This window comes from Bubalus bubalis, chromosome X (genome assembly GCF_019923935.1).
Source record: "Bubalus bubalis isolate 160015118507 breed Murrah chromosome X, NDDB_SH_1, whole genome shotgun sequence".
Classification (NCBI taxonomy): domain Eukaryota; kingdom Metazoa; phylum Chordata; class Mammalia; order Artiodactyla; family Bovidae; genus Bubalus; species Bubalus bubalis.
In genome coordinates this window covers 110013522-110085610 of record NC_059181.1, presented here as the reverse complement: position 1 = coordinate 110085610, position 72089 = coordinate 110013522, and the positions used below count along the sequence as shown (strand labels likewise).

The window sequence follows — 72089 nt, the reverse complement described above, 5'->3', positions numbered from 1 at the left end:
GGAAAAGAAATTCAAAAAAGCAAAATGGCTGTCTGGGGAGGCCTTACAAATAGCTGTGAAAAGAAGAGAAGTGAAAAGCAAAGGAGAAAAGGAAAGATATAAACATCTGAATGCAGAGTTCCAAAGAATAGCAAGAAGAGATAAGAAAGCCTTCTTCAGCGATCAATGCAAAGAAATAGAGGAAAACAACAGAATGGGAAAGACTAGGGATCTCTTCAAGAAAATCAGAGATACTAAAGGATCATTTCATGCAAAGATGGGCTCGATAAAGGACAGAAATGGTATGGACCTAACAGAAGCAGGAGATATTAAGAAGAGGTGGCAAGAATACACAGAAGAATTGTACAAAAAAGATCTTCATGACCCAGATAATCACGATGGTGTGATCACTGACCTAGAGCCAGACATCCTGGAATATGAAGTCAAGTAGGCCTAAGAAAGAATCACTACGAACAAAGCTAGTGGAGGTAATGGAATGCCAGTTGAGCTATTCCAAATCCTGAAAGATGATGCTGTGAAAGTGCTGCAGTCAATATGCCAGCAAATTTGGAAAACTCAGCAGTGGCCACAGGACTGGAAAAGGTCAGTTTTCATTCCAATCCCAAAGAAGGGCAATGTCAAAGAATGCTCAAACTACTGCACAATTGCATTCATCTCACATGCTAGTAAAGTAAAGCTCAAAATTCTCCAGGCCAGGCTTCAGCAATATGTGAACCATGAACTTCCTGATGTTCAAGCTGGTTTTAGAAAGGCAGAGGAACCAGAGATCAAATTGCCAACATCCGCTGGATCATAGAAAAAGCACGAGAGTTCCAGAAAAACATCTATTTCTGCTTTATTGACTATGCCAAAGCCTTTGACTGTGTGGATCACAATAAACTGTGGAAAATTCTGAAAGAGATGGGAATACCAGACCACCTGACCTGCCTCTTGAGAAATTTGTATGCAGGTCAGGAAGCAACAGTTAGAACTGGACATGGAACAACAGACTGGTTCCAAATAGGAAAAGGAGTTTGTCAAGACTGTATACTGTCACCCTGCTTATTTAACTTATATGCAGATTGCATCTTGAGAAATGCTGGACTGGAAGAAACACAAAGTGAAATCAAGATTGCTTGGAGAAATATCAATAACCTCAGATATGCAGATGATACCACCCTTATGGCAGAAAGTGAAGAGGAACACAAAAGCCTCTTGATGAAAGTGAAAGTGGAGAGTGAAAAAGTTGGCTTAAAGCTCAACATTCAGAAAACGAAGACCATGGCATCCGGTCCCACCACTTCATGGGAAATAGATGGGGAAACAGTGGAAACAATGTCAGACTTTATTTTCCTGGGCTCCAAAACCACTACAGATGGTGACTGCAGCCATGAAATTAAAAGACGCTTAGTCCTTGGAAGGGAAGTTATGACCAACCTAGATAGCATATTCAAAAGCAGAGACATTACTCTGCCAACAAAGGTTCATCTAGTCAAGGCTATGGTTTTTCCTGTGGTCATGTATGGATGTGAGTGTTGGACTGTGAAGAAGGCTGAGCGCCGAAGAATTGATGCTTTTGAACTGCGGTGTTGGAGAAGACTCTTGAGAATCCCTTGTGCTGCAAGGAGATCCAACCAGTCCATTCTGAAGGAGATCAGCCCTGGGATTTCTTTGGAAGGAATGATGCTAAAGCTGAAACTCCAGTACTTTGGCCACCTCATGCGAAGAGTTGACTCACTGGAAAAGACTGGTGCTGGGAGGGACTGGGGGCAGGAGGAGAAGGGGAGAACAGAGGATGAGATGGTTGGATGGCATCACTGACTCGATGGATGTGAGTCTGAGTGAACTCCAGGAGTTGGTGATGGACAGGGAGGCCTGGCGTGCTGTGATTCATGGGGTCGCAAAGAGTTGGACATGACTGAATGACTGATCTGATCTGATCTGAAGGAGAAAAAATTACTCTACTCAGAAAATTATAAGACACTAATGAAAGAAATCAAAGATGACATAAAAAGATGGAGAGATGTTCCATGTTCCTGGGTAAGAAAAATTAATATTGTAAAAATGACTATATGACCAAATGCAATCTACATATTCAGTGTGACCCCTATCAAATTACCAGTGGCATTTTTCACAGTACCAGGACAAAATACTTCACAATTCATATGGAAACACAAAAGACCCTGAATAGCCAAAATAACCCTGGGAAAGAAGAATGGAGCTGGAGGAATCAACCTTCCTGTATCATATTATACTACAAAGATACAGCTATCAAGAAAGTATGGTACTGGGACAAAAACAGAAATATAGACCAATGGAATTAGATAGAAAGCCCAGAAATAAACCCATGCACCTATGAATACCTTATTTTTAACAAAGGAGGCAAGAATATACAATGGGGCAAAGACAGCCTCTTCAATCAATGGTGCTGGGAAAACTGGGCAACTACATGTAACAAAGAATGAAATTAGAACACTTCCTACCACGATACACAAAGATAAACTCAAAATGGATTGAAGACCTAAATGTAAGACCAGAAACTATGAAACTCTTGGAGGAAAACATTGGCAGAACACTCGATGACATACATCAAAGCAAGATCCTCTATGACCCATCTCCTAGAGTAATGGAAATAAAAACAAAAGTAAACAAGCAGGACATCATTAAACTTAAAAGCTTTTGCACAGCAAAGGAAACTATAAGCAAGGTGAAAAGACAACCCTCCGAATGGGAGAAATAAGTAGCATGTGAAATAGCTGACAAGGGATTAATTTCCAAAATATATAAGCAGTTCATACAACTCAGTACCAGATAAACAAACAACCCAATGAGAAAGTGGGAGAAAGATCTAAACAAACTTTCTCCAAAGAAGACATACAGATGGCTATCAAACACATGAAAGGATGCTCAACATCACTTATTATTAGAGAAATGCAAATAAAAAATACAAAGATATCATCTCATACGAGTCAGAATGGCCATCATGAAAAAGTCTACAAACAATAAATGCTGGAAAGGGTGTGGATAAAAGAGAACCCTCTTGAACTGTTGGTGGGAATGTAAATTGCTACAGCCACTATGGAAGACGGTATGGAGATTCCTTAAAAAACAAAACAAAACAAAACAAACAAAAAAAAAACTAGGAATAGAACCACTATTTGCCCCAGCAGTCCCACTCCTATGCATATACCCTAAGGAAACCAAAATTGAAAGAGACACTAGTATCCCAACTCCTATGCATATACCCTGAGGAAACCAAAATTAAAGAGACACTTGTATCCCATTGTTCATTGCAGCACTATTTACAATAGCTAGAACATGAAAGCAACCTATATGTCCATCAACAGATGATTGGATAAAGAAGTAGTGGTACATATACACAATGGAATATTACTCAGTCATAAAAAGGAACATATTTGAGTCAGTTATAATGAGGTGGATGAACCTAGAACCTATTATACAGAGTGAAGTGAGTCAGAAAGAGAAAGATAAATATCATATTCTAACACATATATACGGAATCTTGAAAAGTGGTAGTGAAGAATTTATTTACAGGGAAACAATGGAGAAACATATATAGAGAATAGACTTATGGACATGGGGAGAGGGTGAGATGTATGGAACAAGTAACATGGAAACTTACATCACCATATGTAAAATAGATAGCCAACAGGAATTTGATGTATGGCTCAGGAAACTCAAACAGGGGCTCTGTAGCAAACTAGAGAGGTGGTTTCAAAAGTGAGGAGGGAGGGAGTTTCAAAAGTGAGGAGATATATGTATATCTATGGCTGATTCCTGTTGAGGTTTGACAGAAAACAGCAAAATTCTTAAAGCAATGATCCTTCAATAAAATAATTAATTAAAAAAAAAAGAAATGAGGGGAGAATGAATACAGGTATATGTATAACTGAGTTGCTTCACTGTTCACCTAAAATTACCACAACATTTTTAATCAGGTATACAACAATACAAACTGTTTTCAATGTTAAAAATTAAAATTAAAAAAGAAATATATCAGAAGTTGCCTGTATATTATATAACTTGAATGTGAATGAGTGTCAATAAAACCTTCTGAAACATCAAAAATAGTTCAGTAGCTCATAATTTTATACCAATGTTTAAGATATGCTGTTCAATTTTAGAAGATGTTCTTAAAATAACAGCAAAAATATACACAAAATTGCAATTTGGAAAAATAAATACTATTTATAAAGTGTATTCTGTCTCACTCAAGGGCCCAACAATGTATCAAAAGAAGTCCACAGACAAAATTCTTTAATGGGCTCAATAAGATAAAGCTCACAGAATTAGAAAAGTAAGGGTTTATAGAGATCATATGATTTCTATTGGGTAAAGGAGAAACATGAATCCTGAGAAATAAATATTATACATTTTTGTATGTGTAGATTTCTATTGGGTAAAGGAGAAACATGAATCCTGAGAAATAAATATTATACATTTTTGTATGTGTAGAATGGTAATAAAAAAAAATGACACCTTGAAATGTTGCGTGGGTCTTGAGAGTTAGCACTGATTTTGTATGGCAACTAGGACAAATGTCATAGTTTAAAAAATACACCGAGAATAATATATTTGAATAAATGGTAAAACATTATGAAAGTATCATGAACAAAGTGAAAAAGAACTTTAAAAATGAAGAAAATTATAAGATTACAACAATCAGGTGGTTTTAGTTATGAGTGACAGCACAAATTACACTGCTTTAAAGTATTTTTTTTAATTATACTTTCTCAGTTTGAGGAGATTTCTAGCATGGTTATATCCCAGCTCTGTGTCTAATCATTTTTCTCGATTCCATATAATTTCTAGTGTTGGCTTCATCCTCAATTTGGCTTCTTTCAAAATCATAAGATGTTTGTGACTGGCAACTGGGGCTGTATTATCCCTTTTTTATTCCAAGAGGAAATATTATTCTATTTCCCATAACTATAAAAAAACAACTTAATATTAGTTCTGATTAGATCACTCAAATTCAAACACTCTGTTCAGGTACTATTTCCATCACCTGTTTCACTTCAGTTCAGTTCAGTTCAGTTGCTCAGTCGTGTCTGACACTTTGTAACCCCATGGACTACAGCACAGCAGGCCTCCCTGTCCATCATCAAATCTCGGAGTTTACCCAAACTCATGTCCATTGAGGCAGTGATGACATTCAACCATCTCATTCTCTGTCGTCCCCTTCTCCTCCCGCCTGCAATCTTTCCCAGCATTAGGGTCTTTTCAAATGAGTCAGTTCTTCACATCAGTGGCCAAAGTATTGGAGTTTCAGCTTCAACATCAGTCCTTCCAATAAAGACTCAAGAATGATTTCCTTTAGGATGGACTGGTTGGATCTCTTTGCAGTCCACGGGACTCTCAAGAGACTTCTCCAACACCACAGTTCAAAAGCATCAATTCTTCAGCTCTCCGGTTTCTCAGGCTTCCCTGGTGGCTCAGACGGTAAAGCGTCTGTCTACAATGTGGGAGACTTGGGTTCGATCCCTGGGTCGGGAAGATTCCCTGGAGAAGGAAATGGCAACCCACTCCAGTACTCTTGCCTAGAAAATCCCATGGATGGAGTAGCCTGGTGTCCCTTACTCAGTCTAAGGGGTCGCAAAGAGTTGGAAATGACTGAGTGACTTCCCTCCACTCACACTTTCTTTATAGTCCAACTCTCACATCCATATATGACTACTGGAAAAACCATAGCCTTGAGTAGATGGACCTTTGCTGGCAAAGTAGTGTCGCTGACTTTTAATATGTTGTCTAGATTGGTCATAACTTTCCTCCAAGAAGCAAGTGTCTTTTAATTTTATGGCTGCAGTCACAATCTGCAGTGATTTTGCAGCCCCAGAAAATAAAGTCTGCCAGTGTTTCCACAGTTTCCCCAACTATTTGCCATGAAGTGATGGGATCAGATGCCATGATCTTAGTTTTCTGAATGTTGAGCTTTAAGCCAACTTTTTCACTCTCCTCTTTCACTTTCATCAAGAGGCTCTTTAGTTCTTCTTCACTTTCTGCCATAAGGTGGTGTCATCTGTATATTTGAGGTTATTGCTATTTCTCCCAGCAATCACGATTCTAGTTTGTCCTTCATCCAGTCCAGCGTTTCTCATGATGTACTCTGCATAATTTAAATAAGCAGGGTGACAGTATACAGCCTTGACGTACTCCTTTTCCTATTTGGAACCAGTCTGCTGTTCCATGTCCAGTTCTAACTGTTGCTTCCTGAACTGCATGCAGATTTCTCAGGAGGCAGGTCAGGGGGTCTGGTAGTCCCATCTCTTTCAGAGTTTCCCACAGTTTACTGTGATCCACACAGTCAATGGCTTTGGTGTAGTCAATAAAGCAGACATAGATGTTTTTCTGGAACTCTCTTGCTTTTTCGATGATCCAGCAGATGTTGGCAATTTGATCTCTGGTTCCTCTGCCTTTTCTAAAACCAGCTTGAACATCTGGAAGTTCATGGTTCAAGTATTGGTGAAGTCTGGCTTGGAGAATTTTGAGCATTACTTTACTAGCGTGGGAGATGAGTGCAACTATCAGGTAGGTCGAGCATCCTTTGGAACTGTCTTTCTTTGGGATTTGAATGAAAACTGACCTTTTCCAGTCCTGTGGCCACTGCTGAGTTGTCCAAATTTGCTGGCATATTGAATGCAGCACTTTCACAAAATCATCTTTTTGGATTTGACATAGCTCAACTGGAATTCCATCACCTCCACTAGCTTTGTTTGTAGTGATGCTTTCTAAGGCCCACTTGACTTCACATTCCAGAATGTCTGGCTCTAGGTGAATGATCACACCATCGTGATTATTTGGGTCATGAACATCTTTTTTGTACAGTTCTGTGTATTCCTTCCACCTCTTCTTAATATCTTCTGCTTCTGTTAGGTCCATACCATTTCTGTCCTTTATTAAGCCCATTTTTGCATGAAATGTTCCCTGGTAACTCTTATTTTTTTAAAGAGATCTCTAGTCTTTCCCATTCTATTATTTCCCTCTATTTTTTTGCACTGATCACTGAGGAAGGTTTTCTTATCTCTCCTTGCTATTCTTTGGAACTCTGCATTCAAATGGGTATGTTTTTCCTTTTCTCCTTTGTTTTTAACTTCTCTTCTTTTCACAGTTATTTGTAAATTGTCCTCAGAAAGCCATTTTGCTTTTTTTCATTTCTTTTCCTTGGGGATGGTCTTGATTCCTCTCTCCTGTACAATGTCATGAACCTTATTCCATAGTTCATCAGGCAGTCTGTCTATCAGATCTATTCCCTTAAATCTATTTGTCACTTTCACTGTATAATTGTAAGGGATTTGATTTAGGTTCCACCTGAATGGTCTAGTGGTTTTCCCTACTTTCTTCAATTTAAGTCTGAATTTGACAATAAGGCATTCATGATCTGAGCCACAGGCAGCTCTCAGTCTTGTTTTTTTCTCACTGTATAGAGCTTCTCTATCTTTGGCTGCAAAGAATATAATCAATCTGATTTTGGTGTTGGCCATCTGGTGATGTCCATGTGTAGAGTCTTCTCTTTTGTTGTTGGAAGAGGGTGTTTGCTATGACCAGTGTCATCTTTTGGCAAAACTCTATTAGCCTTTACCCTACTTCAATTTGTACTCCAAGGCCAAATTTGCCCATTACTCCAGGTGTTTCTTGACTTCCTATTTTTGCATTCCAGTCCCCTATAATGAAAAGGACATCTTTTGGGGGTGTTAGTTCTAAAAGGTCTTCTAGGTCTTCATAGAACCCTTCAACTTCAGCTTCTTTTTCATTACTGGTCCAGGCATAGACTTGGATTACCATGATATTGAATGGTTTGCCTTGGAAATGAACAGAGATCATTCTGTCGTTTTTGAGAATGCATCTATGGACTGCATTTTGGACTTTTTTTTTTTTTTTTTTACTGTAATGGCTATTCCATTTCTTCTAAGGGATTCTTTCCCACAGTAGTAGATATAATGGTCATCTGAGTTAAATTCACCCATTCCAGTCCATTTTAGTCTGCTGATTCATAAAATGTTGACATTCTCTGTGGTCATCTCCTGTTTGACCCCTTCCAATTTGCTTTTATTCATGGACCTAAGATTTCAGGTTCCGATGCCATATTGCTCTTTACAGCATCAGACCTTGCTTCTATCACCAGTCACATCCACAACTGGGTGTTGCTTTTGCTTTGGCTCCATCTCTTCACTCTTTGTGGACTTATTTCTCCACATTAAGCCTGAGCTAATTCCTATCCCTGTGGACTGTATCATGGAATTACCCCAATTTCCTTAGTTTAGTGTTCTTCCATGGGAGTGTTACTTGCCACCTCTGAACCAATCACTGATTGTCCTTGGGCTCAGTTGAGTGCCAGTTCCTGAACTAATCACTGAGGAAAGACAATGGAATTATTCCTTATAGTTTAGGACAATCCAAGTCTATTACTGGAACTAGGTGTGGGGCTAATCAATTTGAAACCATGTGAATGATATATAATTTGGAAAGGGTAAAATTAATGCTGTAGAAGCAACTCCAATATTTTCTGCCTAGAAAAACAGACAATAATTTCTTTCATAAAAATAAAAGGCTATTATAAAATAGGAAAACACAAACGCAAAATGAAAAACAGCAAAGGATGTGATCAAGAAACTCACAAAAGAAAAAACACAAGTGATAAATGTCAATAAAATATAAAAATAATTTTCCCTTTCAATCCAAAAGGATATCAAGTTTGAATATTCATTGGAAGGACTGATGCTGAAGCTCCAATATTTTGGCCACCACATGCTAAGAACTGACTCATTGGAAAAGTCCCTGATGCTGGGAAAGATTGAAGGCAGGAGGAGGAGGGGGTGACGGAGGTTGAGGTGATTGGATGGCATCACCGATTCAATGAATATGAATTTTAACAAATTCCGGAGATAGTGATGGACAGGGAAGCCTGACATGGTGCAGTCTATGGGGTCGCAAAGAGTGGGACATGGCTGAGCAACTGAACAACAAGTTATCACATATATACATATTTTAAAGTGAGATTATCTTTTCACAGATCATATTTGCAAAAATTGATATTTTGTGTTGGCAAATATTGAGGAAAATGACATACGAATCTATTTTTGGTGAGACTGCAAATTGGAAATAAAATATTTTCTGAAAATTGGTTTGGCAATTCATATAAAAAGTCTTAGAAAGAACATCCATTTGAAGAAATCAAGATGGTGAATTTGGTGGATGCTGAGCTCACTTCCTACTATGAACACATCAAACATATCTATGCTCACTGAAAATAAACTGGAGTCTGGCAGGTAGAAACTTAGACAACCAAGGCTGTAGAAGAAGGTCTACAAGGAGTTGGGTAGGAAGGGAAAAGAAGCCATCAGTTTTAAGACCTGCACTCCTGGCAGGGGGTGTAAAGAAATAGGAGATTTCACAGGCTCAGAGAAACTCATGGGGAGTGAGCAGTTCAAATTACATCTTGGAAACCCCACCCTGGAGTCAGAAACTGGGGAAATGAGTCCCCTTAGCTGATTTGAAAACCACTGAGACTAACAAGAATGCTGTAAGAAATCTAGACTCTATATGTGAAGAGTTTGTGGAGGCAACCACACGTTTGCTTACTCACAAAACAAGACAGAGGAAACATACTAAAATTACACAGGATTCTGGCTGTTTTCCCATAACAATCCCAGGTCATGATCTAACCCACTCTGAATGCCTGCTCCAGCCCCTCTTATTTCATAGAACACCCCTTCCCAAAACTATGGCAAAGGCTTCCATGGCTGAGAAGAATGTACAGGTGCAAGGAATGGAGCCAACTCAGATCTGGCCTACATCTGGACAAGTTGAGAGCAGTCATTACCAGTGCTTATGGAGGTGGCACAGTGGGAGTATCTGGAAATCTGACTGGTGTGCTGGGACTGTCCCATTATGCACCCAAGCCCATATTGGGCACCCCTTCTTGCTCCAGAACTTCTTTCTTTTGGGGAAAAATTTCCAATGCTGGAAGGGGATACAGCACACACTTACATGAAATAGAATCAGCATGGACCTGAAACTCAGGGCTTCTATACCACTAACTGGAGACTCAACCTAACTCTCCAATAGGCAGGGTTGGCTAATGAGCACAGGAGAAGTCCGGGCTCATATCTGGCAATGGTTCTGGCCCCTCTATCTCTAGCCCCACCTCTCACCAAAGTGAGAGTTGCCAATACACAAGAAGAAAATTAATCTGGAACGTAAAATTATGGAAATTTCCCAATAGGAAAAGCAAGAAGAAAAACAAGTTAAAAATGAGAACAGTTTAATAGACTTCTAGACAACATCAAGTTTACTAACATTCACTTTATTGGGGTCGTAGAAGGAAAAGAGAGAGAAAGGGTCAAAAATGTATATTTAACATGCTGAAAGGAAAAAAACTTGCAACCTATAATACTCTACCCAGAAAGATTATCATCCAGAATTGGAGAGAAGAACTTCTCAGACAAGCAAAAACTAAGAGTTTATCCATACTAACCCAACTCTGAAAGAAATATTAAAGAGTCTTCTCTAAGTGGAAAAAGAAGTAAAAATCTACAGAAAAGGGAAAAACTCCCACCAGTACACACAAACGCATAGTAAAGGCTGTGGATCAACCAATTAGATAATCTAGTATGAAAATTAAAAGACAAATGAATTGTAAATTAAACACTAACTACAATAAACACCCTATTACATCAATGGATGGAGCATCCTGATAGAAAAGCAATAAAAAAAAAAAAAAACTGTAGTATTAAATTACAGATTTAGAGTAGTTGAATTTAATAGATACCTACAGAATTTGTTGTTGTTCTTCAGTTACTAAGTTGTCTGACTCTTTAGAAACCCCATGGATTGTAGCCCTCCAGGCTCCTCTGTCCATGGGATTTCTCAGGCAAGAATACTGGAGTGTATTGCATTTCCTTTTCCAGGGGATCTTGCTGACCCAGGGATCAAATCTGCATCTTCTGTGTTGTAGGTAGATTCTTTACCTCTTTGCCACCTGGCATAGTCTATCCCAAAATACCAGAATACACATTTTCAGGCGTGCACAGGACATTTTTTCAGGGATGATCAAATGCTAGGCCACAAAACAAGTCTCAACACATTTAAGAAGACAGAAATTATATCAAGCACTTTTTCTGACCACAATGGTACAAAATAAGAAATCAATTACAGGAGGGGAATATGGTACAAACACAAACATATGGAGACTAAACAACATGCTACTAAAAACCAATGCACTAATGAAGAAATCAAAAAGGGAATCAGTAAATACTTTGAGACTAATAAAAACACCAACTTTCCAAAATCTATTGGATTTAGCAAAAGCAGTTCTAGGGGGAAATTTATAGTGACAGATGCTTCCCTCAAGGAAAAAAAAGAAAACTGACATAAACAACTTAACTTACTATATGAATGAATTGGAAAAGGAAGAATAAATAAAGCCCAAAATCCTCAGAATGAAGGCAATAATAAAGATCAGAGAAGACATTAATAAAATTTAGACTTTCCCTTTCCTAATGTAAAAAATATCAATTAAGTGAAAAGATATTTTTTGAAAAGATAAACAAAATAAGTCTTTAGCCATGTTCATCAAAAATAAAAGATAGATGACTCAAATAAACAAAATAAGAAATGCAAAGGAGACATTACTGCCAATATCACAGCAATAGGAAAAAAAATCATAAGAGGATACTACAAATAGTTATATGCCAAACAATTGGACAAGCTAGAAGAAACTGACAAATCTCTAGGAACATACAATCTTTCAAAACTGAATCAGGAAGGAATGTATAAACTGAATAGATGAATCACTAGTCTTGAAACTATATTTATAATAAAAAATCTCTTAGCAAAATAACGTTCAGGACCACACAGCTTCACAGCAGAATTTTTCCAAACATATACAGAATAGCTTATACTCAACATTCTTAAACTATTCCAAGAAATTGAGAACATGGAGTACTCCCAAATTATTTTATGAAGCCATTATTATCCTAACACCAAACCAGACAAAGACACCACCAAAAAAGAAAAGTAAATGCCAATATTTCTGTTGAATATAGATGCTAAAATTCTTAAATAAATATTAGAGAACCAAATTCAACACCACATTGAAACCATCATATACCATGATCAAGATGGACTTATTCCAGGGGTACAGGATGGTTCAATATCTGCAAGTTAGTCCATGTGGTACACCACATTAGGGAAGAGGACAAAAATCACATGATCATCTCAACAGATGCTGTAAAAACATTTGCCAAAATTCAATATTCATTCATTTCAAAAACTCTCACCATACTTGATATGGATTGAATATATCTGAACATAATGAAAGCGAAAGTGGAAGTCACTCTGTACCCACTTCAGTATTCCGGCCTAGAGAATTCCATGGACTACATAGTCCATGTGGTCGTCTGAACATAATAAAGGTGATTTATAACAAACAGAGATAATATCATATTCAGTGGCAAAAAGCCAAAAGCTTTTCCTCTAAATCAGGAACAAGACACAGATGCCCACTCTTGCCACTTCTAAAATACTAGAAGTACTAGACACAGCAATCATTCAGGGAAAAGAAATAAAAGTCATCCAAATTGAAAGGAAGAAGTAAAACTTTCACTACTTGCAGTTAACATGATACTATATACAGAAAACTATAAACCACCACAAAAAATAATTAAACAAATGAAATAAAAATGAATTAAAACCTTAAATGAAAGACTGGAAACTATGAAACTCCTAGAAGTAAATGTAGGCAGAACACTCTTTGACATAATTCATAGCAACGTTTTTTTTCACCTGTCTCCTAAGGCAAAGGGAACAAAAGAAAAAAAAAAAAAGAGAGATCTAATTAAGCTTAAAAGCTTTTGCACAGCAAACGAAAACACTGACAAAATGAAAAGACGACCTACTGAATGGGAGTAGGTATTTGCAAATGATATGACTATAAGGGGTTAATATCCAAAATATACAAACAGATTTTTCAACTCAATATTAAAAAAAAAAAAATTAAACAATGGGAAGATCTGAATTTCTCCAAAGAAGATATACATATGACTAATAGGCACATGAGAAAATGCTGAACATCACTAATCATCAGAGAAATTAAAACCAAAATTACAAGGAGATATCCCCTCACACCCATCAGAATGGCTATCATCAAATCAAAAAGTCTGAAAATAAGAAATGTTTTCAAAGATGTGGAGAAAAGGAAGCCCTTGTACTTAATTGGTGGGAATGTAAATTTGTGCAGTCACTATGGAAAACATCACGGAAATTTCTCAAAAAACTAAAAAAGAACTACCATGTGACCCAGCAATTCCACTCTGAGGTATATATCAGAAGACAATGAACACGAATTTGAAAAGATACATGAATTCCAATGTTTATTACAGCCTTATTTACAGTAGAAAAGATATGGAAGCAAACAGTGAACAAAATACACATAGTTCCTGTCTTCAAAGTGCTTGCATGGAGTATGGGATAAGCAAGCATTTGAACACTATGGTAATCCTTAGAAATAATGGCAGATACATGTTGGTTGAAATGGAAAAATTCTTCCAGCATATTGTATAGAAAAGGAAGGCTACAGTAGTGCATATAGTTTGATTCAATTTCTATAAATTAAAAAAAGTTCACTGATGTATATATGCTCATCCAAATATATGTGTATTATATATATTTTAGCATTATGTAACACATATAATATATATGTTATAAACATTTAAGTGGAACAGCAAAGACAAAATATTAACAGCATATATTTCTATTGACCCACTTATTGGTGTCCTCTAATTTCATTTTTATACTTTTTGAATTTTCATATTGCTTTGTCTCGGGTATATATTTACAATTAGAAAGCAAATAATGCTCTTTTGAAGCAAAGTAACCAAGAAATTAAATTAACATATGCCCAGGTGTCCCTTAAAGTTCTTCTTTCTACCTCCAAGCCCATGTTTATTCACAATTTCCCCATCATACCTTAGATTCCAGTCATATTCAATGCATGTATAACAAGATTTCTTGGGTCTCAGTGCCTTTGCATTTTCTCCCCCAATGTCTGTGAAACACTTGCACAACTTTTCACTTGGTGATCTATCTACTTCAGGTGGCTCAGGCTTCATCTCGGGTGTCTTTACTTAAAAGTACCCTTACCCCACCTCCTTGCCATCAGACTATGACAAATGCCTCTCCTCTTTACCACAACAGCCCAGTGTGGTTTGTGTACCATGAACCAATTCATCACATAAATGGAAAGATAAGTTTACTATTACATTCCTCCTTTTCCTGCCCCGTTCTCTCTGAACAGCAGCTCATCACTTTCTAGTCTCTTCCTGTTCACCTGGTCCCACTTGCACCACCCTTCTTGATTTATTTGAAGGGCATAGACAATACAAATTGGGGGCTTTTGCCCTGACTATTTCCTCTCCCCAGAATTTATTCCCCAAGATAGCCACAAGGTCAGTCCCTCATGTCTTTAATTAAATCTTTGATCAAATGTCCTAGATTTAAAAGGCCTTCCCTCACTAGCCTCTGGGGAGGAAAACTCCCCATTTCTCATAACTCATAAGGGCCTCTCTATACTGTATAATTCACTATTTTGTCATTAATGTTTACCTTCCATCTTTCCTGACTAGAATGTAAGCCCCATGAGAGAAGGGTCCTGGGTATTGGTTAACAATGTGTGCCTTGCACCCAGAACACTACCTGAAACACTAAAGAGGGTTCAATCAGTTCAGTTCAGTCACTCAGTTGTGTCTGGCTCTTTGCAACCCCATGGACCGCAGCACGCCAGGCCTCTCTGTCCATTACCATCACCCAGAGCTCACTCAAACTCATGTCCACTTAGTTGATGATGCCATCCAACCATGTCATCCTCTATCATCCCCTTCTCTTCCCACATTCAGTCTTTCCCAGTATTAGGCTCTTTTCAAGTGAGTCAGATCTTCGCATCAGGTGGCCAAAGTATATTGGAGTTTCAGTTTCAGCATCAGTCCTTCCAATGAATAATCAGGACTGATTTTTTTTAGGATGCACTGGTTGGATCTTCTTGCAGTCCAAGGGACTCTCAAGAGTCTTCTCCAACAACACAGTTCAAAAGCAGCAATTATTCAGCACTCAGTTTTCTTTATAGTACCACTCTCACATCCATACATAACTACTGGAAAAACCATAGCTTTAACTAGATGGACCTTTGTTGGGAAAGTGATGTCTCTGCTTTTTAATATGCTGTCTAGGTTGGTCATAATTTTTCTTCCTAGGAGCAAGGGTCTTTTAATTTTATGGCTGCAGTCATCATATGAAGTGGCTTTGGAGACCAAATAAATAAAGTTAGCCACTGTTTCCATTGTTTCCCCATCTATTTTCCATGAAGTGATGGGATCAGATGCCATGATCTTAGTTTTCTGAATGTTGAGTTTAAAGCCAACATTTTCACTCTTCTCTTGCACTTTCATCAATAGAGTTTTTAGTTCTTCTTCACTTTCTACCATAAGTGTGGTATCATCTGCATATCTGAGGTTATTGATATTTCTCCCAGCAATCTTGATTCCAGCTTCATCCAGTCCAGCATTTTGCATGATGTGCTCTGTGTATACGTTAAACAAGCAGGGTGACAATAAACAGCTTTGACATTCTCCTTTCCCAATTTGGAGCCAGTCTGTTGTTCCATACTGGGGATTAATTAATACCTTTTAAGGGGGAACAAACATTATACCAAATAATTTATGTCTATTTTTGTAATTAAATAAAACAAATCCAGACTAATGTGAGAAGGAACTTGATTCGAAATGACAATGGTGATAGGGCATCACACACACAACAAAAGTAATGCTGAAAATTCTCCAAGATAAGCTTCAACAATATGTAGACCAAGAACATTCAGATGTTCAAGCTGCATTGAGAAAAGGCAGAAGAACAAGAGATCCCATTGCTAACATCAGTTGGTTCATAAAAAAAGCAAGAGAAATCAAGAAAAGCATCTACTTCTGCTTTGCTGACTATGCTACAGCATTTGACTGGGTGGATCACATCAAATTGTGAACAATTCTTAAAGAGATCGGTATACCGGAACAACTTACCTGACTCTTGAGAAATCTGTATGCAGGTCAAGAAGCAATATTTAGAACTGGACATGGAACAATGGACTGGTTCCAAACTGGGAAAGGAGTACATCAGGGCTATACATTGTAACCTTGCTTATTTAACTTATATTCAGAGTACATCATGCTAAATGTCAGATTCGATGAAGCACAAGATGGAATGAAGATTGCCAGGAGAAATATTAATAAATTCAGATATGCAGACAACATCATGCTTAAGGCAGAAAGCATAAAGAAGCTAAAGACCATCTTGATGAGGGTGAAAGAGGATAGTGATAAAGCTAACTTAAATCAACATTCGAAAAACCAAAGTCATGGCATCCGGTCCAATCACGTTATGGCGAATAGAGGGGGAAACAATGGAAACAGTGACAGACTTTATTTTCGTGGGCTCCAAAATCACAGCAGATGTTGACTGCAGCCATGAAATTAAAAGTTACTTGCTCCTTGGAAGAAAAGCTATGACCGACCCAGAGAGCATATCACAAGGCAGAGACATCACTTTGCCGACAAAGGTCCATACATCAAAGCTAAGGTTTTTTCAGTAGCCATATATGGATGTGATTGTTAGACCATAAAGAAAGCTGAGGACTGAAGAATTGATGCTTTTGAACTGTGGTGGTAGAGAAGATTCTTGAGAGTCCTTTGGCCTACAAGGAAACCAAACCAGTCAACCCTAAAGGAAATCAGTCGTGATTATTCACTAGAAGGACTGATGCTGAAGCTGAAACTCCAGTACTTTGTCCACCTGATGCAAAGAACTGACTAACTGGAAAAGATCCTGATGCTGGGAAGGAATGAAGGCCAGAGGAAAAGGGGACAACAGAGTATGATATGGTTGGATGGCATCGCTGATTTGATGGACTTGAGTTTCAGCAAGCTCTGGGAGTTGGTGATGGACAGGGAAGCCTGGTGTGCTGCAGTCCATGGTGTTGCACAGAGTCAGACACAACTGAACCACTGAAATGAACTGATTGCAATAGGGAGAATGCTTTGAACACAAGTTCTTTACATGTCTCAAAATGGAACAGAAAATGACATTTTTTAACATGGAAGTATAAGCAGGGTGAGCAGCAACTGTGTGTGTGTGAGAGAGATGGGGCAAGAGGTGGGGATGGATGAACAGACAGTATGATGGAGAAGTTTAACAGGAAGTGTTTCTTTCTGTAGTGAGCTGATTCTCATAATAAGCTGTTAAGAGAGACAGAAGTGTCTGACTCTTAGTGCTTGCTCAAGCTTGAGGGAAAGCTGAAGTTCAGAGGACAGAAGCTTGGCTAAAGTTGATCCAAGCCAAGTCAGTGGGTATGTTATGGATCATTGTGAGCACTTGGCCAGTCTCTGCTGTTGTTTAAGAGAGGCCAAGTCAGCCCTTCACAGTATTGTTGTTATCAAAATTGCAAGTCCATGTGCTTGATGCAGAATGAGGCCCATCAAAACTAAATGTTAGAGTTTGGAACAGGGAAAGGTTTATTACAGATTCATACAAGGATGTGGGTGTTCTTGCCCTAAGAACCCAAAGTTACTGAAAGTTTTCAGTAAATGAGTTTAAAAGCAAATGTTAGAGTTGTGGTAAGTCGTTGCAGACTTCTTGGTATCACACCCTTTGTGCTTAAGGTTAGGTCATGGTCAGGTAATGTTCCTATATATCTCTATCAGATGATTGTTATTATCTGTCCTGACAAGAGAGGGAAAAGGCTCAAAGCACAACTTTCACCTTGAAATGTCCCATCCTGGTTAAGCAGAAACAGATCTCAGTTGGCAGCTCCTTCAGGGCAAGGTTCCCACATTCTGCCCAGGTCTCATCCTTGATGGAGCCAGGCGCCCAACCCAATAGGACCTGTCTCCTCAGGCTGTCCAAGTGAGGAGACCAGTTCTCACAGACTGAGACCCAGAAAGATGGCTACTGCTAGTAGGTTGCAGAGACAGGGATGGGGGAGAGGTTCACCGCTCCTCAAGGCCTGGGACAAGGCTACTAGAGGGCTTTAGTGAGGGCTCTGGATCACTACAGGATGTAGTCCCCAGTCTGTTCCCTGGGACCTCCAGCTCACCCACTGGCCCAAGGCTGGGTGATCTCCAGCCCCTCCAGAAGAATGCCTAAATCTTCCTCTTCTCTCACTTTCTACCTGATGACCAACACACCACCCTTGACTTAATAACTTCCCCAATGGTCCCTCATTGACAGTAACTGGGAGCAGGGCCCACTGTAGTGCTGATCAATAGCTGATCAGGACAACAAATGGCCACTCATTGACAGTTGGCTGCTTGTGAATGGGGCCATCTGAGGCACCAAGCAAGGCTGAGCAACACCTGTTGCCTAGGAACAGGGTGGGTTGAAATGATGCACACCAATGGCTAACTGCATAGGGCTGTGCTCATCCTGCTCTATTACACTGTGAATAGAATAAGAATCACTGTGATGTTAAGGTTTGTCAAAGTAGTTCTCAAGGTGGGCTGGCCTTCACATTTTTGTTGGGTTTGAAATATTAGCTATACTATATGCAGCACATGTGATCATCTGGCAGCTGTTGGAGGGGCATATAGATAAGCACTGCTGACAGGCATGCCTGGGAACACAATGAAAAGAACGATGTACAAAAGTTAAACAAGCATGTGAAATCAAAATCCGAGGTTGGAAAGGATTCCAAAAAGATTCCAGCACACTGGACCCAAAGTATCCTTATGTAAAAGAGCAACATGAGCATAGATAGCCCTTAGCAGGTAGCCATTGCTGTGCCTTATTACTCCACATCCTGTTACTAAGCAACAGGTCATGCTCAGCAATTGGACAGTGCATTCCTGGTCCCCGCCCATAAGCAACCAACTATCAATGAGGTACCTACTGGTACTTCTCCTGCTCAGCTATTGGTCAGCTTCACAGTGGGGTCTACCTGATGATAACTGTCAATGAGGGACCACTGGGGAAGTGATTCAGTCAAGAGTCAGTGGTGCAGTGGTCATCTGACTCTTGCCTTTGGGCACCGTTTTTCTTTTTTTTTCTTTTTTTTTTTTTAACACTTTCTTTGCTCTGAGGTTTAATCTTATGGAGACAGTGTATAGACCCTGGGGCAACAGACTGAGGATTCACCAAGTCTTGGGGTCTCTAAAGCTCATTGGAGTAGAAAAAACATCCAACCTGTTCTTAATTACCTTTTCCATGTTAAGTGCTTGCTCTTAAGTTCCTTAAGCCCCTCAAGAACCCCCAATAGCAAGAGGGTGGTCTAGAGATGAAGTGACTAGAGTACTCTGAAGTGCTGAAATGGGATGAAAAGTGTTTGGCAGAGGTTCATACAGGGATGGAGGAGGCAGAAGTGTTGAATGGGGACATATAAGTCAAAGAATAAAGGGAACGGAAGGATAATCTGAAGGTCATGAGAAGAAACACCATGCCCCTGAATCACCACTCCCCAGAATCAGACACACAGAGGTGTCAGGGATGGGAAAGTTATATCATGGCCTCCCTCAGCATCCACTAGCCCATGTTGATGGGCAAAGTGGTACATTGTGATGTCTAAGGCCCCAAAGCCACCATTGGCCAGGGGAGTGCTTAGCTGATCAATCAGATTGAAGGGTGTGGCTCCTCATTGTCCTGAGAAGGTATATATAGGGAGGTCAGAGGCAGAGATTCTGGGTTAGGCTACTTAATTGTATCATCATGACTAAGGTAACCAGGAAGCCACGGCAGCCAAGAAGAGTTGCAATGCGGTTTGCTTCAAGGATGAAAGGAAGAAAGAAGATCCTTTGTCAATGGAGATACAGAGGCAGTGTGAAGGTAAGATGATTCCATCTATGCTCCCCATGTTCTCCATTGACGTTGCTGCCCAAGACCTCTACAATGCCCCTGCCTGGCACAAAAGCCCTCATCAGGCCACATCCCTTTTCATGAAATCTCCCTTCTAACTCAGTTGTTATACTCTTTCCTCAAAACTAATACACTTCTCTTGTCTTTCCAGGCACAAAATATGACCATGAGGTTCAGAAGACCTCTACAAGGAACCTTGAGAAAGAAAATCCGATCATATGCCACTCAGTCGAAGAAGGTGAAGAAAACAAGAAAACCAAACTGTTTTTTCTGTTCCTGTGCACGTAAGAAACTGAATAAATGCAGAAAAAGTTACCAAAATATGAGACAGAGTCAAAGGAGGCAGAATCAAAAGAGAAGATAAGCTCAGCTGCCCCAGAATAAGAGACCCTGGAGAAGTACAACCTGGGCAGCCAGTAACTGAATAGAAAATGTCAGACAGTTTAGAATTGTGTCTCCAGAGGTCTGCTTTCTTAGAAATGGCCAACCAGGAAAAGACTGACTCACACTAACATAGTAAACTGATGGCTGCGATTAAAATAAACATCAAATGGTGAAAAGATGATATTTGTGTGTGTGTGTGTGTGTGAATTTTCTGATGGGAAGGGAGGGAAGGAAGAGAAGAGTTGGGCACCTGAGTGGGGAGGGATGTGGGGTCCCAAAAGCTGAGGGAACAGACCCTCAGGTCCCCAGTTAGCCAGAGAGTAGAGGTCTGGACTGGGTCAGGAGTCTGCACTGAAGATTTATAACCCTGCTTAACAATTGATCTCAGTGGCAAGGAGTAGTGGTGTGGTGTTACTGCCTTCGTTTGGGGGTGTGGAATGACATAAGGATCTAGATTGCTAGATCCCAGATGGGAAGAGGGTTTCACATGGGGATGGTGAATGTCATACTTCCCCTGAGAGAGGCAGGCAGAAATCACATCCTGGCCACTTAACGTCATAATGGTCTTTGTTGCATCACCCACCTATGCTGTCAGCTAAATTTGCCCAGGAGGCACAAAATGCTGATACAACTAAAACCCACAATTATCACTTCCAAAGATTAAAATAATGTTTGGAGGGAACAGACCAAATATCAAGTAGGCCACTGTTATCCTCAGAAATTTGTGGGAGCAGTGTGTTCCCAAGGGCAGGGCAGTGGAGGTGGCCCAATCCTGGTGCAGATGACAAACAGGATCACCACACACAGATAAATTTTTGGGGTGGGGGGCACCATGCAGTTTGTGGGATCTTAGTTCCCTGACCAGGGACTGAACTGGTTCCCCTTCTAGTGAAAGTGCAGAGTCCTAACCACTGGACAGCCAGGGAAGTCAGGATAGAGACTTTTGTTACAAGTATTAATATAAGACTGAGTAAAAGCTGGTCTTATATTTATCACCATCCCCCAGTATATCTAAATAACTACAGTCGTAAAACATTCTTCCCCAATAAAGTCTTTTGTTAGTCCAAGTTCTACAAGTTTTCTTGGTTTAAAAGTAATAGTATGGAATATTTAATTTGGTGTTAACTTTCATTTTGAAATGTTTAAATAGGTTCAAGGAGTAGTCAATCAAATACGGAGATATATAAGGCAGAGTCTCTACCAGAGGAATCCCATGTGTCTTCAGAAAACATTTTAGAAACAACTAAAACAGAGTTTCACCATCAGCATCAAAAGAGTTGAGTTCAGATTTTAAGTCAATGATATGGTTGGTATCTTTTATCTGGACTGCAGCTCCCTAATTAAATCTTTCTGGGACTTTAACTCCTGAGAGACCCAGTTGATGATTCAGTCAACTGAATGTGATTTAAAATCAGTAAGAGTGAAGGACACCCTGGGTTTGTTGTCCTTTCAAAGGAAGTGGGAGAAGTATCATCCCTGCCTGCTGAAAATTAATCAGTTAAAGCAGCTACCAGGATGATGTGGACAGAGAGACCTTATGTCTACATATAGTTCGGTGCTGTGATTCCAGATCTGTATATATTATCACCATTTAACACTATCACACTTTAATGCCCTGTTGTAGGACTTACTGAAATACTTGCTGTTAGGGGAAGGTAACAGATTGCTAGGCCTGAAGAGCTGAAAGTGAAAGTTGCTCAGTCGTGTATGACTGTTGGTGACCCCATGGACTATACAGTCTATGGAATTCTCCAGGCCAGAATACTGGAGTGGATAGCCTTTCCTTACTCCATGGGATCTTCCCAACTCAGGGATCAACCCCAGGTCTCCCACATTGCAGGCGGATTCTTCACCAGCTGAGCCACAAGGAAAGCCAAAGAATACTGGAGTGGGTAGCTTATCCCTTTGCCAGAAAGATCTTCCCTACCCAGGAATTGAACTGATGTCTCCAGCATTGCAGGCAGAATCTTTCCCAACTGAGCTATCAGAGAAGTCCTGAGGTGCACCAAAAATGGATGTTAGAGGCCCTTGTTTCCCTAAAGTAGCGCTGGTATGTATTTTAATATCCATGGATATACTGCCACCTTGCAGAGAGAAGTGAGGATGCATAGAGTTTAAAAGGATCCAAAGACACTTAGGGTTAAAAGAGAAAAACATAAAAAATAAGTCATGAGTTGAGAAAGGGTATATCCAAGTGGATCAACAACAATAAATCAATATCAGACGCCTGTAGCTCTCATGGAAAAGTATGGTATATTGTGATTCAGACATGTCAAGTCCTATTGCAAAAGCTGTGTTTTATTGGGGGTGGGGGGAGGTTTGCTCATTAGCACTTACAAAGAGTAGTAGAAACTCTTTATACTTCCACTTATACAGGGTCCCTATGAATAGATTCCAACTGACCTCTCTAGCTGTGTCCATAACAACCTCTATTGACTAATACAATGATTTCCCTAAGACCTTCTGCTTTCCTCTATGCCTGTGTCCATCCTATTTTCTCAGAAACTAGCAACCATTTGAGGCCAGCCTAATAGTCACCTCCCAAATAAATTTTCTTAATCATTCTCTTGAGTATTAATTTTTTCACATTCTCTAATCACTTGCAGTTTATTACATGCAGCTTGTATGATAGTTTTTTGAGTATGTATCTTATCAGAAATGCATGTCAGAGAGGTAAACAGATTAGAAATCAACAGTGTGGTGATATAAAATATTATCAGAAGTTGAATTATCTAAGACCATAAAGGAGAGAATCACTCTCTTCTGCCAAGTATGTCTAAGAATCTGTTTGAAAATATAGTAAAAACCATAAACTAGAGAGTGGATCAGAAGTCAAAGGAACTTGAATGAGAAGCTTCTTTTATCAGTAGTCAAGAGGAACTCTATGTCTTTGTATTAAGACCACCCATTTGCATGACACCAAAAGCAAAAGCCAAAGCAGTGCCCATGGACTCATGATAAGAGCACAATACTGGTGGCCCAGAGGCTTCTCTTGCTTGGCAGAGGTCAAGAGCCAGACTATGTGCCAAGAGTCAGAACCCATCTGCTGAGGATCACACCCGTGTATCAGCAGGAATCAAGTGGGAGTCCCCAAACTTTACATGCTCCTGGCCAAGTCCCTCACTCCAGTGACTTTCCTATAGGCTTGTCACCCATTTTTGCCTTGAGATAATCATGATTAAATTTCACCTTGCCGACTCTTCAGTTAATTGCCATGGGCAACTAGAAATCTGAATGCAAAACATTGAAATTGGACCCTTACCTTATACCATATAAAAAACTAAACTCAAAGTTGATTAAAGATTTAAATGTAAGATCTGAAACTATGAATCTGCTAGAAGAATACATACTGGAGAAGTTGTAAACATTGGTCTTAGAAGTGATTTTATGTATGTGACACAAAAATCATAGGCAACAAAAGCAAAAATAGAAAAGTAGGACTACTTCAAACAGTTAAATTGCCTCAGTTCAGTTCAGTTCAGTTTAGTCGCTCAGTTGTGTCCGACTCTTTGTGACCCCATGAATTGCAGCACGCCAGGCCTCCCTGCCCATCACCAACTCCTGGAGTTCACTCAGACTCACGTCCATCGAGTCAGTGATGCCATCCAGCCATCTCATCCTCTGTTGTCCCCTTCTCCTCCTGCTCCCAATCCCTCCCAGCATCAGTTGACTCATTGGAAACTGCCTCCCCCAAAGTACATAAAAAACACATCTACATAGAAGCCAAACTGATGGTTACCAAATGGGAAGTTGTAGGGGAGGCATAAATCTGGAGTTGGGGATTAACATATAGACATCACTATATATAAAATAGATAACCAACAAGGACCTACTACAAAACCACAGGCAACTCTGCTAGACATTCTGTAACAACATAAATGGAAAAAGAATTTGTAAATGAATAGATATATGTATGTGTGCCTGTGCAAGCTCAGTTGCTTCAGATGTGCCCTACTCTTTGTGACCCTATGGACTGTAGCCTGCTAGGCTCCTCTGTCCAAGAGATTCTCTAGGCAAGAATACTGGAGTGGATTGTCATGACCCTCTGAGCGTATCTTCCCAACCCAGGGATTGAACCCAAATCTCCTTCACTGCAGGGTGATTCTTTAACAACTGAGCCAAGTGGGAAGCCCAAATACATGTAGATGTAAAGCTGAATCACTTTGCTGTACACCTGAAACTAACACAACATGGTAAATCAAATATACTTCAATAAAAAAAGAATACATCAATATGTAGAACAATTAGCTCAAAAAACTAATTGGAAAATGCAGGAAGATTCCTAAACCTAGGCTCAAAGAAAGATCCAAGGGGAATAGGGTAGGAAGGGAAAAGGATCATTCAAGTCCTGACCTGTGCCCATGGGAGAGGACTCAGAATATAAGGGAGATTACAAAGTTGGAGATATGCCCTGGGTGTGAGTGGTTCAAGCCATATATTGGACACACAAGTCCTGGGGTCTGACACAGGGAAGACAGACACCCTTAGCTGGTTGCAGGGCCATATGGACTAACAGGAGGACTGTGGGAAGCCTGGATTAGCCCCTCAAGGAGCATGTGCTCAGGGGCTTGCTCCCAAGCCACAATGAAGAGGACAGATTGAGACCACATTTGTGGATGCCTGTTTTCCCCACAACTACCCACCCCTCCACATGCCCTGATTACTTCTTGTGGCAGATCTGCACTGGAGTAGAGGCTGCCATGACAAGGCAGAGAGCTGGGATATGAGAAACAGAGGTGCATCTGGCCCAGGGCGGCATCTGGGTGGAAGAGCCGGGGCCATGCTCATAGTGGGCACTTACATAGGCAGCACATCAGGAGAAGTCCTGATCTCTGATGAAGGCCAGACTGCCACAGAAGATTACCCAGTATGTACCCAGAGCCCATGAGGGCCTCACCTGCCCAATAGCACCCCTCTTCAACAGGGCAGGGATAGCAGAAGCTGGGGGAAGTGATCAGCTGTGAGGGACCAAGGGGTCTCAGACCAGAAGCTATGTTTAAGCAGGTCAGGAGACACTACTGCTAGTGCTGGCACAGATGGCGAGTTGGAGGTAGCCTGGACCTCTGTAAGCAGCCAGCCTGTAGATTGGCTCAGTTTTTTTTGTTCTAACCAGAGCATACTCCTCTTGTCCCTCTGTGTCAAGGTTTGCAGTGCTGGGAGAGGGGAACGTACATACTTGAGGGAATACAGCCAGATCTGGCCTGACATTCAGGGGTTCTGCTCCAGAAACTTGGGACCCTACCCTGCTCCCAATAGGACAGTGAAAGCCACTGAAAAAAACAAAGTCTCTGCCTCACATCTGGCTTCAGACCTGGCACCACCGAATTCCCCAGGCGATAGCTGCTGGCACACCCTAAGGAAAGATGTGAACTGTGGTCTATCAAATCCAGCTCCACCCCTCCACCACTCCCTGCTGAGTATGGTACAGACTGTACAGTGATGCTCCCCCACAAGATCACCCCTTCAAGGCCATAATAGATGATTGATGCACTTAAATTCAGAGAGGCAGAGAAAAATCGGAAGACAGAAGGACTGGTCTCCATTGAAAGTCTGAGAGAAAGTGAGTTCAGTCGGTCAGTCATGTCTGATTCTTTGCGACCCCATGAATTGCAGCACACCAGGCCTCCCTGTCCATCACCAACTCCCGGAGTCCACCCAAACCCACGTCCATTGAGTTGGTGATGCCATCCAAACATCTCATCTTCTGTTGTCCCCTTCTCCTCCTGCCCTCAATCATTCCCAGCATCAGGGTATTTTCAAATGAGTCAGCCCTTCGCATCAGGTGGCCAAAGTATTGGAGATTCAGTTTCAACATCAGTCCTTCCAATGAACACCCTGGACTGATCTCCTTTAGGATGGACTGTTTGGATCTCCTTGCGGTCCAAGGGACTCTCAAGAGTCTTTTCCAACACCACAGTTCAAAAGCATCAATTCTTTGGCACTCAGCTTTCTTTATAGTCAAACACTCACATCCATACATGACCACTAGAGAAACCACAGCCTTGACTAGACAGACCTTTGTTGGCAAAGTAATGTCTCTGCTTTTTAATATGCTGTCTAGGTTAGGCATAACTCTCCTTCCAAGGAGTAAGCTTCCTTTAATTTCATGGCTGCTATCACCATCTGCATTGATGTTGGAGCCCAGAAGAATAAAGTTAGCCACTGTTTCCACTGTTTCCCCATCTATTTGCCAAGAAGTGATGGGACCAGATGCCATGATCTTAGTTTTCTGAATATTAAACTTTAAGTCAACTTTTTCACTCTCCACTTTCACTTTCATCAAGAGGCTTTTTAGTTCTTCTTCACTTTCTGCCATAAGGGTGGTGTCATCTGCATATCTGAGGTTCTTGATATTTCTCCCAGAAATCTTGATTCCAGCTTGTACTTCTTCCACCCCAGCGTTTTTCATGATGTACTCTGCATAGAAGTTAAATAAGCAGGGTGGCAATATCCAGCCTTGACGTACTCCTTTTCCTATTTGGAACCAGTCTGTTGTTCCATGTCCAGTTCTAACTGTTGCTTCCTGACCTGCATAGAGGTTTGTCAAGAAACAGATCAGGTGGTCTGGTATTCCCATCCCTTTCATAATTTTCCACAGTTTATTGTGATCCACACAGTCAAAGGCTTTGGCATAGTCAATAAGCAGAAATAGATGTTTTTCTGAAACTCTTTTGCTTTTTTGATGATCCAGCAGATGTTGGAAGTTTGATTTCTGGTTCCTCAGCCTTTTCTAAAACCAGCTTGAACATCTGGAAGTTCACGGTTCACGTATTGCTGAAGCCTGGCTTGGAGAATTTTAAGCATTACTTTACTAGCATGTGAGATGAGTGCAATTGTTCTGTAGTTTGAACCTCAGAGCAAACAACTAAATAACAGAGATAAATAATTAACTAGGTAAAGAGTCCAAAAGATTAGTAATAATAATGCTAACTGAACTAGAAAAAATAGGCAAAAACTGTGAAAATTCTAACAAGGAACCAGAAAATATAAAAAAGAAACAGACAGAGCTGAAGAATACATTAACAGAAATGAAATACAAACAAGAATTTTAGCAGACTGGATAATAACACAGGAGTGAATAATAATGGAAATCACCAATCAGAATAGCTAAAAGAAACCTCACCCCCCAAAAAAATGAGAACAGTTTAAGAGACCTATGGATAACATTAAGCTTATCAGCATTCATATTATAGGTGTCTTAAAAGGATAAAAGAGAGAAAAGATGATAAATTTTATTTGATGAAATTATGGCTGAAAACTTCCTGAAACAGAAGATAGTACAGAAATCACACAGGGTACCAAACAATATAAACCAAAACAAACCCACACTAAGATACAGTATAATTAAAATGGCAGGAGTTAGAAATAAAGAGAATATTTTAAAGGCAGCAAGAGAAATCACAGAATCACATAAAAGGGAAATTGCATAAGGCTATTTGCTAAATTTTGTATAGAAACCTTGCAAGCCAGAGGGAGTGGCATTATATATTGATATTTAAAGTTTTGAAAGAGAAATACTTACAACCTGAATATCTACCCAGTAAGATCATCATTCAGAATTGAAAGAGAGATAAAGTGCTTCTCAGACAAGCAAAAATTAAAACAGTTCATCAATACTAAACTAACCCTGAAATAAATGTTAGAGGATCTTCTCTAAATAGAAAAGAAGAAAGAATTTGTTGGAGAGGAAGAATCCCACTAGTAAAGACACTAGCCAAGATATGAAAGTAAACCAAATGCTCATCAACAGATAAATGAATAAATAAGCAGTGTTGTATACACAGCTGCATGCACACACACACACACACACACACACACACACATACACACACAATGGGATATTACACAGTCACAAAAAAAGGATGAAAATTTTCTATTTGCAACAATATGGATGGACTTGTGAGGAATTTTCCTTAGTAAAATAAGTCAAATTAGAGAAAGAGAAAGACAAATACTCTGTAATATCATCTGTATGTGGAATCTAAACATGCAACAAACTAGTGAATGTAACAAAGAAGAAGCTGGCTTAAAACTCAACAGTCAAATAAACATCATGGCATCTGATCCCATCACTTCATGGCAAATAGATGGGGAAACAATGGAAACAGTGACAGAATTTATTTTCTTGGGCTCAAAATCACTGCATATGGTGTCTGCAGTCATGAAATTAAAAGACACATGCTCCTTGGAAGGAACAATAGAATAAACATAGATAGCATATTAAAAAGCAGAGACATTACTTTGCCAACAAAGCTCCATATAGTCAAAGTTATGGTTTTTCCAGTAGTCATGTATGGATGCAAGAGTTGGAGCATAAAGAAATCTGAGCACCAAAGAATTGATGGTTTTGAACTGTGGTATTGGGGAAGACTCTTGAGCATCCCTTGGACAGCAAGGAGATCCAACTAGTTCATCCTAAAGGAAATCAGTCTTGAATATTCACTGGAAGGACCAAAGCTGAAGCTGAAGCTCTAGTACTTTGGCCAACAGATGCAAAGAAGTGATTGATTGGAAAAGCCTCTGATGCTGGAAAGACTGAAGTCTGAGGAGAAGGGGACAACAGAGGATGAGATGGTTGTATGGCATCACCCACTTGATGGACATGAATTTGAGCAATCTCTGGAAGTTGGTGATGGACAGGAAAGCCTGACATGCTGCAGTCCATGGGGTTGCAAAGAGTCCAACACAACTGAGCAGTTGAACTGAACTGATAGTGATAGGGAGAATATTTGACTACAAGTTCTTCACATGTCTCAAAATAGAACAGAAAAAGACGTTTCTTTTACATGGAAGGATAACCAGGGCAAGCAGGAACTCTCTCTCTCTCTTTCTCTCTCTCTCTCTCTCTCTCTCTCTCTCTCTCTCTGTGTGTGTGTGTGTGTATGTGTGTGTATGTTATGGGACAAGTGGTGGGATAGCAGACAGTATGATGGAGCAGTTTAACCAGAAGTGTTTCCCTCTGTAGTGATATGATTCTCAGAATGAGCTGTTAAGGCAGACAGAAATGTCTGAATCTTAGTACTTGCTCAAGATTGGGGAAAAGCTGAAGTTCAGAGGAGAGAAGCTTGGCTAAAGTTGAGCCAAGCCAAATCAGCGGGTATTTTATGGATAACTGTGAGCACTAGGCCAGTCTCTTCGCCATTACTTTGCACATATTACTTTACTTTTTCATTAGTTTGCCAAGAAAGTTTCGTCTAGTCAAAGCTATGATTTTTCCAGTTGTCATGTATGGATGTGAGAGTTGGATTATAAAGAAAGCTGAGCACCAAAGAATTGATGCTTTTGAACTGTGGTGTTGTAGAAGACTCTTGAGGGTCTCTTGGACTGCAAGGAGATCCAACCAGTCAATCCTAAAGGAAATCAATCCTGAATATTCATTGGAAGGCCTGATGCTGAAGCTGAAACTCCAATAATTTGGCCACCTTATCCGAAGACCTGACTCATTTGAAAAGACCCTGATTCTGGGAAATACTGAAGCCAGGAGGAGAAGTGGATGACAGAGGATGAGATGGTTGCATGGCATCACCGACCCAATGGACATGAGTTTGAGTAAGCTATGGGAGCTGGTGATGGACAGGGAAGCCTGGCATGCTGCAGTCCATGGTGTTGCAAAGAGTCAGGCACATCTGAACCACTGAACTGAACTGGCCAGTCTCTGCTGTTATTTAAGACAGGCAAAGTCTGTCCATAGACAAAATTGTTGTTACTGAATTCACAAGTCCATGTGCCTGACACAGAATGAGACCCATGAAAACTAAACAGTAGAGTTTTGAACAGGGAAAGCTTTATTACAGATGCATACATGGAGTAGGGTGGCTCATGCCCTAAGAACACAAAGTTTCAGCAAGTCCCTTTAAAAGCCAATGTGAGAGTGGGGTGTAGCTAGTTGTTGCAGACTTCTTGGTGTCAGATCCTTTGTTCTTAAGATCAGGTCATGGTCAGGTAATGAAGTTCCTGTAAATCTCTACCAGATGAATGTTATTCTCTGTCTTGACAAGAAAGGGAAGTCTCAAGCCGCAGCTTTCACCCAGCAATATTCCAGTCCTGGTTAAGAGGAATCAGATCTCAGTCGGCAGCTCCTTCAGGGCCACTTCCCACATTCTGTCCAGTTATCATGCCTGACAGATCCAGGCGCCCTACCCAACAGGTCCTCTGTCTCCTCAGACCGTCCAAATGGGGAGATCAGTTCTCACAGACTGAGACCCAGAAAGATGGCCACTGCTAGTACATTGCAGAGACAGGGATGGGGGAGAGATTCACTGTTCCTCAAGGCCTGGGCTAAGGCTAGCAGAGGACCTGAGTGAGGGCTCTGGAGCACTACAGGTTGTAGTCTATAATCTGTTCCCTGGGCCCTCCAGCTCACCCACTGGCCCAAGGCTGGGTGATCTCCAGCCCCTCCAGAAGAGTGCCTGAATCTGCCTCTTTTCTCACTCCCCATCTGATGACCACCACACCACCCTTGACTTAATCACTTCCCCAATGGTCCCTCATTGACAGTAACTGTGGGCAGGGCCCACTGTGGTGCTGATCAATAGCTGAGCAGGACAATGAATGGTCACTCATTGACAATTGGCTGCTTGTGGATGGAGCTCTCTGAGGCACCAAGCAATGTTCCAGCAAGACCTGTTGCCTAGTAACAGGGTGGTGAGAAATGAGGCACAGCAATGGCTTTCTTCTGAGGACTGTGCTCATCCTGCTCTGCTACATTGTGAATAGAAAAAGAATCACTTTGAGGTTAAGGTCTGTCAAAGTAGTTTTCAAGGTGGGCTGGCCTTCACATTCTTGTTGGCTTTGAAATATGAACTATACTATAGGCTGAGCATATGGTCAAGTGACAGTTGTTGGAGAGGCTTAGAGATAATCACTGGTGACAGGTATGCCTGGGAGTACAATGAGAAGAATGATGAGCAAAAGTTAAATAAGTGTGTGAAACCAAAATCTGAGGTTGGAAAGGAGTTAATCAAAAAGATTCCAGCACACTGGACCCAAAGTGTCCTTATGTAACAGAGCAGCATGAGCACAGCGCTTAGAAGTGAAGTGAAGTGAAGTCGCTCAGTCGAATCTGAGTCTTGGTGGCCCCATGGACTGTAGCCGACCAGGCTCCTCCATTCATGGGAATTTTCAGGCAAGAATACTGGAGTGGGTTTCCATTTCCTTCTCCAGGGGATCTTCCCGATCCAGGGATTGAACCCAGGTCTCCCACATTGTAGGAGCCACCGTCTGAGCCACCAGGGAAGTAGCCATTGCTGTGCCTTATTACTCCACATCCTGTTACTAGGCAACAGGTCTTTCTCAGCCACTGGTCAGTGCTACCATGGGCCCCGCCCACAAGCAACCAACTATCAATGAGGTACCTACTGGTACTTTTACTCCTCAGCTGTTGGTCAGCACCTCAGTGGGCCCTACCTACTGATAACTGTCAATGAGGGACCATAGGGAAAGTGATTCAGTCAAGAGTCAGTCATGTGAAGTGAATGGAGGTGAGCTGACTCTTGCCGTTGACCAACTTACAACTTTTTAAAATAATGGGGATACGTTTCTGGTAGTGGTGCAAGTTGAAGTTTCCTACTCAATATGAGAGTTGAAGCATCCCCAAGAATATTAGTGGTGGAGACATTTGAGACTTTCTTTTCTCTGATGAGTAATCTTATGAAGGCTGTGTATTGACCTTGGGGCAACAGACTGAGGATTCACCAAGTTTGGGGTTCTCTAAAGTTCATCAGAGTAGATAGAACACCCAACCTGTTCTAAATAGTTTTTTTTTTTTCCACTGTACATACTTTTTCTTAAGTGCCTCATGCCCCTCAAGAAACCAGAACAGGCAGAGGATGGTCTAGAGATGAAGTGACTAGAGGACTCTGAAAAGATGAAGTGGGATGGACAGTGTTTGGCAGAGGTTCATAGAGGTATGGAGGAGGCAGTAGTGTTTTATGGTGACACATAAATCAAAGGATAAAGGGAATTGAAGGGAAATTTGAAGGTCATGAGAAGAAGGAAGGAGGAGAAGGTGCAGGAAGATGGGAAGGGGTAGGTATTTTGTAAGTCAGTAGGCAGAGCCCATGTTTCTGAGGCCACTGGAATTCTAAATTGTCTTTAGCAAAAACTTTTGCCAGTTTTTAAAGACTTTGAACTGAATTAAGGTCATAATGGTAGAGCAGAGAAAGAAAAGGGAGCAAACAGAATAGAGTAAGGATTTACCCAAAGGATTTGAGTCAGGAGGTTGATGGGCCTCCTAGGGTAAAGGAGTTGGAGATTAATTCCCTATTGAATTAAACTCCAAGAGGATAATAGGAAGACAATTAAGGGAGGAGGCTGGGCCCTGCCCAGACCACATACCTCTCATTCCTGAAGAAATCAGGAGACCTCCCTTTGCCATACACGCACAGAAAGACTCCTTGAAAGCTGAAAGTGGAACAATGTCAAGGGATGCTGTCTCTATCCAGATGCCTTTTTGGTAAAATCCACTTGGTTAAGCCGAGAGGCTGAGAGGAGCTACCCCACGTCTGAGGTCAGGGGTGGCGGCCGAGACAAGCTACTGCAAGCCTGAGGTCAGGAGGGGAGGCCATGAGGAGATATCCCTCCTCCAAGGTAAGAGAAACCCAAGTAAGACTGTAGATGTTGCAAGAGGGCATCAGAAGTCAGACACACTGAAACCATAATCACAGAAAACTAGGCCATCTGATCACACAGACCACAGCCTTGTCTAACTCAATGAAACTAAGCCATGCCGTGTGGGCCACCCAAGATGGGAGGGTCATGGTGGAGAAGTCTGACACAATGTGGTCCACTGGAGAAGGGAATGGCAAACCACTTCAGTATTCTTGCCTTAAGAACCCCATGAATAGTATGAAAAGGCAAAAAGATAGGACACTGAAAGATGAACTTCCCAGGTCAGTAGGTGCCCAATATGCTACTGGAGATCAGTGGAGAAACAACTCCAGAAAGAATGAAGGGATGGAGCCAATGCAAAAACAATACCCAGTTGTGGATGTGACTGGTGATGTAAGCAAAGTACGATGCTGTAAAGAGCAATATTGCATAGGAACCTGGAATGTCACGTCCATGAATTAAGGCAAATTGGAAGTGGTCAAACAGGAGATGGCAAGAGTGAACATCAACATTCTAAGAATCAGTGAACTAAAACGGACTGGAATGGGTGAATTTAACGCAGATGACCATTATATCTACTACGGCGGGCAGGAATCCCTTAGAAGAAATGGAGTACCCATCATTGTCAACAAAAGAGTCTGAAATGCAGTACTTGGATGCAATCTCAAAAACCACAGAATGATCTCTGTTCGTTTCCAAGGCAAGCCATTCAATATCATGGTAATCCAAGCCTATACCTCAACCAGTAATGCTGAAGAAGCTGAAGTTGAACAGTTCTATGAAGACCTACAAGACCTTTTAACTAACACTCAAAAAAGATGTCCTTTTCATTATAGGGGACTGGAATGCAAAAGAAGGAAGTCCAGAAACACCTGGAGTAACAGGCAAATTTGGTCTTGATATGCGGAATGAAGCAGGACAAAGGCTCATAGCGTTTTGCCAAGAGAATGCACTGGTCATAGCAAACACCCTTTTCCAACAATGCAAGAGAAGACTCTACACATGGACATCACCAGATGGTCAACACCGAAATCAGATTGATTATATTCTTTGCAGCCAAAATTAGAGAAGCTCTATACAGTCAACAAAAACAAGACCGGGAGCTGACTGTGGCTCAAATCATGAGCTCCTTATTGCCAAATTCAGACTGAAATTGAAGAAAGTAGGGAAAACCATTAGACCATTCAGGTATGACCTAAATCAAATCCCTTATGAATATACAGTGAAAGTGAGAAATAAATTTAAGGGACTAGATCTCATAGACAGAGTGCCTGATGAACCATGGACTGAGGTTCATGACATTGTACAGGAGACAGGGATCAAGATCATCTCCATGGAAAAGAAATGCAAAAAGGCAAAATGGCTGTCTGGGGAGGCCTTACAAATAGCTGTGAAAAGAGAAGCAAAAAGTAAAGGAGAAAAAGAAAGATATAAGCATCTGAATGCAGAGTTTCAAAGAATAGCAAGGAGCGATAAGAAAGCCTTCCTCAGTGATTAATGCAAAGAAATAGAGGAAAACAACAGAATAGGAAAGACTAGAGATCTCTTCAAGAAAATTAGAGATACCAAGGGAACATTTCATGCAAAGATGGGCTCGATAAAATACAGAAATGGTATGGACCTAACAGAAGCAGAAGATATTAATAAGAGGTGGCAAGAACACACAGAAGAACTTTACAAAAAAGAGCTTCACAACCCAGATAATCATGATGGTGTTATCACTCACCTAGAGCCAGACATCCTGGAATGTGAAGTCAAGTGGCCTTAGAAAGCATCACTACGAACAAAGATAGTGGAGGTGATGGAATTCCAGTTGAGCTATTTCAAATCCTGGACGATGATGCTGTGAAAGTGTTGTACTCAATATGCCAGCAAATTTGGCAAACTCAGCAGTGGCCACAGGGCTGAAAAAGGTCAGTTTTCCTTTCAATCCTAAAGAAAGGCATTGCCAAAGAATGCTCAAACTACTGCAAAATTACACTCATCTCACAAGCTAGTAAAGTAATGCTCCAAATTCTTCAAGCCAGGTTTCATCAGTACGTGAACTGTGAACTTCCAGATGTTCAAGCTGGTTTTAGAAAAGGCAGAGGGACCAGAGATTAAATTGCCAACATCTGCTGCATCATCGAAAAAGCAAGAGATTTCCAGCAAAACATCTATTTCTGCTTATTGACTATGCCAAAGCCTTTGACTGTGTGGATCACAATAAACTGTGGAAAATTCTGAAAGTGATGGGAATACCAGACCACCTGACCTGTCTCTTGAGAAACCTATATGCAGGTCAGGAAGCAACAGTTAGAACTGAATATGGAACAACAGACTGGTTCCAAATAGGAAAAGAAGTACATCAAGGCTGTATATTGTCACCCTGCTTATTTAACTTCTATGCAGAGTACATCATGAGAAACGCTGGGCTGGAAGAAGCACAAGCTGGAATCAAGATTGCCTGGAGAAATATCAAGAACCTCAGATATGCAGATGACACCACCCTTATGGCAGAAAGTGAAGAGGAGCTAAAAAGCCTTTTGATGAAAGTGAAAGTGGAGAGTGAAAAAGTTGGCTTAAAGCTCAACATTCAGAAAACGAAAATCATGGCATCTGGTCCCATCACTGCATGGCAGATAGATGACTTTATGGCAGATAGATGGGGAAACAGTGGAAACAGTGTCGGACTCTATTTTTTTGGGCTCCAAAATCACTGCAGATGGTGATTGCAGCCATGAAATTAAAAGACGTTTTAAAAATTTTTTTTCAAAGATATATTTTAAAACTTATTAAGGAACTAGAAGTTCCTAGATGAAAATATTGTTGCTATAAAGATTTCTAATCTTCTTGAATTCATTTATAAATCTAATAATTTTCCAGTCCCAGGCCCCTTATGATTTTGTGGTGACTTGATTAAGTCATACTAAGGTTATTCTGGAAATGTAGTTAGTTTAGAAACATGTTGGCACCCCACTCCAGTACTCTTGCCTATAAAATCCCATGGATGGAGGAGCCTGGTAGGCTGCAGTCCATGGGGTCGCTCAGAGTCAGACACGACTGAGCAACTTCACTTTGACTTTTCACTTTCATGCATTGGAGAAGGAAATGGCAACCCACTCCAGTGTTCTTGCCTGGAGAATCCCAGGGACGGGGGAGCCTGGTGAGCTGCCGTCTATGGGGTTGCACAGAGTCTAACACGGCTGAAGTGACTTAGCAGCAGTAACATTAAAATATATGCAGAAAGTTAAAATAACTTTAAAGAACAAGAACTAATGAAATCCCTCACACACACAAAATTTATAAGCATAGCTTTATATATATATATATATATTTCATAGATTGTATAATGAAAGTATCACAAAATCAGTGGAGAAAAAGGGATTGGTTAGTAATTGATACTGGGAATTATAATAAACACTTGAAAAAAATCAAGTCATTTCTATATGTCCTTATACATGTAGATTTCATTCCAGAGGCATTAACATTTAAATGTAAAATTTGGATATATAGAAATTCTAAGTTAAAAACTGGTGACTCTTGTCATCTTGGAATATGAGAGTCCTTTCCATACATAACAGCAATGAAGGAAAACATCCAAAACAACAAACAACCCAAGAAAAGAAGTGAATCTGACTTAAAATTAAAAAAAAAAATTATTAATATGCATAATAAATAAAATAAAATGCAAAAACTAAAGTCAGGAAAAAGATCTACCTAAATAAACCATATCAAGAATTAATATTTTCATAAATGTGCTTGTGATTCAGTGAGAAATGCATCATAACTCCAATAGAATAATGATTCAAGCACACACAAAATATTCATAGAAAGAAATGTTATTTCCTGTTTATAAAAAAAAATGCCCCACACATATGAACTTGTCAGTATAATTTTGTGTATTTTCATTAAATTTCTGTAATAAGACTCAAAATTATCAATGTAAGGCATATTAAATATAATATAAAATATATGTTAATTTTGAATTATTTGTTTAACTCAGCAAAATATATTTCTTTCTTTACCTTTGTATAAGATATTCACAGTGTTTTCTCCTCAAAGCTAGTGAACCAAGAAAAAATAAATAAATAAAAGACGTTTACTCCTTGGAAGGAAATTTATGATCAACCTAGATAACATATTGAAAAGCAGAGATATTACTTTGCCAACAAAGGTCCATCTAGTCAAGGCTATGGCTTCCCTGGTGGCTCAGACGGTAAAGCATCTGCCTATAATGCAGGAGACCCAGGTTCGATCCCTAGGTCTGAAAGATCTGCTGGAGAAGGAAATGGAAATCCACCCCAGTATTCTTGCCTGTAAAATCCCATGGATGGAGGAGCCTGGTAGGCTACAGTCCACTGGGTCGCAAAGAGTCAGACATGACTGGATGACTTCACTCACTCACTCACATGGTTTTTCCAATGGTTGTGTATGGATGTGAGAGTTGGACTGTGAAGAAAGCTGAGCACTGAAGAATTGATGGTTTTGATCTGTGGTGTTGGAGAAGACTCTTGAGAGTCCCTTGTACTGTAAGGAGATCCAACCAGTCCATCCTAAAGGAGACCAGTCATGGGTGGTCATTGGAAGGACTGGTGCTGAAGCTGAAACTGCAATTCTTTGACCACCTCATGTGAAGAGTTGACTCATTAGTAAAGACCCTGATGCTGGGAGGGATTGGGGGCAGGAAAAGAAGGGTCGACAGAGGATAAGATGGCTTGATGGCATCACTGTCAATGGATATGGGTTTGGGTGGGCTCCGGGAGTTGGTGATGGACAGGGACGCCTGGCGTGCTGTGATTCATGGGTTCGCAAAGAGTCAGACGCGACTGAGTGACTGAACTGAACTGACTTGGTTAAGAGATGTGTGCACACACATGAGAGGATCTTGAGATATACCAATATAGACTGTTAACCAGCAAATCAGAATGATTGGCCCAAAGGAAACCCAGAAAAATGCCTCATAAAAGTAATTCAAACTACCATGAGGGCACAAACTCAGGAACTCTCCCTCTGTGTCGGCCTTTGTGCCTATCAACATGTACTCTATGCTTTTCCTGTTAATAAATACTTTACTTGTTTTACTACTTTTTGTGTTATGGGAATTCTTTTCTTCAAAAGCTAAGGGCCAGGCCCTTGTCATTGACCACTGATCTAGTGGCTAGGATCTGGTACTCTCACATCTGTGACCCGGCCTCAATCTCTAGCTGGGAACCAAATCCCCACTTCAAGTTATTGCAGGCCCAGGCTACCAGAGATCAGATTTATTAATCAAATCAGAGATAAGACCTTAAAGGAGCCTGGAAAAAGTCCTGCTTGATTATTCCTTTGTACAGTCCCTGTCTGAAGTGCCAAAACTATTTCATCCCCCAATTCCCATTAGATGAGTCAAGGAAAACCACTAGAGTCTTCATACTGAAGAGTAAAAAAAGTTTCCTGCTCAAGAGTTAAGGAATGAATCCCCACTCAAAATGCTAGAGAAAAACTTCTTTATTCAAAAGAATCAAAATAACTCCTTATTATTCTGTAACAGACTTGACTTCCAGAACACTGCTTGGATTCCCAAATTCAGGAACATGAGAAGTCAAAGGATCTACAAGGCTCAGTTAGTTATCTGGGCAGGAATGTCAGAGTTCCATATGGAAAGTCCAATCCTGAGCTAACTCCTGGCTATATGAAACTCAAATTAAAAAAAAAAAAATCCAGACTTAAGTCAGAAAGACTTCAGTCAAAAAGACCATAGCAATAGGGAAAGTCCACTGACCACAAAATCCACAGGCATCTCAAAATCAAACAGAAAAGTTTTTTTTTTTTTAAAGAGGAATAAGTAGGGCTAGAAGGAACTTTGCTGGAGTGTGATGGGATTGATGGGGTGAGAAGGCAGCGTGATTAGGGCAGTTTAACAGGAAATATTTGTCTTGTGTACAGTCAGCAGTGAGTTACAAATTAGTGCTTCCTTAAGCTTGAGGGTGAGCCAAAATATGGGGTTTGTGGAGAGAAACCTGAATAACATTTGGTCAAACCTGTGGATGAAAACTTGCCTGCCACATCAGTAAACAAAGGATGCAGCAGCCATTAAGCCAGCAGCCAACCCCTTCCAACCCTGTGCACCCTGAGGGGATTCAAGAGGGAGAAAAGCATGATTCTGGCCTTAGATAGTTAAGATGCATATCAAAAGAATGATTTCAATGACTTCAATGAGCCCAGACTCTTGCATCTTCCTATACACAGAAAAGTGCTACATTTATTAACTTGAGATGTCTGGTTTTCTTTAATTAACAGTCATCTTTTGATGTTCTGGCTACCTGGTTTTCATTGCACAACTCCCATATATCCTGGCTCCTCCCTTACCTCTTTGGAGTCGTCCCTTAGAGCCATCTCATAGGATGTCTCTGGGGCTTAAATCTTCAGTTTTGTCCAGCAAATAAAACATAATTCTCAACTTTTAAGTTGTGCATTTTTTAGTAGACAAACCAATGGGTAAGTTCTGAGTAACTAACTGTGTGAGCCATTACAATTTTGAAAAATCTTTCCGAATTCTCACTTTGTCTCTCTCTTCATGTTGGTAATGAAGAGGAAAAATTAAAATTTTACATAACCTCCTGCTTGTTCTGCCTCTGTAACTCACCTTGCTCCTTGCAAAGTCTGGATCACGTAGGTCATGTAGTCTCAGAAAGTGAGGACTTGCAATACTAGGAACTGGAGTTTATCTCACTCACCCTTGTCCTGCTCTTTGCAATCATCCAGCCCCTGTGAACCTGCTTAATCATGCCTGTCCAGGTTAGGAATCCCCCTCCCCATCTTGACCACTGTTCACATGCACATGAAACCCCTTAGTTTAAACCATCCTGTTAACAGGCAGTGTTGCCCACTATAGTCTGTCTATAAAAACACTATAACCCCTTTGTTCTGGGCTTAGAGCTGGAGTGTTAACTCCTCTGGGCCCGCCGGCATAATAAATCTGAGTTCTCCAACTCTCCAAGTGTGGTGCTTGGTTTCTCAATTACTGGTTTCTGAAACAGTATTGCTCAGTGAGCTCAAGAATGATAAAAACATCAACTTTAGAAAGTCAAAGCCTCAGGATAGCCAAGTTTCCAGTGTAACCATGACCTCAGCTTCTCAGGCTTCAGAGTTCCCTGGTCAAACTTCAACGAGATCCTAACCTTTTCAAATATCACAGACATGTTTACCCAGAGCTCTTTCTGCTACTGTCTTAGAATAACTACATAGTGATGATCCATAGCTTTAAATAAGCAGCTATTTCAAAACCATTTTTCTGAGATAATCTCAGTTCCCTACACAACACTGATGCTGTCACTAAAGTTTCAGGGGAAATTATAATCACTTTCCAGCAAGAGAATGAGATCATGGTGTCCCCAACTTTTACTCAGGGCTCAAATGGCTGCTTTCCATACCTGTTGACTGTGACCAGTGCAGCCACTATCCACACAGGAAATGGCACTTGGAAAGTCACTTTTTTTCCTGAGATAATTCTCATATTCTTCAAAAGAACTATACCTTGATACAACAGTATCACTCTCTGGTATGTGACACAATTTACAATTATACAGGGGAGATTTTATTTTTTGACAGAAGCAGAGGCAGGAGGATCCCTTGTCTACCAGCTTTAGGATGACCTGGCATGCCTTCGTGGACAAACAACCTCACCTGCTAATTCAGCAAACAAAGGATGTTTTGGCCAGACACTCAGCAGCCACTGAAACCATCCCTGAAGGTGCACCCTGAAGGGCCCGGAGTGGGAAACACTGTGATTCTGGCCCTAGATAGCTGAGATGAACATCAAAGGAATGATTTCCATGAGCCCAGGCTTTTGAATTTTTCCATGGAAAGAAAAGCGCTAAATTACTTAACCAGAGATGTTTATTTTGTGCTTAGCGGTAACATTTTCTTGTTCCATTACATGTTTTCTTTTTTTCCACCAAAAACTCCTATATACCCTGGGTCCTCCCTTGCTTCTTTGAACAGTTCCTCAGAGCCCTCTGAGAGGCTGTTTCCTGGGCTCTAGTACAGTCCAAACATAACTCACAACTTTTAGGTTGTGTGTTTTTCTTCAGTCTACACCTCCTCCATATTCACCACCACGGTCCTGTCTGAAGTCTTTTTGTGCTGACTGAAAATACGGAACTTCACAAAACTTTCACCCTTAGGACTATGCGTATTGGTCTGTGAGCTCCAGACCAAAGACTTCGGCCTGGTGCTATGGGAACTACATCACCCAGAAGGGGCTGCACCTCAGCATAGTTGAACCAATAAGGAGGCGGGGGAGGGGTGTTTCCGTGCCTTGCGGGGTGCCACTTCGGGGCTGGGCTTCTGGCCAGGTCCTCCAGGCAGTTACTTTATCTGTTCTTGGCTTGGTCCCAAGGCTTAGAGGTTCCCAAGCAGTGTCACAGCCAAGGTGGTGGAAGAGAAAGCATGGTCCACACTGCACAGAGGCGGGTCTGAGGCTTGACAGCGTCACCGGCTGTGTCCTGGACTGGGAACTACAAAGCCCCATTGGCTGCCCTTGTCGCCCACCTCTGCCGGCTCTGGTGGCAGCATCTGCACTGATAGACCTGAGCCAGTGGGTGCTGCCATTCCCAGATCATCACTCAAATCCTAAAGCCCCTAGATGAAAGTGCCTGCTCAGGGCACTTAAGTGCAGGCGACCATGTCCAGGACAGAGCAGTGGTCGTGAGTAATGTCCCTTCCTGACAGCCAGTGAGGAAAGATGTGGGACAGCTGCAAGCAGATGGACCAGCATGTGCAAAGGCTTGGCTGTGCGACTGAGTTGGGAGTGTCTGGCAAACCTAGGATCCGTGTGCTGTCTGCGAGGAACTGAGCATGAGGGTAAGAGTCGCATCTGGAACCTTCATTCCTAGGGCTTTGCAGACTCTGGGGAGTTGTGACCAGAAAAGGGACACAATCTGGGTTAATATTTTCAAAGTTTCCCAAGGGTTGCTCAGGGAAGATAGGGAGGTGGAAGGAGAAGTGATGAAGTTGGAGGCAGGAAAACCAAAGAGGAAGCTGCTGGCAGTTTGGCTGGGCCAGGCCAGAGAGATGGCAGGTAGGAGAGCCAAGCCTTCAGGGTTCCCTGCTGTACCAGATACTGTGAAGGAAGAAGGAAGAGAGTGAAGGACCATCCTAAGATTGTTTTCTATTTGCTTCTTTTTCTTTCTCTTCCTTTATTTTTTCCCCCTGAACTTCTGGGAGAAGAGAGATAAAGAAGTTGGGTAGAGGGAGCCGGCTGTGTGTTGGAGGAAGGTCAGAGGTTGAATTTTGGATGTGGTGATTCTGAGATGTTCAAAAGTGTGTGTGTGTGTCACATAAACATCTGGACAAGCACGTCTGCAGTTTTAGCAGGGGTCTAGGCTGGAGATATTCAGAGAACTTTAGATGTAGACCTGGGCACAACCAGGGGATCAGATTTAGGGGAGGGAATCTTAAGGTTATTTCAAGTGGGTCTGAAGTGACAGAGGGAGGGGCTGGAGGTTAGATACCTCAGGTGGGAAGCCCCAAAACTGCCATGAGGAGGGAGGGGCCTTCAGTCCTAGTGCTTCTGGCTGTTACCTGAGGGAAGAGAGGCCCATGTGCGTCAGGAGCCAGAGCTAGGGAATGGTCTATGTTCATTGCTGTGTGGACTCAGCAAGACGTTGAATCTACTCCTTGGGAACAAGAGAAGCATCAGCCAGGCCAGACCAGTGTGTCAGCTCCTCCACCATAACAAGCCCCTTGGCAGGAGGAGTGATCCAGTGTTCTGATGGAAATTTCCTTGAACAGGCTGACCTTTGGGGATGGACATGCACAAGGCCAGCTGCAATGCTAAAACAGCTAGCATCCCACTGGCCTGTTCAGACCCATTCTCCAGAATTTACTTATGAAATAATTGCTTCTTTAAATATTTCTCTAAAGAAAAAACACACAAAAGATATTTAAAGCTTATAGATTTAACTAATTGAATGTAGGCAAATTCTTACTAACAGTTGGAAAAGTTACTGTACCTATAAACATTTAAATAAAATCAGAAGTCTGAAATACCACATTCATTTAAATGCTTAAAAAGCAAGAAAGCCACCCACATTTTCAAAAGTTCATTACCTTATTTACACCAAAAGCATTCACCAAAGTGCTAATCCTTTGGACAATAAAAGCTGATATTTAGCACTTGCCAGGTACATGTTTCAAACCAACAACATCCCTATAAGATGGGTACTATTTTTATATCCATTAGACAGAGGAGGACTTTGAGGCACAGTCCTCAAAGAAGACTGAGAGGTTGAGTCCTTATGCAATTTCATGCAGCTATAATCTGAAGCCAAGTGTCCCTTTGGATGTAAACATACACCAGTCTCAGTCATTTCGTTTACTCTCACCACAGCCCTGATGGCCACCAGGACTTACCCCTCCCTCCTTTTTTTTCATTAGTTGTCCACATGGCTTCATCCTTCAATTTGTTCCAGGCTCACTTCAATGTCCCCTCCTTGGAGAAGCCTTCCTTGGTTCAGTTCAGTCGCTCAGTCATGTTTGACTCTTTGTGACCCCATGGACCACAGCACTGCAGGCTTCCCTGTCCTTCACCATCTCCCAGAGCTTACTCAAACTCACGTCCATTGAGTCGGTGATGCCGTCCAACCATCTCATTCTCTGTCACCCCCTTCTCCTGCCCTCAATCTTTCCCAGCATCAGGGTCTTTTCAAATGAGTCACATCTTCAGCTTCAGCATCTGCCCTTAAAATGAATATTTAGGACTGATTTCCTTTAGGATTGACTGGTTGGATCTCCTTGCAGTCCAAGGGACTCTCAAGAGTCTTTTTCAACACCACAGCTCAAAAGCATCAATTCTTCGGTGCTCAGCTTTCTTCACAGTCCAACTCTCACATCCACACATGGCTACTGAAAAAAACCATAGCTTTGATTAGATAGATCTTTGTTGGCAAAGTAACGTCTCTGCTTTTTAATATGCTGTCTAGGTTGTTCTTCCAAGGAGCAAGTGTCTTTTAATTTGATGGCTGCAGTCATCATATGTGGTGATTTTGGAGCCCAAGAAAATAAAGTCTGTCACTGTTTCCATTGTTTCCCCATCTATTTGCCATGAAGTGATGGGACCAGATGCCATGATCTTAGTTTTCTGAATGTTGAGTTTTAAGCCAACTTTTCATTCTCCTCTTTCATTTTCATCAAGAGATTCTTTAGTTCTTCTTTGCTTTCTGCCATAATGGTGGTGTCATCTGCGTATCTGAGGTTATTGATATTTCTCCTGGCAGTCTTGATTCCAGCCTGTGCTTCATCCAGCCCTACATTTCCCATGATTACCCTGGTTACCCTGTAGAAAATCGCCCCCAGTGTCTCCTGCCTTACTCTTATTTTGTTGTCATCAGGATTCTCTTGGTCATTTGCTTAATTCCTATGGATGATCTTTCCCTGGCTCTGGAATGTGAGCCCCTGTTCAGGAGGAGCATAGCCTGAACGAGGTGCTCAGTCAGTAATTGATTCTGTGTCCTGGGGGACCACCTCTGACCACACCTCCTTCTCTTCTCTCCTTGCCTTCTGCCTCTCAGGCACACAGAGCTGAATGTGCCAAGCTCTTCCCCTCATCCCTGCCTTTGCCATTGGAGTTCTCTTTACCTGGGACACCATCACCAGATCTCACACTGGACACACTCTCACATCCTTCCAGGCTCTGTTCAAGTGTCACTTCTTTGAAGAGAGTTCCAGCTAAAATAGCCCCTGTTCCACATGTCCTCATTTTGGCATTTTGTGTGTGTGAATGTGTGTGTGCATGCAGGGAATTTGGCATGACAAAAGCAAAAATGCAGTTTAGTTGTGCTTGTGCAGGTTGCTGAGGGAGTAAATAGGGGAAATATTAATAACAAAACAACCTTAAGAGTTGGCCTTCATTGTGCTTAACCACAATCACAGAAAACTAACTAATCTGATCACATGGACAACAAGCTTGTCTAACTCAATGAAACTATGAGCCATGCTGTGAAGGGCCACCCAAGATGAACGGGTCATGGTGAAGAGTTCTGACAAAACGTGATCCACTGGAGAAGGGAATGGCAAACCACTTCAGTATTCTTGCCTTGAGAACCCCATGAACAGTATGAAAAGGCAAAAAGATAGGACACTGAAAGATGAACTCCCCAGGTCGGTAGGTGCCCAATATGATACTGGAGAAGAATGGAGAAATAACTCCAGAAAGAATGAAGGGATGGAGCCAAAGGAAAAACAACACTCAGTTGTCGATGTGACTGGTGATGGAAGTAAAGTCTGATGCTGGAAAGAACAATATTGCATAGGAACCCGGAATGTTAGTTGCATGAATCAAGGCAAATTGGAAGTGGTCAAACAGATGGCAAGAGTGAACATTGACATTGTAGGAATCAGCAAACTAAAATGTATTGGAATGGGTGAATTTACCTCAGATGACCATTATATCTACTATTGTGGGCAAGAATCCCTTAGAAGAAATGGAGTAGCCATCATAGTCAACAAAAGAGTCTGAAATGCAGTACTTGGATGCAATCTCAAAAATGACAGAATGATCTCTGTTCATTTCCAAGGCAAGACATTCAATATCACAATAATCGAAGTCTATGCCCTGACTGGTATGCTGAAGAAGTTGAAGTTGGATAGTTCTATGAAGACCTACGAGACCTTCTAGAACTAACCCCCAAAAGATGTCCTTTTCATTATAGGGGACTGGAATGCAAATGTAGGAAGTCAGGATATACCTGGAATAATGGGCAAATTTGGCCTTGGTGTACAGAATGAAAGAAGGCAAAGGCTAATAGAGTTTTGCCAAGAGAATGTACTGGTCATAGCAAACACCCTCTTACAACAACACAAGAGAAGACTCTACACATGGACATCACCAGATGTCAATACCAGAATCAAACTGATTATATTCTTTGCAGTCAAAGATGGATAAGCTCTATACAGTCAGCAAAAACAAGACCAGGAGCTGACTGTGGCTCAGATCATGAATTCCTTATTGCCAAATTCAGAGTTAAATCGAATAAAGTAGGGATAATCACTGGACCATTCAGATGTGACCTAAATAAAACTCCTTACGATTATACAGTGAAAGTGAAAAATAGATTCAAGGGATTAGATCTGATAGGCAGAGTGCCTGAAGAACTATGGACTGAGGTTCATGACATTGTAAAGGAGACAGGGATCAAGACCATCCCCAAGAAAAAGAAATGCAAAAAGGCAAAATGATTATCTGGGAGGGCTTACAAATAGCTATGAAAAGAAGAGAAGTGAAAGGCAAAGGAGAAAAGGAAAGATACACCTATTTGAATGCAGAGTTCCAAAGAATAGCAAGGAGAGATAAGAAAGCATTCTTCAATGATCAGTGCAAATAAATAGATGAAAACAATAAAATGTGAACAACTAGAGATCTCTTCAAGAAAATTACAGATTGCCAGGGAACTTTTAATGCAAAGATGGGCACAATAAGGGACAGAAATAGAATGGACCTAACAAAAGCAGAAGATATTAAGAAGAGGTGCAAGAATACACAGAAGAACTATACAAAAAAAGATACTCATGAACCAGATAATCACGATGGTGTGATCACTCACCTAGAGCCAGACATTCTGGAATGTGAAGTCAAGTGGGCCTTAGGAAGCATCACTACAAGCAAAGCTAGTGGAGTTAATGGAATCCCAGTCGAGCTATTTCAAATCCTAAAAGATGATGCTGTGAAAGTGCTACATTCAATATGCTAGCAAATTTGGAAAACTCAGCAGTGGCCACAGGACTGGAAAAGATCAGTTTTCATTTCAATCACTAAGAAAGACAATGCCAAAGAATGCTCAAACTACCACACAATCGTGCTCATCTCATGCGATAGAAAAGTAATGCTCAAAATTCTCTAAGCCAGGTTTCAACAGTACATGAACCGTGAACTTCCAGATGTTCAAGATGGATTTAGAAAAGGCGGAAGAACCAGAGATCAAATTGCCAACATCCATTGGATCATCAAAAAAGCAAGAGAGTTCCAGAAAACCATGTACTTCTGCTTTATTGAATATTCCAAAGCCTTTGACTGTGTGGATCATAACAAACTGTGGACAATTCTTCAAGAGATGGGAATACCGGACCACCTGACCTGCCTCCTGAGAAATCTGTATGCAGGTCAGGAAGCAACAGTTAGAACTAGATATGGAACAACAGACTGGTTCCAAATCTGGAAAGGAGTGCATCAAGGTTGTATATTGTCACCCTGCTTATTTACCTTATATGCAGAACATATCATAAGAAATCCTGAACTGGATGAAGCACAAGCTGAAATCAAGTTTTCTTGGAGAAATATCAATAACCTCAGATATGTAGATAACACCACAATTATGGCAGAAATTGAAGAAGAACTAAAGAGCCTCTTGATGAAAGTGAAAGAGGAGAGTGAAAAAGTTGACTTAAAACTCAACATTCAGAAAACCAAAATCATGGTATCTGGTCCCATCACTTCATGGCATATAGATAGGGAAACAGTGGAAACAGTGGCTGACTTTATTTTTGGGAGCTCCAAAATCACTGCAGATGGTGACTGCAGCCATGAAATTAAAAGATACATGCTCCTTGGAAGAAAAGCTATGACAAACCTAGACAGCATATTTAAAAGCAGAGACATTACTGTGCCAACAAAGGTCCATCTAGTCAGAGTTATATTTTCCAGGTATCACATATGGATGTGAGAGTTGGACTATAAAGCAAGCTGAGCATGGTAGAATTGATTCTTTTGAACTGTGGTGTTGGAGAAGACTCTTGAGAGTCCCTTGCACAGCAAGAAGATCCCAATCAGTTCATTGTAAAGGAAATCTGCCGGGGTCCAGCCCCGGCTGATCCAGGGTATTCAAAGGAGAGACGGCTTCAGCAACTTATTTATTTAAATATTCATCAAAGATATAAAGAGTAATAGAATGAGGATAGCTCAGTAGGAAAATTCAGTGGAGAAAAGAGGCTGAGTAGCTTGGTTTATGCGGGAGACCAATAAAACTTCAAGACAAGAAGTTTGCACCACTTACGTAGGCCACAGGCGTCCTTCCATTCTCCCGAAGGAGAGGAGACACTGAGGCCTCCCCAGTTGGATCTTAGAAGCCCAGGCATAATTAGTAAGCATGGCGGGTTCCGCGCTCCAGATGGAGACTAACCCAGAATTTGAGAGAGAGAGCGACATGGGGAGACCAAGTTTTGGTGAACAAGGCCCACACTTTATTTTTCAAAGTAGTTTTTATACCTTAAGTTATGTATAGAGGATAATGGGGGAAGGGGTAGAGTCATGCAGTAAGCCAGGCTTTCTTCCTGCAAACTTATCATATGCAAAAGTTTAGGTGATTTGTAACATCTTCTGGCCCGGAGGCCTGTTAACATTTTAAGACCCTTTATTCAGAAAACTTATTTTTCTCTAAAGGTGATTAGTCAAGAGCCACCCTCGAAAAGCATTAAAGTTTCATTCCTATAGGGCAAAGGTGTGGTGGGCTATAACAAGAAAAAGAATTAACTCAAGGGTCCCAGGTTACGAACATTAAAGCTACTACTTACACCAATTATATTAATCAATACACTGCCATTGATTAATGGACACAGCAGGTAAGGAATATGGAAACTTAGCCGCAAACACTGGCCCAACAAATGAAAAACCCTTCACCAATACAATTTCTAATCAATCTTTTAACTGCTCAAAGGAATCTGTATTTAGACAGTTTAGAACATCTCATGCCTCTCACAGTTGGGAGGCTCTGAGCAATCACATGTGGCTGGAAAAACCTATTCAGGCAGGCTAGAGGATTACCAAAGGAGTTTGTAGGTTGAAACACTGTCACACCCAGGAATTATTAACTGGAGCTGTAAGCTAACTCTTTTTTCAGAGAGAGGTAGTGGGGGACAGCCCCCCATAAGTCAGAGGCGTAGGTGAAAGCACAAAGCAGAAAGTAGGCAGACTCTGGTTTTGGGGGTAGATGCTCGAGATTTCCAGGGGGACTCCTGAGGCTCGATCCCGCCTTTGTGTATGCCAGGCCTCCTTCCTCATGACCTTTGCCATGGGCGGAGTTCCTCACGCTGGCCCCCGGCAGTGATAGAATTCCAGTTGAGCTATTCCAGATCCTGAAAGATGATGCTGTGGAAAGTGCTGCACTCAATATGCAATATGCACTCAATATGCAATATGCTGGCTCCCAGCAGAAATCAGTCCTAAATATTCATTAGAAGGGCTGATGTTGAAGCTGAAATTCCAATACTTTGGCCACCTGATGTGAAGAACTGGCTCATTTAAAAAGACCCTTACTCTGGGAAAGATTGAAAGCAGGAGGAGAAGGGGACAATAGAGGATGAGATGGTTGCATGGCACCACTGACTCAATGGACATGAATTTGAGTAAACTTGGAAGTTATTGATGGACAGGAAGCCTGTTGTGCTGCAGTCCATGGGGTCACAAAGAGTCGGACATGACTGAGCAACTGAACTGAAGTGAGCGCTTATTATGCACCAAGGTACAATGACTTCCTCACTTAACTCTCATCTCCTTAGGATTAGATTTTCTTATCATCCTTACTTTACAGAGCAGAAACTTTGAGTCTTAGAAAAATTACTTGTTGAAGGTCACACAGCTCTTCATTGGCAGATATTCAAAATCCATATGTCAGTCAACAGAGCCTCCACTCTAACCATGATAATACCCACTGTGTGCTGGGGAGGCCTCAGGGCAACACTTAAAGTCAACTTTGCAGGCAAGGTTTGGGCTTAGGTATGAGGATGATACCTTTCAGCGGGCCTTCCAGGCAGAGTACCACATGGCAAAGGCAGGGATATGTACTATTTGAGGAGGCAGAAGAAGGCCTGTGTGGGTTGCTGAATGGAGTTTAACTGTTCCCTCCATCTGCTGAGATGCGTCTCTGAAGGTGGATTGTGAGATGGTATCCTGGATATTCATCCCACCCTTTGGTGCTGGCAGAGGATAGGGGTTATACACACTGGCTCTGAACCAGAAAGACCTGTCTGAGTTCAGATAACTGCTTATTTGACATCTGACTCTCTTTGACTTCTGGTTGACTGTCCCTGAGCCTCAGCAAACTGACTGACATTGAGATGCTGACAGTGTTGGCCTCATGGGTAATCCAAGTATGAAAACACATACCAAACACCGAAAGACTTCTGCTGGGCATCCCAGGATTCACTTGATAACCATTGTCTCTTTCACACTCACAGAAACATGGCAGTGGCAACGATTAGGGTATTGATGCAGAAATTGCTGCTCAGAGAAATGAAGTGATGTCCCCAAGGCCACACACCTGGCAAGTGTCAGGTTAAAGAAGCTGTGTTCAGACTTAGGAGTCTGGCTCCAGTGCTGGGGACATGTCATCAGTTGGATGTGGCACAGAAAGTGCTCAGCACAGAGCCAGGCCCCTAGGAGATACACATCCGCAGGGAATTCAGAGCTAGGGTCCCTCTAGATTGTTCCAGTGACTGAGTGACAGACTCTAGCCTCATTCTGTTAGCCACAAGGGTGACATCTCTGCCTGTCTTTGACTTTCTAGGGATCAGTGACCTTTGAGGATATGGCCATGTCCTTCATTTCAAGTTCCTGGCCTAGAAGACCTAGCCCCAAGGACCCCATAGCAGGAGGTGATGCTGCAGAGCCGGAGGATCTGCTTTGACTGGATAGGTCCTCCTCCACACCTCCTGAGGGAACCTGCAGCCTCCTCGACTCTGCCCCATGCTCCAGGCTGGCTGGCCCTTCCTCCTCCCTATAGTTCCTAGACTGTTTGGCTCTCACATCCTGCCTGGTCTCCCTGTGTCTCTACCAGGGACTGGTGGGGCTAGAATCAAGTCCCCTTCAGAATGATTCAAAACAAAGGGAGGATTTATTACTAGTAGAAGGGAATAGGGTACAGTGCAGTATATTCCAGAAACCAAGGGCCAAATGTCTAGTTGGGCCCAGGAAAGACTGAAATCAAGAACTGAATGGAATGGTGATCTGCCTTGGCCTTGAGGTCTATCACTAGGTCTTCTCTCTGGGTCACTCATCTCACTCTTAGGTGGGTGGCTCTTTCTCTTGCAGTGATTTTGAGGCAGGATTTGGCTATCCCAGTTCTAACTTTGAGGCCTCTGGATTTCTTGCCTCCACTTTTTTACTAGTTCATGAAATGCCCATGAGCTCTGGCAGTCACCATATTAGCCACTTGCACTGGCCCCTATTTTCCCAGGAGTGAATCCTCCCATTCACAGTCCTTCATCTCTGTGGCCCACTTTCTCCAAAGCTGCTGGCCTCATGCCAGGCTCTGAGCTGTTTCTTCCTTGGATAACATTCAGGAGCCTGGGCTTTGCAGCCATGCTACCTGGTGCCCAATCCCAGCTCTGCCATTCATGAGCTCTGACTCTGGACAAGTGACTTAACCTCCCTGTGCCTTAGTTACCTCATTGGTAAAATGGGGTAATATACTATCTACTTCACATGGCTGTTGCCAGGGCTAATAAATTAATGTATGAAAAGACTTAGAACACAGCCTGATGTTCACTGACTGTAGATGGACAGTGCTGATTCCTATTGCAATAATCATCAACTATGATTGATGTTGTCATCATGCCTGGACTTGGTACCTTCCGAAGCCACGTTGTGTAGTTGTGTGGATCAACATCCCAGAGACCAGCCACAGCCATACCTGGGCTCACATTTGGACTCGGCCACTCATTATTTCTGGAGAAGGCAATGGCACTCCACTCCAGTACTCTTGCCTGGAAAATCCCATGGACGGAGGATCCTGGTAGACTGCAGTCCATGGGGTCGCTAGGAGTTGGACACGACTGTATAACTTTCAAGTAGACAACCTGAACGACTTCACTTTCACTTTTCACTTTCATGCATTGGAGAAGGAAATGGCAACCCACTCCAGTGTTCTTGCCTGGAGAATCCCAGGGATGCGGGAACCTGGTAGGCTGCTGTCTGTGGGGTCGCACAGAGTTGGACACGACTGAAGCAACTTAGCAGCAGCAGCACTCATCATTTCTGGACATGCTTTGTTGACAAATCAGTTCATGCCCCTGAGCCTCTGTGCCTTCATTCATGAAATGGTGCCTATGCCAGCACATGTTTCCTGAGAAAAACCAAGAGAATCATTTAATACAGGGCCTACAGCAGGAAGGACCTATGCAAGCCTTGACTCAGTGATTCATACCTTGTTCTGAAATGATGAGACTCCATGTGTTAGCTATGTAACTTTTCCAAATGAGTCCACAATTGGAACTAAGGTTAATGAATGCACTGAAGGTACAGCACACAGTCCCTGAGATGTGGTAGCATCTCATAATGTTTGTTTTGGTGTCACTAGTATTGGAATTCCCATGGCAGTGTGGCCAGGGAAACACCTGAAACTGTCTTGGCCTCAGTTTCCTCATTTGTGACCAGGACAATAACAGCACTGGCCTGGTAGTGTATTATATGAATTACAATCAGTTCCTATTTGTATAGCTCTTGGGAAGACCTGGACACATAGCAAGGACTGTCTACATTTGTGTTAAGACAAAGGAATACATCCCACTTCTTCCTAGCCAACCTCTAGTGGTCTTTTAGCCAGGAATTGGCTAGGCTAAGAACTGAACAGAAACCTGATGGCTCCCTTATCCAAGGTGGCTATGTGGTTCCCCCTGACAGAGCCCCATCCCTGGGCCTCAGTGCCCAGAAAGTCTCTCCCAGGAGTCAGAACTTCCTCTTCCCTGGAATAACAGGTATGTGTCAGCATAGGGATCTAGTCCTCCACCTCCTGCTTTCCTGAATGTGACTCTGGTCTGGGAAACCCCTATAGCTTGGGGAGGATGAACACATGGATAGTAACCAGCCTGTGCCACTCATCATTCATGGGACATCACCTCTGAGCCTCTTTTTACTCATCTAGAAGATGGAATGATAACTACCATTTCAGGCTGAGGTGAGCATTATCTTGTAAAGCACTTTTCACCAGGCCTGACTCACTGTAAAATAACACAAACACATCACTGAGTGTCCTGTTAGGGGGTTAGTCCCCTTTCCACTTTCCCTAACCTTCTCCCCAGTTTTATTGTCCTCCATGGCTCTTAACACTTTCTAATGAACTTTAAAATTCACCAACTTATTTTTATTGCTTTGTTCCTTCGTGGAATGTACATTCCAGAAAGCCAGGGCCTTAATTTGCTTTGGTTGCTGTCAGGAACACTGTCACGAGTGAATGAATGGCCTCTGAGTCCTCCTATCTCTCCTGTTACTGTTCTACGGAGTCCTTAAGATTCTCCCCTGCCAGCACTGGTCAAGATGAACATGCAGCAGCAAGAGCCCAACTCAGTTTTCTTTGGAAAGCTCTCTTCATAATATTAAATGACAAAGAAAGAAGAGAGGTAGACAATAAGGAGCAAGAAATGCGTGTGTGACTTCTTTCTGACTTCTCTGCCATGCCTTTGAAGACTTATCACTGTTTATTTATTTGACAGTATGGTAGGCAAATAATGACCCTTGAGATGTGCACATGCCTTAACCCCTGGAACCTGTGAATAAGTTGTTACAACAGAAGATCAAGGATGCAGATGGCTTCCAATTAAAATAAATTTATATTAAAAAAAAAGGGTGCAGATGGCTGATCATAAAATAAAGAAGTTATCCTGGTTTATCTCGGTGGTGCGAGGGTAATCACAAGGATCCTTAAAATGGAAGTGAGCGGCAGAAGAGTCAATGTCAGGGTGAAGTCACATGAGAGAGACTCCACTGGCCATTGCTGGCTCCGAAGATGAAGGAAGGGGGACATGAGCAAGAGTCAGGCAACTGAGAGAAGCCATAAAAGTCAAGAAAACAGATTCTCCCTTATAGCCTTGAGAAAGGAACACAGCCCTGCTGACACACTGGTTTTAGCCCTGTGATGCCCATGTTGGGCTTCTGACATACAGAATTGTTTGATAATAAGTTTGTGTTATTTTAAGCCACTAATGTTGTGGTAATATGTTACAGCAACAAAAGGAAACTAATACAGAGGGCAGTGGGTAGGGGTGGTTGGGAAGAGAAAGACCATCTTCCCCCTTATCTGTCTTTTATAAACATTCACTGCCATCCAGTGTCAGGCGTTGTTAGTTGAAGGCAGCTCCACAAACACGTATTGAAAGACCCCATTCCTGGAAAATGTTGCCTCTACCCTTGAGTGTCATATGACTTATGAAATATTTGAAACTTATGAGAAATCAGAATACTAAATATAGTATCTTATGCAATTATTTCATTATAACCATGGAGTTGATGATCTATAGACAAAAGAGCACATTTTTATTTTTGCAACACTTAAAACTGTTTAGGGCTTTGATTAAAAAAAAAATTGTGGTTTGGAGTGCCCAGCACTCTTACTTTCTTTTGGTCCTGGTCCATTGTCTGCTTATTGTTAATGTTCCATGTGGAATGCAGATGATGGTATAGCTGTGTGGGCTTCCCTGTTGAGTCCCAATCCTTTCCTTCAATAAGTGTTTCTCAGCTTCCTTAGACCTTGGTAGAGGGGCTTCTGGAAGCCCATGTCAGCAGCTATTTAGGGTTGGAATTAGAACTAGAAGAGAATCTAACACACAGCCGAGCTAAACTCATGATTAAATTAGAGAAACACATATGGAGAATATCATTATTTTATCTGATAAAAGATTGTATGACGTGTTGCTGTCAAGTGACTATAATTGTAAGCGGTGGACCAGGGTGAACACAGACAAGAGAGTGTAGGTTTCATAGTTATCACTGGTGCCTTATCCCCACGCTGCTGTCACTGGTCAGGGTGTTTTGGAATTCCTTCTTTACGATTATACTGAGGCTGGTTTTCAGAGCACATGAGACAGATACTCAGGGTTATCTCAGGTTAAAAAATTTGATGTCTAATAAACAAAATTAGAAGTGAAAATGGAGAAATCACAACAGACAACACAGAAATACAAAGGATCATAAGAGACTACTATCAGCAACTATATGACAATAAAACGGACAACTTGGAAGAAATGGAAGAATTCTTAGAAAAGTATGACCTTCGAAACTGAACCAAGAAGAAATAAAAAATCTTAACAGACCCAGCACAAACACAGAAATGGAAACTGTAATAAAAAATCTTCAACAAACAAAAGCCCAGGACTAGATAGCTTCACAGGTGAATTCTACCAAAAATTTAGAGAAGAGATAAAACCTATCCTACTCAAACTCTTCCAGAAAATTCCAGAGGAAGATAAACTGCCAAATTCATTATATCATCACCCTAATACCAAAACAAAAAGATGCCACAAAAAAAGAAAACTACAGGCCAATATCACTGATGAACCTAGATGCAAAAATCCTCAACAAAATTCTAGCAAACAGAATCCAACAACATATTAAAAGATAATACTTTTCATGACCAAGTGGGATTTATCCCAGGGATAGGAGGATTCTTCAGTATTTGCAAATCAATCAATGTGATACACGACATTAACAAATTGAAAGATAAAAACCATATGATATCTCAATAGAGGCAGAAAAAGCCTTTGACAAAATTCAGGATCCATTTATGATAAAAACTCTCCAGAAAGCAGGCATAGAAGGAACATACCACAACATAATAAAAGCCATATATGACAAACCCACAGCAAACATTATCCTCAATGGTGAAAAATTGAAAGCATTTCTCCTAAAGTCAGGAACAAAACAAGGGTGCCCACTCTCACCACTACTATTCAACATAGTTTTTGAAGTTTTAGCCACAGCAATCAGGGAAGAAAAAGAAATAAAAGGAATCTAGATTGGAAAAGAAGAAGTAAACTCTCACTGTTTGCAGATGACATGATACTCTACATAGAAAACCCTAAAGATTCCACCAGAAAATTACTAGAGCTAATCAATGAATATAGCACAGTTGCAGGATACAAAATTAACATAGAGAAATCCCTTGCATTCATATACACTAACAATGAGAAAACAGAAAGAGAAATTATGGAAACAATTTCATTCACCATGGAAACAAAAAGAATAAAATACTTAGGAATATATATACCTAAAGAAAAAAAAGACCTATATATAGAAAACTATAAAACACTGATGGAAGAAATCAAATATGACACAAATAGATGGAGAAATATACCCTTTTAAAGGATCAGAAGAATCGCTTAAATGAAAATTAGTATACTACCCAATGCAATCTATATATTCAATGCAATCCCTATCAAGCTACCAGTGGTATTTATCACAGAGCTAGAACAAATAATTTCACAATTTGTATGGAAATAGAAAAAACCACAAATAGCCAAAGCAATCTTGAGAAAGAAGAATGGAACTGGAGGAATAAACCTGCCTGACTTCAGACTATACTATAAAGCTACAATCATCAGGACAGTATGGTAATGGCACAAAGACAGAAATATAGATTAATGGAACAAAATAGAAAGCCCAGATATAAATCCACACGCTATGGACACCTTATTTTTGAAAAAGGAGGCAAGAATATACAATGGAGAAAAAACAATCTCTTTAACAATGTTGCTGGGAAAACTGATCAAACACTTGTAAAAGAATGAAACTAGAACACTTTCTAACACCATACACAAAAATAAACTCAAAATGGATTAAAGATCTAAATGTAAGACTAGAAACTATAAAACTGCGAGAGGAAAACAGGCAAAACACCCTCTGACATAAATCACAACAGGATCCTCTATAACCCACTTCCCAGAGTAATAGAAATAAAAGCAAAAATAAAAAAATGGGAGCTAATTATACTTCAAAGCTTTTGCAAACAAAGGAAAGTATAGTTAGTAAGATCAATTGCTAAGTCGTGTCCGATTCTTTGCAACCCCATGAATCACAGCACGCCAGGCCTCCTTGTCCAACACTAACTCCCGGAGTTCACTCAGACTCATGTCCATCGACTCAGTGGTGCCATCCAGCCATCTCATCCTCTGTCGTCCCCTTCTCCTCTTGCCCCCAAATCCCTCCCAGCATCAGAGTCTTTTCCAATGAGTCAACTCTTCGCATGAGGTGGCCAAAGTACTGGAGTTTCAGCTTTAGCATCATTCCTTACAAAGAATTCCCAGGACTGATCTCCTTCAGAATGGACTGGTTCGATCTGCTAGCAGACCAAGGGACTCTCAAGAGTCTGCTCCAACACCACACTTTAAAAGCATCAATTCTTCCGTGCTCAGCTTTCTTCATAGTCCAAGTCTCACATCCATACATGACAACTGGAAAAACCATAGCCTTGACTAGATGGACCTTTGTTCGCAAAGTCATGTCTCTGTTTTTAAATGTGCTATCTAGGTTGGTCATAACTTTTCTTCCAAGGAGTAAGCGTCTTTTAATTTCATGGCTGCAGGCACCATCTGCAGTGATTTTGGAGCCCAGAAAAATAAAGTCTGACACTGTTTCCACTGTTTCCCTATTTCCCATGAAGTGATTGGACCAGATGCCATGATCTTCGTTTTCTGAATGTTGAGCTTTAAGCCAAGTTTTTCACTCTCCTTTTTCACTTTCATCAGATGGCTTTTTAGTTCCTCTTCACTTTCTGCCATAAGGGTGCTGTAATCTGCATATCTGAGGTTATTAATATTTCTCCCGGCAATCTTGATTCCAGCTTGTGCTTCTTCCTGCCCAGGGTTTCTCATGATTGTACACTGCATATAAGTTAAATAAGCAGGGTGACAATATACACCCTTGACATACTCCTTTTCCTATTTAGAAGAAGTGTGTTGTTCCAAGTCCAGTTCTAACTGTTGCTTCCTGACCTCCATACAAATTTCTCAACAGGCAAGTCACTTGGTCTGGTGTTCCCATCTCTTTCAGAATTTTCCACAGTTTATTGTGATCCACACAGTCAAAGGCTTTGGCATAGTCAATAAAGCAGAAATAAATGCTTTTTTCTGGAACTCTCTTGCTTTTTCCATGATCCAGCAGATGCTGGCAACTTGGTCTCTGGTTCCTCTGCCTTTTCTAAAACCAGCTTGAACATCTCGAAGTTCACAGTTCATGTATTGCTGAAGCCTGGCTTGGAGAATTTTGAGCATTACTTTACTAGCGTGTGAGATGAATGCAATTGTGTGGTAGTTTGAGCATTCTTTGACATTGCCTATCTTTGGGATTGGAATGAAAACTGATCTTTTCCAGTCTTGTGGCCACTGCTGAGTTTTCCAAATTTCCTGGCATATTGAGTTCAGCACTTTCACAGCATGATCTTTCACAATTTGAAATAGCACAACTGGGATTCCATCAGCTCCACTAGCTTTGTTCATAGTGATGCTTTCTAAGACCCACTTGACTTCACATTCCAGGATATCTGGCTCTAGGTGAATGATCACACCATCGTGATTATCTTGGTCATGAAGGTTTTTTTTTTTTTTTTTTTTTTTTTTTTTTTTTTTTTTTTTTTTTTTTAGAGTTCGGTGTATTCTTTCCACCTCTTCTTGATATCTTCTGCTTCTGTTAGGTCCATACCATTTCTGTCCTTTATCGAGCCCATCTTTGCATGAAATGTTCCCTTGGTATCTGTAATTTTCTTGAAGAGATCTCTAGTCTTTCCCATTCTGTTGTTTTCCTCTATTTCTTTGCATTGATTGCTGAGGAAGGCTTTCTTATCTCTGCTTGCTATTCTTTGTAACTCTGCATTCAGATGCTTATATCTTTCCTTTTCCCCTTTGCTTTTCACTTCTCTTCTTTTCACAGCTATGTGTAAGGCCTCCCCAGACAGCCATTTTGTCTTTTTTTGCATTTTTTTCCCATGGGGATGGCCTTGATCTCTGTCTCCTGTACATTGTCACAAACCTCTGTCCATAGTTCATCATGCACTCTATCTATCAGATCTAGTTCCTTAAATCTATTTCTCAGTTCCACTGTATAATCATAAAGAATTTGATTTAGGTATAAGCAATGTGAAGACAGTCCTCAGAATGGGAGAAAATAATAGCAAATGAAGCAAGTGACAAAGAATTAATCTCAAAAATATATAAGCAGCTCATGCAGCTCAATACCAGAAAAATAAACAACCCATTCAAAAAACGGGCCAAAGTACTAAACAGACATTTCTCAAAGAAAACACATAGATGGCTGACAAACACATATAAATATGCTCAACATCACTCATTATAAGAGAAATGCAAATCAAAACCACAAAGAGGTAGCATCTCACACTGGTCAGAATGGCTGCTATCAAAAAGCCTACAAACAATAAATGCTAGAGAGGGCACAGAGAAAAGGGAACCCTTTTACACTGTCAGTGGGAATGCAAACTAGTACAGCCATTATGGAGAACAGTGTGGATAATCCTTAAAAAACTGGAAACAGAACTGCCATATGACCCAGGAATCCCACTGCTGGGCATACACACCAAGGAAACCAGAATTGAAAGAGACATGTATACCCCAATGTTCATCACAGCACTGTTTATAATAGCCAGGACATGGAAGCAACTTAGATGTCCATCAGAAGACGAATGGATAAGAAAGCTGTAGTACATATACATAATGGAATATTACCCAGCCAATAAAAAGAACACGTTTGAATCAGTTATAATGAGGTGGATGGAACTGGAGCCTATTATACAGAGTGAAGTAAGTCAGAAAGAAAAACAACACTACAGTATTTTAGCACATATATATGTAATTTAGAAAGATGGTAATGATGACCCTTTATGCCAAAGCAAAAACAATACTCAGCTGTGACTGTGACTGGTGATAGAAGCAAGGTCCGATGCTGTAAAGAGCAGTATTGCATAGGAACCTGTAATGTCAGGTCCATGAATCAAGGCAAATTGGAAGTGGTCAAACAAGAGATGGGAAGAGTGAATGTTGATATTCTAGGAATCAGCGAACTCAAAAGGACTGGAATGGATGAATTTAACTCAGATGACCATTATATCTACTACTGTGGACAGGAATCCCTCAGAAGAAATGGAATAGCAATCATATTCAACAAAAGAGTCCATAATGCAGTACTTGGATGCAATCTCAAAAACGACAGAATGATTTCTGTTCATTTCCAAGGCAAACCATTCAATATCACAGTAATCCAAGTCTATGCCCCAACCAGTAACGCTGAAGAGGCTGAAGTTGAACGGTTCTATGAAGACCTACAAGACCTTTTAGAACTAACACCCCAAAAAGATGTACTTTTCATTATAGGGGACTGGAATGCAAAAATAGGAAGTCAAGAAACACCTGGAGGAACAGGTAAATTTGGACTTGGAATACGGAATGAAGTAAGGCAAAGGCTAATAGAGTTTTGCCAAGAAAATGCACTGGTCATAGCAAACACCCTCTTCCAACAACACAAGAGAAGACTCTACACATGGACATCACCAGATGGTCAACACCGAAATCAGGTTGATTATGTTTTTTGCAGCCAAAGACGGAGAGGCTCTATGCAATCAACAAAAACAAGACCAGGAGCAGACTGTGGCTAAGATCATGAACTCCTTATTACCAAATTCAGACTTAAATTGAAGAAAGTAGGGAAAACCACTAGACCATCGTGGTATGACCTCAATCAAATCCCTTATGATTATACAGTGGAAGTGAGTAATAGACTTAAGGGCCCAGATGTGATAGATAGAGAGCCTGATGAACTATGGAAAGAGGTTCGTGACATTGTACAGGAGACATTGTACATCATGAGAAATGCACGAATGGATGATGCACAAGCTGGAAGATTGCTGGGAGAAATATCAATAAATTCAAATATCCAGACAATACTATCCTTAAGGCAGGCAGCAAAGAGGAACTAAAGAGCTTCTTGGGAAGGGTGAAAGAGAAGAGTGGAAAAAGCTAGCTTAACTTAACATTCAAAAAAACGAACGTCATGGCATCTGGTCCCAGTACTTCATGGCAAATAGATGGGGAAAAAATGGAAACAGTGACAAACGTTATTTTCTTCAGCTCTGAAATCACTGTAGATGGTGACTGCAGCCATGAAATTAAAAGAGGCTTGCTCGTTGAAAAAAAAAGCTATGACCAAACTAGACACTGTATTAAAAGGAAGAGACATTACTTTACCAACAAAGGTCCATATGTCAAAGCTAAGTTTTCCCAATTGTCATGCATGGATGGCAGAGTTGGGCCATTAAGAAAGCTGATAACTGAAGAATTGATTCTTTTGAACTGTGGAGTTGGGGAAGACTCTTGAGAGTCCCTTGGACTGCAAGGAAATCAATGCAGTCAATGCTAGAGGAAATCAGTCCTGAATATTCATTGGAAGGACTAATGCTGAAGCTCCAATACTTTGGCCATCTGAGGCAAAGACTGGCTCATTGGAAAAGACCCTGATGCAGGGAAAGATTGAAGGCCAGAGGAGAAGGGACGACAAAGGATGAGATGGTTGGATGGCATCACCATCTTGATGGGCTTGAATTTTAAGCAAGCTCTGGGAGTTGGTGATGGACAGTGAAGCCTGATGTGCTGCAGACAATAGGGTCTCAGAGAGTCAGAATTGACTGAGCCATTGAACGGAACTGATTGCAATTGGGAAAGTGTTTTGAGCACAGATCCTGACATGTCTGAAAGTAGAACAGAAAAAGAAGTTTCTTTAACATGGAAGTATGAGTAGGGTCAGCAGGAACTCTGTGTGTGTGTGTGTGTGTGTGTGTGTGTGTGTGTGTGTGTGTGTGATGGGGCCAGTAGGGGGATGGATGAGCAGACAGCATGATGGGGCTGTTTTACAGCAATTGTTTCTCTCTGATAGTGAGCTGATTCTCAGAATGAGCTGTTAAGGGAGACAGAAAAGTTTGAATCTTAGCGCTTGCTCAAGTTTGGGCGAAAGCTGAAGTTCAGAGGAGAGAAGCTTGGCTAAAGTTTAGCCAAGCCGAGTCAGCGTGTATTTTATGGATAATTGTGAGCACTTGGCCAGTCTCTGCCGTTGTTTAAGAGAGGCAAAGTCTGTCCTTAGACAATACCGTTGTTATTCAAATTGCAAGTCCATGTGCCTGACGCAGAAGGAGGCCCATCAAAACTTAACCTTAAAGTTTGGAACAGAGAAAGGTTGATTAAAGATTCATACAAGGAGATGGGTGGTTCATGCCCTAAGACCCCAAAGTTAGTAAAAGTTTTCAGTAAGTGCATGTAAAATTAAATGTTAGGGAGAGTGGTGGTAAGTTGCTGCAGACTTCTTGGTGTCATACACTTTGTGCTTAAGGTTAGGTCATGGTCAGGTAATGATGTTCCTATAAACCTCTACTAGATGAATGTTATTCTCTGTCCTGACAAGAAAGGGCAGTCTCAAGGCACAGCTTTCACCCTGCAATGTCCCAGTGCTGGTTAAGGGGAAGCAGATCTCAGCCAGCAGCTCCTTCAGTGCCAGGTTCCCACACTCTGCCCAGCCGTCATCCCTGACGGAGACAGGCATCCAACATAATAGGTCCTCAGTGTCCGTCCTCAGGGCATCCATATGGGGAGACCAGTTCTCACAGACTGAGACCCAGAAAGAAAACCACTGCTAGTAGGTCGCAGCGACAGGGATGCGGGAGAGGTACACTGCTCCTCAAGGCTTTGGCCAAGGCTAGTGGAGGGCCTTAGTGAGGGCTATGGAGGGCTACAACATCTAGTCCCCAGTGTATTCCCTGGGCCCTCCAGCTCACCCACTGGCCCAAGTCTGCGTGAGCTCCAGGGCCTCCAGAATGAGGCCTGAATCTGCCTCTTATCTCAGTCTCCTCCTGATGACCGCCACACCACCCTTGACTTAATCACTTTCCCAATGGCCCCCTCATTGATAGTAAGTAACCTGTGGGCAGGGCCCACTGTGGTGCTGACCAACAGCTAAGCAGGACAACTAATGGTCACTCATTGACAGTTGGCTGCTTGTGAATGGGGCCCTCTGAGGCACCAAGCAATGTTTGAGCAGCACCTGTTGCCTAGGGACAGGATGGCTTGAAATGAAGCACACCAATGGCTTCCTGTTAAGGGCTGTGCTCCTCCTGCTCTGTTCCACTGCAAAGAGTATAAGAATCACTGTGAATTTAAGGTTTGTCAAAGGAGTTTTCAGGGTGGGCTGGACTTCACATTCTTGTTGGCTTTGAACTATTTATACTATATGCTGAGCATGTGATCAAGTGGCAGCTGTTGGAGAGGCATAGAGATGACAGCACTGGTGACAGCTATGCCTGGGAATATAATGAAAAGTATGATATGCAAAAGTTAACTAATTATGTGAAATCAAATCTGAGGTCGGAAATGAGTCAATCAAAAAGATTCCAGCACACTGGACCCAAAGTGTCCTTATGTAACAGAGCACAGCCCTTCGCAGGTAGCCATTGCTGTGCCTTATTACTCTGCATCCTGTTCCTAGGCAACAGGGCTTGCTCAGCCATTGGTCAGTGCCTCATTGGCCCCACCCACAAGCAACCAACTATCACTGAGCTACCTGCAGGTACTTGTCCTGCTCAGCTCTTGGTCAGGCCTGCAATGGGCCCTACCTACTGATAACTGACAAGGAGGGATGACTGGGGAAATGATTTAGTCAAGACTCAGTGGTAGAGTGGTGAACTGATTTTGACTTTGAGCACTTTCCTTAAAAAATTAATAATAATAATAATAATAATAATAATCAGGAATGTATTTCTGATAGATGGGGCAAGTTGAGTTTCCTGGCTCAATATGAGAGTTGAAGTGTCCCAACAAAATTTAGTGGAGGAGACATGTAGAAGTGTCTTTGTTCTGATGTGTACTCTGAGGGAGACTGTGTATTAAACTTTGGGCAACAGACTGAGCATTCACCAAGTCTGGGGGTCGTTAAAGCTCATGACAGGAGATCAAACACCCAACCTGTTCTTAATTACCCTTTTTCCACCTTAAGTGCTTGCTCTTAAGTTCCTTAAGCCCCTCAGGAACCCCCAACAGGCAGAAGGTGGGCTAGAGATGAAGTGATTACTCTGAAAGGCTGAAGTGGGACAGAAAGGGTTTGGCAGATGTTTACAGAGGGATGAAGGAGGCAGGAGTGTTGAAGTGGCACATATAAGTCAAAGGATAAAGGGAACTGAAAGGAAGTTTGAAGGTCATGAGGAGAAACACCATGGCCCTGAATCACCACTGCCCAGAATCAGACACACAGAGGTGTCAGCAGTGGAGAAGTTATAAAATGGCCTCCCTCAGCATCCACTAGCCCATGTTGATGGGCACAGGGGTACATTGTGATGTCTAAGCCCCCCAAGATGCTATTGGCTGGGGTGGTGCCTAACTGACCAATCAGATTGAAGGGTGTGGCTCCTCATTGTCCTGAAAGGGTATAAATAGGGAGACCAGAGGCAGAGATTCTAGGTTAGGCCACTTCTTGGCATCATCCTGACTAAGGGAATCAGGAACCCACGGCAGTCAAGAAGAGTTACAAGGCGGTTTGCCTCAAGGATGAATGGACAAAAGAAGACCCTTTGTCAACGGAGGTACCGAGGCAGTGTGAAAGTAAGATGATTCCAACTAAGCTCCCCATGTTCTCCATTGACTTTGCTGCCCCAAACCTCTACCCACCCTTGCCTGGCACAAAAGCCCTCATTAGCCCACATCCCTTTTTCATGAAATCTCCCTTCCAACTCCGCTTTTTTCTTTCCTAAAATCTCATACCCTTGTCTTGTCTTTCCAGGCACGAAATATGACCATGAGGGTCAGAAGACCTCTTCAAGGAACCTTGAGAAAGAAAATCCGACCATATGCCACTCAGTCGAAGAAGGTGAAGACAACCAGAAAACCCAACTGTTTTCTCCGTTCCTGTGCACGTAAGAAACTGAATCAAAGCCGTAAAAGGTACCAAAATATGAGGCGGGATCAAAGAAGGAGGCAGAATCCAAAGAGAAGATAAGCTCAGCCGCCCCAGAATAAGAGACCCTGGAGAAGTACAAGCTGGGCAGCCAGTAACTGACTCGAAAAGGTCAGACAGTGTAGAACTGTGCCTCCAGAGGTCTGCTTTCGTAGAAATGGCCAACCAAGGAAAGACTCTCACACTAACATAGTAAACTGATGGCTGCAATTACAATACACATCAAATGGTGAAAAGATATTTGCGTGTGTGTGAATTTTCTGATGGAAGGGAGGGAAAGAAGAGAAGAGGTGGGCACTGGAGATGGGAGGGATATGGGGTCCCGAGAGGTTGGGGAACAGACCCTCGGGTCCCCAGTTAGCCAGAGAGTAGAGGTCTGGATTGGGTCAGGAGTCTGCACTGAAGATGGATAACCCTGCTTAACACTTGATTTCAAGGGCAAGGAGTAGTGGTATGGTGTTACAGCCTTTGTTTGGGGTGTGGAATGACATTAGGGTCTAGATTGCCAGACCCAGAAAGGAAGAGGTTGTCACATAGGGGTGGTGAATGGGAAAGTCCCCCCGAGAAAGGTAGGCAGAAATCACCTCCTGGCCACCTACCTCATAAAAGGGATTGTTGCATCACTCGCCTATGCTGTCGGCTAAAGGTGCTCAGAAGGCACGAAGTGCTGATACATCTAAAACCCACAAATAGCACTCCCAGGGAGTACAATAATGTTTGGAGGGAACAAACCAAATAATGACTAGGACACCTTTTTGCTAAGAAAATTTTGGGAGCAATGTATTCCCAAAGGAAGAGCAGTGGTGGTGGCCCAATCCCAGTGCACGTTACAAACAGGATCACCACTCACAGAGAATTTTCTTTCCCCCCCGGGGGGCACTATGCAGGTTGTGGAAGCATGGTTCCCTGAACAGCGATTGAACCCGTGCCCTTCTAGGGAAAGCACGGAGTCCTAACCACTGGACAGTCATGGAAGTCTGTACAGTGAAATTTTACATAAGTACTAACATAAGACTGAGTAAAAGCTGGTCTTTTAATTATCACCATACCCTAAGATTTCAAAATAACTACACTCGTAAAACATTCTTCCCCAATAAAGTCTTTTGTTAGTCCAAATTCTACAAGTTTATCATGGTTTAAAAGGAAGAGTACGAGATATTTAAGTTGGTGTTAACTTTCATTTTGAAATGTTTTAAAAGGTCCAAGGAATAGTCAAACAATTATGGAGATACATAGGCAGTCTCTGACCATAAGAATCCTGCGTGTCTTCAGAAAGCTTTTTAGACAGAACTAAAACACAGAGTTTCACCATAGGCATCAAACGAGTTGAGTTCAGATTTTAACTCAACGATATGTTATCTTTTATCTGGACTGCAGCTCCCTAATTAAATCTTTCTGGCACTCTAACTCCTGGGAGACCCCAGTGATGATTCACAGTCAGTCACTGAATGTGATTTAAAATCAATAAAAGTGAAAGACCCCCTGGGTGTGCTGTCCTTTCTTTCCGTTTTTCTTTTTTTGAGTTCTTTTTTCTAAATTCATTTATTTTGATTTGAGGCTAATTACGTTGCAATATTGTAGTGCTTTTTGCCATACATTGACATGAATCAGCCATGGGTGTCCATGGGTTCCCCATCCTGAATCCCCCCTCCCACCTCCCTCCCCATCCCATGCCTCAGGGTCATCCCAGTGCACCAGCCCTGAGCACCTAGTCTCATGCATCAAACCTGGACTGGTGATCTGGTTCACATAGAATAATATACATGTTTCAATGCTCTTCTCTCCAATCATCCTACCCTCGCCTTCTCCCACGGAGTCCAAAAGACTCTTCTATACATCTGTGTCTCTTTTGCTCTCTCGCATATAGGGTCATCATTGCCATCTTTCTAAATTCCATATATATGTGTTAGTGTACTGTATTGGTGTGTTTCTTTCTGACGTCCTTCACTCTGTATAAGAGGCTCCAGTTTCATCCACCTCATTCGAACTGATTCAAACGTATTCTTTGTAATGGATGAGTTACATTCCATTGTGTATATGTACACCAGCTTTCTTATCCTTTAGTCAGCTGATGGACTTCTAGGTTGCTTCCATGTCCTGGCTATTATTCACAGTGCTGCGATGAACATTGGGGTACACGTGATTCTTTCAATTCTGGTGTCCTCGGTGTGCATGCCCAGCAGTGGGATTCCTGGGTCATATGGCAGTTCTATTTTCAGTTTTTTAAGGAGCCTCCACACTATTCTCCGTAGTGGCTGTACTCAATTGCATTCCCACCAACAACGTGAGAGGGTTCCCTTTTCTCCACACCCTCTCCAGCATTTATTGTTTGTAGACTTTTGGGTAACAGCCATTCTGACCAGCGTGAGAGGGTACCTCAAGGTCGTCTGGATTTGCATTTCTCTGATAATGAGTGATGTTGAGCATCTCTTCATGTGTTTGTTAGCCATCTGTATGTCTTCTTTGGAGAAATGTCTGTTTAGTTCTTCGGCCCGTTTTTTGAATTCGTCATTTCTTGCTCTGCAATTGAGCTGTGGGAGCAGCTTTTATATTTTTGAGATTATTTCTTGGTCAGCGGCTTTGTTTGCTCTTACTTCCTCCCATTCTGAAGGCTGTCTTTTCACCTTGCTTATACTTTCCTTTGTTGTGCAAAAGCTTTTGAATTTAATTTGGCCCTATTCATTTACTTGTGCTATTTTGCTATATAATTTGGTCCTGTTCATTTATATCCATTACTCTGGGAGGTGGGTCATAGAGTATCCTGCTGTGATTTATGTCAGAGAGTGTTTTGCCTATGTTTGCCTCTAGGAGTTTTATAGTTTCTGGTCTTATGTTTCGATCTTTAATCCATTTTGAATTTATTTTGTGTATGGTGTTAGACAGTGTTCTAGTTTCATTCTTTTACAAGTGGTTGACCATTTTTCCCAGCACCTCTTCTTAAAGAGGTTGTCTATACTCCATTGTCTATTCTTGCCTCCTTTGTCAAATATAAGGTGTCCATAGGCGCGTGGGTTTATCTCTGGGCTTTCTATTTTGTTTCCTTGATCTGTATTTCTGCCTCTGTGCCAGTACCATACTGTTTTGATGACTGTAGCTTTGTAGTAGAGCCTGAAGTCAGGTAGGTTGATTCCTCCAGTTCCATTCTTCTTTGGCAAGGTTGCTTTGGGCTATTCCAGGTTTTCTGTATTTCCATACAAACTGTGAAGCTATTTGTTCTAGTTCTGTGAAAAATACCATTGGTAGCTTGATAGGGATTGCACTGAATCTATAGATTGCTTTGTGTTGTGTACTCATTTTCACTATATTGATCATTCTGATCCATGAACATGGTATATTTCTCCATCTATCTGTGTGATCTTTGATTTCTTTCATCAGTGCTTTACAGTTTTCTATGTATTGGTCTTTTCTTGGATCATCCAAACAGCAAGAGAGTTCAGAAAAAACATCTATTTCTGCTTTATTGACTATGCCGAAGCCTTTGACTGCGTGGACCACAATAAACTGTGGAAAATTCTGGAAGAGACGGGAATACCAGACCACCTGACCTGCCTCTTGAGAAACTTGTATGCAGGTCAGGAAGCAACAGTTAGAGGTGGACATGGAACAACAGCCTGGTTCCAAATAGCAAAAGGAGTATGTCAAGGCTGTATATTGTGCCCCGACTCATTTAACTTCTATGCAGAGTACAACATGAGAAACGCTGGGCTGGAAGAAGCACACGCTGGACTCAAGATTGCCGGGAGAAATATCAATAACCTCAGATATGCAGATGACACCACCCTTATGGCAGAAAGTGAAGAGGAACTAAAAAGCCTCTGCATGAAAGTGAAAGAGGAGAGTGAAAAAGTTGGCTTAAAACTCAACATTCAGAAAACGCAGATCATGGCATCTGGTCCCATCACTTCATGGGAAATAGATGGGGAAACAGTGGAAACAGTGTCAGGCTTTCTTTTTTGGGCTCCAAACCCACTGCAGATGGTGACTGCAGCAATGAAATTAAAAGGCACTTACTCCTTGGAAGAAAAGTTATGACCAACCTAGATAGTGTATTGAAAAGCAGAGACATTATTTTGCCAACAAACGTCCGTCTATTCAAGGCTATGGTTTTTCCAGTGGTCAATTATGGATGTGACGGTTACACTGTGATGAAAGCTGACCGCCGAAGAATTGATGCTTTTGAACTGTGGTGTTGGAGAAGACGCTTGAGAGTCCCTTGGACTGCATGGGGGTGCAACTATTCCATTCTGAAGGAGATCAGCCCTGGGATTTCTTTGGAAGGAATGATGCTAAATCCGAAACTCCAGTACCTCGGCCACCTCATGCAAAGAGTTCACTCATTGGAAATGACTCTGATGCTGGGAGGGATTGGGGGCAGGAGGAGAAGGGGACGACAGAGGATGAGATGGCTGGATGGCATCACTGACTCGATGGATGTGAGTCTGTGTGAACTCTGGGAGTTGGTAATGGATAGGGAGGCCTGTAATGCTGCTATTCATGGGGTCGCTAAGAGTTGGACACGACTGAACGACTGAACTGAACTGAACTAAATCCTTAGTATCGGAGAAGGCAATGACACCCCACTCCAGTATTCTAGCCTGGAAAATCCCATGGATGGAAGAGCCTGGTAGGCTGCAGTCCATGGGTCTCTCAGAGTCAGACATGACTGAAGCAACTTAGCAGCAGCAGCAGCAGCAGCTCTAGTAATTTCCTGGTGGAGTCCTTAGGGTTTTCTATACAGAGGATCATATCATGTGCAAAGAGTGAGAGTTTTACTTCTTCTTTTCCAATCTGTATTCCATTTATTTATTTTTCTTCTCAGATTGTTATGGCTAAAACTTCCAAAACTATGTTGAATAGTAGTGATGAGAGTGGGTACCCTTGTCTTGTTCCTGACTTTTGGGTAAATGCTTTCAAATTTTCACCATTGACGATAATGTTTGTGGTGGGATTATCATATATGGCTTTTATTATGTTAAGGTATGTTCCTTCTATGCCTGCTTTCTGGAGGGTTTTTTTTTTATCATAAATAGATGCTGAATTTTCCCAAAGGCTTTCTCTGCATCAATTGAGATAATCATATGGATTTTATCTTTCAATTCATTAATATGGTGTATTACGTTGATTGACTTGCAGATATTAAAGAATCCTTGCATATGTGGGATAAAGCCCACTTGGTCATGAGGTATGATCTTTTTAATATGTTGTTGGATTCTGTTTGCTAGAATTTTTTTAAGGATTTTTGCATCTTTGTTCATCGGTGATATTGGAGTGAAGTTTTCTTTTTTGTGGAATCTTTGTCAGGTTTTGGTATTAGGGTGATGGTGGCCTCATAGAATGAGTTTGGAAGTTGACCTGTCTCTGCAATTTTTTCGAAAAGTTTGAGTAGGATAGGTGTTAGCTCTTCTCTAAATTTTTGGTAGAATTCAGCTGTGAAGCCATCTGGTGCTGGGCTTTTGTTTGCTGGAAGATTTCTGATTATAGTTCCAATTTCCAGGCTTGGGATAGGTCTGTTAAGATTTTCTGTTTCTTCCTGGTTCAGTTTTGGAAGGTCATACTTTTCTAAGAATTTGTCGATTTCTTCCAAGTTATCCATTTTATTGGTATATAGTTGCTTTTAGTAGTCTCTTATGACCCTTTGTATTTCTCTGTTGTATGTTGTGATGACTCCATTTTCATTTCTAATTTGTTGATTTGATTCTTCTCCATTTGTTTCTTGATGAGTCTGTCTAATGGATTGTCTATTTTATATATCTTCTCAAAGAAACAGCTTTTGGTTTTGTTGATTTTTTGCTATCGTCTCTTTTCTTCATTTTGTGTTTATTTCTGCCCCAATTTTTATGATTTCCTTCCTTCTACCAACCCTGGGATTCTTCATTTATTCCTTTCCTAGTTGCTTTCGGTGTAGAGTTAAGTTATTTATGTGACTTCTTTCTTGTTTCTTGAGGTAATCTTGTATTTCTATGAACCACCCCCTTAGCACAGCTTTTACTGAGTCCCATAGGTTTTGGAGTGTTGTGTTTTCATTTTCAATCATTTCTATTTAGATTTTGATATGTTTTTTAAATTTCTTTTGTGATTTGTTGGTTATTCAGAAGCGTGTTGTTTAGCCTACATATGTCGGAATTTTTAATAGTTTTTTCTCCTGTAATGGACATCTAATCCTACTGCATTGTGATCAGAAAAGATGCTTGGAATCATTTCAATTATTTGAATTTACCAAGGCTAAATTTATGGCCCAGGATATGATCTCTCCTGGAGAAGATTCCATGTGCGCTTGAGAATAAAGGGAAATTCATTGTTTTCAGGTGAAATGTCCTACAGATATTATGTCTAACCGGTCCATTGTATCATTTAAAGTTTGTGTTTCCTTGCTAATTTTCTGCTTAGTTGATCTATCCACAGGTGTGAGTGGCGTATTTAAATCTCCCACTATTATTTTGTTACTGTTAATTTCCCTTTTCATACTTGTTAGCATTTGCCTTACATATTGTGGTGCTCCTATGCTGGGTGCATATATATTTATAATTTTTATATCTTCTTCTTGGATTGACCCTTTGATGATTATGTAGTGTCCTTCTTTATCTCTTCTCACAGCCTTTATTTGAAAGTCTATTCTATCTGATATGAGTATTGCTACTGCTACTTTCTTTTGGTCTCCATTTGTGTGAAATATCTTTTTCCAGCCCTTCACTTTCAGTCTGTATGTGTCACTTGTTTTGAGGTGGGTCTATTGTAGACAGCATATATAGGGGTCTTGTTTTTTTTTTTTTTTTTTTTTTTTATATCCATTCAGCCAGTCTTTGTCTTTTGGTTGGTGCCAGGAGCCACCACGGGAGATCCCACCCATGACAAAGGTCATGCGGAAGAGACCTGACTGGCAAAGGCAGATGAGGCCTCAAGGGATCCCCTGGATCTGCTCAAGCATCTACCCCAAAACCAGAATCTGTCTGTCTTACTATTTTGTGCCTTTCACCAACTCTTCTGACATTAACAGGGGGCTATCCACGACCACCTTTCTCTGGAAAAAGTCAACTTAGGGCTTTAGTTAATGAGTCCCCTGGGCATGAAAGGGATATTTCTATTTTAACCCCTCTGTTGGCATTCTAGCTTGCCTGACAGGTTTATCCATACTCTTGCAATTAACACACATGATTGTTCACAACTCCCCAACCGTGAGAGACACAGGAAGCCTAAAACATTCTAAAAATATAGAGCCTTTTGAAGAGTGAAAAACTATTAGAGTAGAGTTGGTGTAGGATTTCATTATTGGGCCAATGTTTGCTGCCAAGTGCCCATATCCCTTATCTGTTGTGTACCTGGGAGTGCATTGGTTAACATAATTGGAATGTAAGAAAAGCAAGTAGCAGCCTTGGAATTAACCACATCAGACCTTTGAGCTAATTGGTTCTTTCTTTGTTGTGACTCACTGCACCTTTGCTCCATGAGAATGTAACTCTGTTTAGTACTTTCTGAGGCTGGGAGAAATAAAGAAGAA

General features: G+C 41.4%; 1 protein-coding gene across 2 annotated transcripts; it reads left to right on the top strand.

Annotated features, from left to right (window-relative positions):
- The first annotated feature begins 19767 nt into the window (after window positions 1-19767).
- Window positions 19768-64832, top strand: LOC112582131 (spermatid nuclear transition protein 3-like). 2 transcript variants are annotated; one of them, XM_045164424.1, is made up of 3 exons: window positions 19768-19854; window positions 20036-20122; window positions 64421-64832. In XM_045164424.1, the coding sequence occupies exons 1-3, from the start codon at window positions 19783-19785 to the stop codon at window positions 64634-64636; spliced, it is 375 nt and encodes a 124-aa protein (XP_045020359.1). In that variant the 5' UTR covers window positions 19768-19782; the 3' UTR covers window positions 64637-64832. The 2 variants fall into 2 exon arrangements, 1 of the variants encoding a protein (XP_045020359.1); XR_006640630.1 differs by lacking the exons at window positions 19768-19854; window positions 20036-20122 and adding an exon at window positions 63615-64223 and having other exon boundaries at window positions 64421-64626.
- Window positions 64833-72089: the final 7257 nt, after the last annotated feature.

Excerpts from the sequence above, each read along its gene's own strand:
- LOC112582131 (XM_045164424.1), top strand. The coding sequence starts at position 19,783 with ATGCGGTTTGCTTCAAGGATGAAAGGAAGAAAGAAGATCCTTTGTCAA. Across the intron at positions 19,855-20,035 it reads GATACAGAGGCAGTGTGAAG|GCACAAAATATGACCATGAG; the intron begins GTAAGATGATTC and ends TTGTCTTTCCAG. Across the intron at positions 20,123-64,420 it reads ATGCCACTCAGTCGAAGAAG|GCACGAAATATGACCATGAG; the intron begins GTGAAGAAAACA and ends TTGTCTTTCCAG.